Source organism: Heterodontus francisci, chromosome 31, assembly GCF_036365525.1.
Source record: "Heterodontus francisci isolate sHetFra1 chromosome 31, sHetFra1.hap1, whole genome shotgun sequence".
NCBI lineage: Eukaryota > Metazoa > Chordata > Chondrichthyes > Heterodontiformes > Heterodontidae > Heterodontus > Heterodontus francisci.
In genome coordinates this window covers 29,971,912-30,044,000 of record NC_090401.1, presented here as the reverse complement: position 1 = coordinate 30,044,000, position 72,089 = coordinate 29,971,912, and the positions used below count along the sequence as shown (strand labels likewise).

Sequence of the window (72,089 nt, the reverse complement as noted above, 5' to 3'; positions counted from 1 at the left end):
CTCAAAGGCACAGAGGTCAAGTATAGAGCTACCTTGGCTGACATGAACTAACTCAGCACTGAGAAGATTGAACTGGGAGCCTTGTGGCTCAGTGATAAGCCACAAGGCACACTTATTGGGAGTCTCAGAAGTGGATTCTCATGAATCGACTATGCCTGTAACTTCCAGCTTTTACTGGAGTGGAAGAGAAAACAAAAGCAATGCCATCAGGCTTTACTTAGCACCCAATGCAGGATTGAAAGTTCCCTATTAATAATAAACATGCTTCACTATCGCCATGGAGATTTTGCAAGCCATGCATTAATTCGCAAAAACCGTACTCCGAATTCACAGCAGACGGGCTGTGAAGACAGGAAAAGGGAAAAACAAGGAAGAGTAAATGAGCATTTTTTTAATTCGCTCATGAGATGTGTGCATTACTAGTAATGCCAGCATTTATTGCCCATCTCTAATTGCCCTAGAGAAGGTGGTCGTGAGTGGCATGAGAGGTGAAAATCAAATAGCTATTCAAAGAAAAGGGGGTGTCTTGGCCAATATTTATCTCTCAATGACATCACGAAAGCAGATTATCTGGTTAGCTATCTCATTGTTGTGCAGAAATTGGCTCCTGTGTTTCTCTGCATTACAACAGTCTCTACACTTTAGCTGGAAAGCACTTTGGGAGACCCTGAGGTCATGAAAGGTGCTATATTAATGCAAGTCTATTCCTTTAGACAAGTCATGTCCGACATTGCTGATAGATGGGGGTGAAGGTTAACGGAGGTGAATGCTCACTCATCTCTGACAACCTTCCTCTCCTAAGACCAAGTTACACAAATAAATTGGAATTCCCATAGACACGCATTCTGTGAAGAGGTAACTCCCAAAGCAACCTTTCAAAACCTCGTGAACCGCAAAGTTGGACAAAAATGGAAAAAAGGGGAAAGAAATTCCCCTACACTTGAAGGAATTATATTTAAATTGCAGCAGCAAGTTGATGGCTGCCCTATTAACTAGGTTTTAAGTAAAGGCACCAGCTTACTAATGGCAATACCCACTTTATGTTGCTGAGATTTAAAAAAACGCTCTGGTCAGAGAAAAGACAAAGGTGTAAAGACATCAGTTTGACATCATTATATTACCAAGCTTTATGTTTCAGATCAGAGGCTAGTACCCTCAGCCATTCCCTTCCGAAAAATGCCACGTGCCAATACAAATGAAAAATACTGCAGATGCTGGAAATCTGTAAAAACAGAAAATGCTGAACAGGTGGGCAACATCCGGCTGGAATGTTACCTTGTGGCAAAGGCCCAGCCCACCAGCTAAAAAGTCGGGGGCAAGTCTGCCTCCGCCAGACCTGGAAGCCATGTTGTAATTTTACATGGCCCAGGCCCTTAATTGGCCTTGGTCAAGACTTCCACACCTCTGAGGCAGCGGCCCCGCCGCCAAAAGCTGCCAGCAATCAGAGGGTTGGCATCTCCTCAGTCCCTGCAGCGCCACTGGGAAGCGGAAGGAGCAGCATGGATGCCTGCCCCGAAAAAGGTGAGTGAGATTTCAGACCTTGCCGCGGACAATCATCTGGGCCCCGGAGAGGGGGGGGGGGGGCGATCGAGAGGGGAGTTTCAAGCGGAGGTGGCTTGTGCCACTGGGAGGGGCCTCAGTGGTGTATAGGGTGCCCAAACTGGAAGGCAACACCTCCCCCCAAGCCTGCAAGGAGGCCACCAGGTTTAACTGGGCGGCCTCCCCAGGTGGCGAGGTGCCTGGCCGCCATTGGTATTTTACCAGCGTTGGCAGCAGGAAATCCGTAAGTGGCAATTAATTGGCCATTTAAGGACCTCAATTGGTCCGGCACAAGTGGGCTATTTCCCCCCTCCCCACCGCTGGTAAAATGGCACGGGGGGCAGGTAGGCACCAGGAAACGCACCTCCTGCCTCCCACACAACTTTACGCCTGCCTCCCAGCCCTCATCCAGGACGGATGGGAGCCGGGGGGCGGCGGTGGGGGAGGAGGATGGCATCAAATTCCGGTCAACATTTCAGGTCGACTACCTTTCATCAGAATTGGGAAAAGCAAGAGATGTAACAGTTAACACATTCCCAGTACTACTAGTCTCTTCCCCCATTGGGCACACCCTAAGACCATAAGCATGGAAGGTTTTACTGGGATGTCCATTATATCCTCCAACGCCCAATCTCAGTGAAAGGATTGCCAGTGATTGTACATTCCCTGTAGATGGAAACTGGGCAGTACTGCAGGGAACAAGAAGCAGTCGAGCCCCGCGGGTTGGCACTGCGCAGGCGCTGCACTTCACTCCCACAATGCCGCGCGGCCTTGTTTGTAGATGGGGCGTATTCTCTGCTGTGGGGCACTGTGGGAAGTATAATCCGCCATCATCATAAAATCGAACTCCTCAAGTGACATCATCTGGTCGACTGTGGGAGAGTGGGCGGGGCTATCTAGCATCACTCAGACCAAAAACTGAACCACAGTCATTGCCTTTTACAATTTGGCCCAATGGCGGTCTACAATCAACCGGAGAGGTTTGTTGCCATCTACTGTCTATTTTAAACGCCAAATATTATCCCGGGAATAAAAGCACAAGCCGGGGCTGTTCTAAATTGGGACAATCCTGCTGTTGCAAAAGCAGTAACATTGGTGGTCTGGCACTAAAAAAAAACTATACGGGGCAATGCAAAGTACTTATGCGTATTTCCGTGATCATTTTAATTGCGATATTTAAATCATTGTTTGCCTCGCTTTAAGCTGAAAGCTACTTGTCACTACTTGTGCGTGATATAAAGACATTTTTTCCTGTGCAGCAAACCATATTTTTTTGGCTGAAGAAGAAAGCTTAACGTGAAATAAGAACAAAGAGTTGGAAATATGCAACGAGCCCTTCAAGATCTGACAAGAAAAGACTAACCTGTCAACAGGACTGAAAAAGGAAAGGATATAAACCCTTTATAGGAGTGGCGAATTGGTTTTAGTCAATACTATGGAGGGACTTACCTACCTTTCCAGTTCTGATGAAAGATCTGTACCCAAAACATTAACCTATGTTTTCTCTTTTCAGATGTTGACATCTACTGTGTACTTAAGGCATTTTCTGGTTTTATTTCAGATTTCCAGCACTTACTGTTCTTTGGTTTTATCTTGACAGCTTAACATTAAAAATTATGACAGTATTAGACAACTCCAATAAACCCCTAATTTAAATTCAATCACCTAAAAGAGCTGCAACTTTAACCATTTATACTTTTTGCCTTTACAACAAAATCAAATGATCTCTATCCAATCCACCAATGCACTGGTAAAACTAAAATGTGTCTTGTGTGAGCCACTGAGAAGATAACTCCTTAACCTTGTCCTTAGCTGAATTTGCATTGATGTTCCATATACAGCTGTGACTGTCGATAACATTTAAATCTCAAACATTTTTAGGCTGTTTTGCAAATAGCCAGAAATTGAAGCGGTTCAATTTGGATTCTGAGTTTCTTTCAGATTGCATATTATTACAAATCAACATATTTCAGGTGGAATGCTAATAAATTATTCCAATGATAATAGCTTTCTTGACTACATTTCAAGATTTGAAAGTTTAAGTTTAAGACATTTCAAGCTGGAGAATAAATGGAATATCCCACTTGATTATGGGATAATGAATATCTTGTGACATCAGCATTGCAGAAGTTATTTTGAAAACATTAGGAAGCAATATATGTCGCAAAGTTACAATGGTTTCTTATAATGATGTATGTGCAACCAAATAACCCAGTTACTCCATGGTCACCCTGAAAGGCAAAGACAGCACTAGGCTTCTTTTCTCCACTACTTTAAACTATTTCCCTTGCCCCCGCCATCCTCACAAGTAATGCCATGTATAAAGAGAACTTCATCTCTAAGAATGAAATCATTTCTATGACCTCCCATTCATCTCAAGCTTCCATCCTCTCTTCAGTCACCTACCCACTTCAATCAGATGTCCTGTCACTCTGCAGTTTATTTTCCCAACTTAGCCATGTCCTCTCCATGGTTATCTTATCCCTGACACCGAACACTTGCTTCTTGACCTCTTCCCTATTGAACTCCTAATCATTCAACTTCCCCTCCTGGCCCCACAACTAGCTACCATTGTTAATTGCTTCCTTTGCTCAGGCACCAAAATTATCATCACTGATCCCTTCCTTAAACTAAAACACAGTTGACCCATCCATGCTCCAACTACTTAGCCATCTCTAATGTTTTTTTGTGATCCTAGAATGCATCATCACCTCCCTGATCCATGCTCATCTATCTCAAAATTGTCTATTCAAATCCCTTGTCTAACCTTTGTCTTTCTCACACCACTAAGACAGCCCTAATCAAAGCATTGAATGATGTTCTCTGTGGCTGTGACCATGGTGAATTATTGCTCCATGCCTTCCTCAACTGCTTTGTAGTGTTTGATTGTCAACCACTCTATTGTCTTCTATTGGTTCTTTCTCATGGTCCAGGTCCATGGAAATGCCTCTGTATGCCTCCAGTGCTATATATCTGAACATAGACAGCACATCCTCAGTAATGGCTTCTCGACCCAACCCCTCTGGAGTCCCCCAAGGATCTTTCCTGGCTCCTTTCTCTTCTTCATCTATATGCTGCCCTTTGGTGATATCATCTATAGGCACAGAGATAGCTTTCTTACATGATGATAACATGCAGCTTTACCTCTCCATCATCTCTCTAAATCCTACAATCATTTCTGAGTTGTTAGACTTCCTATCCAATATCAAAAGCTGGCTGAGCCACAGCTTCAATCCACTGAACACAGAGAATAGCAAAGTCACCATTTTTGGCTGCTGCCATAAATTCACTCTCTTGCTATAGATTGCATTTCTCCTCCTCAGTCACAAATTCAGACTAAATCAGGCTTTGTGAAACCTTAGCATCCCGTTTGAACCAGAGCTGAACTTTAAACCCATATACTACCTATCACCAAATCCACTTATTTTCACCTCAGCAACTTTGCCCACCTTCACCAGTACCTTAGCCCCTCCATCACTGAAATATTATCCACATTTTTATCATCTCTAGACTCAATTATTCCAATGCCCTCTTCGCTGTTAACTCGACCTCTCTCTCCACAGATGTTGCCTGACCTGCTGAATATTTCCAATACTTGCTGTTTTTATTTCAGATTTCCAGCATCTGCAGTATTTTGCTTTTATTTCAATGCCCTCTTCGCTGACCTCACATCTTCTTTATAATTTTAATGAGTCCAAACTTCAGCTGTCGCTATCCTATCCTGCATGAGTCCAGTTCACTCATCACCCCCATACACTTTAATCAGGTGAGATGATGGTGTAGTTGTAATGTTGCTGAACTAATAATCCAGGGGTTAATGCCCTGGTGACTTGGGTTTAAATCCCACCATGGCAGCTGCTGGAATTGAAAATTAATTAATAAGTTCAATTTTTTAGTTTAAAAAATCTGGAATTGAAAGCTAGTCTCAGAACTGGTGCCATGAAACTATGATCGATTGTTGGAAAAACTCATCTGGTTCACTTTAGGGAAGGAAATCTGCTGTCCTTACCTGGTCTGGCCTACATGTGACATCAGACCCACTGCAATATTGTTGATTCTTAATTGTCCTCTGAAAAGGCCTAGCAAGCCACTTCAGTTGTATCAAACTACTACATAAAAGTCAGACCACCTGACATCAACTTAGGCACCGGAAATGACAAAGGCACACCCAACCCTGTAAAGTCCTCCTGACTAACATCTGGGGGCCTGTGCCAAAAAATGGGAGAGCTGTCCCACAGACTCGGCAAGCAACAGCCTGACATAGTCATACTCACAGAATAATACCCTGCAGCCAATGTCCCAGACATTCCCATCACCATCCCTGGGTATGTACTGTCCCATCAGCAGGACAGATGCAGCGGCACAGTGGTATACAGGAGGGAGTTGCCCTGGGATTTCTCCAATTTAACTGTGGACCCCATGAAGTTTCATGGCATTAGGTCAAACACGGGCAAGGAAACCTCCTACATATTACCACCTTCCTTAAGCTAATGAATCAGTACTCCTCCATGTTGAACACCACTTTGAGGAAGCACTGAGTGTGGCAAAGGCACAGAATTAACTCTGGGTGGGGGACCTCAATGTCCAGCACCAAGAGTGACTTGGTAGCACCACTACTGACTGAGCTAGCCAAGTGCTGAAGGAAAAGCCCTTGGGAATTTGATTGAGTTTTTTCAGGAGGTGACTAAGAGGATTGACGAGGGCAGGGCGATGGACGTTGTCGACATGGACTTTAGCAAGGACTTTGACAAAGTAACGCATGGTAGGCTGGTCCAGAAGGTTCGAACACATGGGATCCAGTGTGAGCTAGCCAATTGGATACAAAATTGGCTTGGTGATAGGAGGCAGAGGGTGATAGTGGAGGGTTATTTTTCAGATTGGAGGCCGGTGACCAGTGCTGTGCTGCAGGGATCGGTGCTGGGCTCTCTGTTGTTTGTCATATATATTAATGACTTGGATGTGAATGTAGGGGGTATGATTAGTAAGTTTGCAGATTCCACCAAAATTGGTGGTATAGTGGACAGTGAAGAAGGTTGTCTAAGGTTACAACAGATAAACTGGAAAAGTGGGCAAGTGGTTGGCAAATGGAATTTAACGCAGACAAGTGCGAAGTGATGCATTTTGGGAAATTAAACCAAGGCAGGACATATACAGTGAATGGCAGGGCCCTGTGGAGTGTTGTTGAGTAGAGAGACCTTGGGGTGCAAGTACATTGTTCCCTGAAAGTGACAACACAGGTAGACAGGATGGTGAAGAATGCATATGGCATGCTTGACTTCATCGGCTGAGGCATTGAGTACAGAGTTGGAACGTCATGTTACAGTTGTACATAACGTTGGTTAGGCCGCATTTGGAGTACTGTGTGCAGTTCTGGTCGCCACACTACAGGAAAGATGTGATTAAGCTAGAGAGGGTGCAGAAAAGATTCACAAGGATGTTGCCTGGTTTGGAGGGCTTGAGTTATAAAGAGAGATTGGATAGGCTGAGTCTGTTTTCCCTGGAGTGAAGGAAGCTGAGAGGGGACATGATAGAGCTATATAAAATTATGAGAGGCATAGATAGGGTAGATAGCCAGAGGCTGTTTCCCATGGTAGGGGTGACTAAAACTAGAGGGCATAGATTTAAGGTGAGAGGGAGGAGGTTTAAAGGGATCAAAGGGGTAAATTTTTCACACAAAGGATAGTGGGTATCTGGAATGAGCTGCCTGAGGAGGTGGTGGAGGCAAGAACAGTAGCAACATTTAAGAGGCATCTGGACAGGTACTTGAATGAGCAAGGCATAGAAGTATATGGAATTAATGGAGGCAGGTGGGATTAGTATAGAGAGGCATTATGATCGGCATGGACACGGTGGGCCGAAGGGCCTGTTTCTATGCTGTACGACTCTGACTCTATATCTGCCAGACTGTGCTTGCAGCAGGTGGTGAGGGAATCAACAAGAGGGGAAAACTGACTAGACCTTGTCCTCACCAATCTACTTGTCACATGACAGTATAGGTAGGAGTGACCAACACACAGCCCTTGGGAAGACAAAGTTCCATCTTCACACTGAGCATTCGCTTCATTGTGTTGTTTGGCACTACCACCATGCTAAATGGGTTAGATTCAGAACAGATCTAGCTGCTCAAAACTAGGCATACATGAGGCGCTGTAGGCCATCAGCAGTAGAATTGTACTCAACCACAATCTGTAACCTCATGGCCCAGCATGTCCCTCACTCTACCATTACCATCAAGCCAAGGGCTTGAAACCTTGTTTCAATGAAGAGTGCAGGAGGCCATGCCAGGAACAGCACCAGGCATATCTAAAAAAAAGAGGTACCAACCTGGTGAAGCTACAATACTGCATGCCAAACAACTTGCATGCCAAACAGCAGAAGCAGCATGCAATAGACAGGGCTAAGTGATCCCACAACAATCAAATTCCCTTTTGAATGCCTCGATTGAACCTGCCTCCATCATACTGTTCGGTAGTGCATTCCAGATCCCAACTACTCGCTGCATGAACGGATCAAATCAAAGCTCTGCAGTCCTGCCACATTCAGTTGAGTACAGCGGTGGACAATTAAACAACTAACTGGGGGAGGAGGCTCCACAAATATCCCCATCCTCTATGATGCGGAGGCCAGCAGATCAGTGCAAAAAACAAGTGTGGAGCATTTGCAACCATTTTCAACCTGTAGTGTGGAGTGGATGATCCACATCAGCCTCCTCCTAAGCTCCCCAGCATCACATTTGCCAATCTTCGGCCAATTCGATTCACTCCATGTGATATCCAGAATCAGGATCACAGAATTGTTCAGTACAGAAGGAGGTCATTTGGCCTGTCATGTCTGTGCTGGCTCTCCAAAAAGAGCCATTTATCTTGTGCCACTCCCCTGCCTTCTCCCCGTAGCCCTGCACTTTCTTCTTTTTTGGATAACAATCAAATTCCCTTTTGAATGCCTCGATTGAACCTGTCTCCATCATACTGTTCAGTAGTGCATTCCAGATCCCAACTACTCGCTGCATGAAAATGTCTTTCCTCATGTCGCCATTGCTTCTTTTGCCAATTACCTTACAAAGAGGTAGCCCTCTTTGTTCTCAATCCTTCCACTAATGGGTACAGTTTTTCCCTATCTTCTCTGTCCGGACCCCTCATGATTTCGAACACCTCTATCAAATCTGCTCTCAACCTTCTCTTCTCCAAGGAAAACAGTCCCAAATTCTCCAATCTGTCCTTGTAACTTAAAGCTCCTCATCCCTGGAACCATTCTCATGACTCTTTTCTGCATTCTCCCTAATGCCTTCACATCTTTCCTAAAGTGTGACATCCAGAACTGGACACAATACTCCGGTTGAGACCGAACCAGTGTTCGATACAACTTTTACATAATTTCCTTGCCTTTGTACTCTATGCACCTGTTACGGTCAGGTGAGGAGGGGTCAAAGGGTTGCCCTCTTTTCCCTCTCTTTGTTTGACCAGTCTTAATTCTTTCTTAAAGTGGATGTGCTGGCCAATTCAGTAGGTGTTTGATTGATTACTTGCTGTGATCATAACAAGAACCAATTTGACAGGTTTTCTTGACTTAACCAAGAAAGAGGTTAACTTTATTCTGCCTAAACTGAGCTAATAAAATAATAAGCAACGCGCCAACTTTCACTCACACACACACGCTAGAGGTTTACACACACACAAATAGGTTACACAGTGGGGAAAGCTAAATTGGTTGAGTTAAAGTCCATAGGAAAAAAGGGTATAGAGTCTGTGGCGTTTGGTGATTCGGCTGGCTTTCAGCTGAATTTGGTGGTCCTGAGGCTTTTAGTTTGAAGAGGTAGATGACTGGTTTGATGGATCCCTTGGAGACAGCGATGTGGATGATTTCCTTCAATGGGGTTTCTGATTGTAGCCGGAGTATGCAAAGGAGGTCAGTCAACAGGCAGGATTTGAAATCGTTCAATCTGGAATGGAGAGAGAGTGATATAGACCCCCCCACTTGGGTCTGCACGTGTCAGAGTCCAGTTGCTTCTCTCTGCTGCAAAGAAAACACTATCTTAAAACCACAGATGGGAAGGGGCTCGTCACATGACAGTCACTCAGTCATTGAAACATAGCAATCAGCAGTATTTCTTTTCTTGCTGAAAGAAAGAGAACAACCCGTTCCCTTAAACCTCCTGGGTCTTGGTTCTTGCTGGGGACTTAGCAGATATTTTGTCTCCCTCCTCACAGTCCTTGCACATAGGATACAGTGTTGCAAATTAGGTGACCATCCTAAGCTGTTAGCAAAGCCATCTTTATTTTAAAAAGTGTCTTTCAAAAAAATACAAATTCAGATCTCCAGTCAATGGATTAAAGAAAATTATCATTTAACAAAGCACATTGGCCTAACAGCCCCTATTAATGAAGCCTAGGATCGCGTATTAACCTAAATGGCTGAAGGCACTGGATACTGCAAAGGCTATGGGCCCTGACAACATTCCGGCAATAATACTGAAGACTTGTGCTCCAGAACTAACCCCTAACCAAGCTGTTCCAGTACAGTTACAACACTGGCATCTACCGACAATGTGAAAAATTCCTCTGCACAAAAAAGCTACTCTCAATCATCAGAAAGTGATGGAAGGTGTTGTCGACAGTGCTATCAAGCGGCACTTACACAACTAAAACCTGCTCAATGACACTCAGTGTGGGTTCCGCCAGGGCCACTTTTGACTCCTGACCTCATTACAGCCTTGATCCAAACATGGACAAAAGAGGGCAACTCAAGAGGGGAGCATTTGACTGAGTGTGGCATCAAGGAGCCCTGGCAAAATTGAAGTCAACGGGAATCAGGGAGAAACTTTCTGCTGGTTAGAGTCATACCTAGCACAAAGGAAGATAGCTGTGGTTGTTGGAGGCCAATCATCTCAGTCCCAGGATATAGCTGCAGGAGTTCTTCAGGGTAGTGTCCAAGGTTCAACCATCTTCAGCTGCTTCATCAATGACCTTCCCTCCATCATAAGGTCAGAAGTGGGGATGTTTGCTGATGATTGCGCAATGTTCAGTACCATTCTCAACTACTGAGATACTGAAGCAGTCTGTATCAATATGCAGCAAGACCTGGACAATATTCAGGGTTGGGCTGATAAGTTGCAAGTAACATTTGCACCACAAAAGTGCCAGGCAATGACCATCTCCAGCAAGAGAAAATCTAACCATTTCCCCATGATATTCAACAGCATTGTCATCACTGAATCCCCTACTATCAAAATCCTGGGGGTTACCATTGACCAAAAACTGAACTGGACCAACCATATAAATACAGTGGCTACAAGAGCAGGTCAGAGACTGGGAATTCTGAGGAGAGCAACTCACCTCCTGACTCCGCAATGCCTGTTCATCATCTACAAAGCACAAGATAGGAGGGTGATGGAATAGTTACATGGACAGAACGGAATGGGTGACATAGCAATTTAAAATATTGTCCTTTCATCTCTGACATCTGGGCTCTATCCAGACTGATGAGATGAGATGTATTCTTGATGTATAGAAGATGAAGGGGTGACCTTATTGAGGTGTTAAAGATGCTTTGTCTGGCATTTCTTCACTGACGCTTGGCGATGAAGAGAGTTTCAAAGTGCTCTGACCAGCAATCCAGGACTGACTCTTTGTCGGTGTGTAGGGTCTTGCTTAAAGGATTTGATATGGTATATGGAGAGAAACTATTTCCCCTGGTCGGTGGAGTCCAGAACAAGGAGGCATAAGGTTAAAATTCATGCTAGGCAGCTCAAGGGTGATGTCAGGAAGCAAATCTTCACACATAAAGTAGTGGAAATCTGAAAATTTCAATACTCAAACTGATTGGTTTACGTTAGTCAACAAAGTTAAGCATTACAAAACCAATATGTGTTGATGAAGTTAAGGTACAGACCAGCCATGATCACCCATTCAATGGCATAGCAGGCTTGAGGGACTGAATGGCATACTTATATTCCTATGTTCCTATGAGTGTCTCTTCGCTTTCAGGCTGCTAAGGATCCTAAGTGAAAAGAGTTTGGGCAATTTCAATCCAACTTTAATAGATACTAATTCATAAAACTGCTCACTATTCAACATGAATTAGAACTCAGAGCAGCCAGAATGGAAATGTTGCTTTGGTACAGTAAGTGAATGCCTCTATTATTCCTGAACGCTGATATTTCTCACCTTAGCGAGCAGCAGATTTCTGTCTCTACTCAGAAAAAGAGCCCTAAACTTGTAAAAGTTAAGATAACCAATATGCAGGTTCAATTTCTAGTGTGCAATAATCATGATTCAGGGCATTATTTCCTTTGCTTATGTGGATGTGACTTTCAGGCTACACATGGTATGTAATGATATAGAATTGGGAGTGGAGTTGTATCCGAAAAGCACTTGGTGAAGTCTAATCTGATAACTCAATGCCCAAGTCTAATAAACTTTGTGGGTCAATGTCCTTGGAATTATTTTCTCTGTAAACGGCTTTTTAAAAATTCTTTCATGGGATGTGGGTGTCGCTGGCTAGGCCAGCATTTGTTGCCCATCCCTAATTGCTCTTGACAACTGAATGGCTTGCTAGGCCATTTCAGACTGCAGTTAAGAGTCAACCACATGTAGGCCAGACCAGGTAAGGACGGCAGATTTTCTTCCCTAAAGGACATTAGTGAACCAATGGGTTTTATGACAATCGATGATACTTTCATTGCACCATCACTGAAGCTAGCTTTCAATTCCAGATTTTTATTGATTAATTGAATTTAAATTCCACCAGCTGCCATGGTGGGATTTGAATCTGTGTCCCCAGGACATTAACCTGGGCCTCTGGATTACTAGTTCAGTGACATTACCACTGCTTCACCGCCTCCCCTAAATTCCATGTTGGGTTAACTGTACTTGTAACAGGTTTTTGTTTCCTTTCTGTTACAGTCAAAAATCTTTGCAAGCTGCATCGCTTAAGATGCCAATCTATTCAGTATGTTGCTCATAATGGAAAAAGTCCTAATTCAGACAGAAAGATCTTTTCTTGTTTTGTGACAACAGGCAGTTAAATCAAATACATGGGGACCATAAAATTAATTTGCCTTATTAGCAAGTTCATTTGATAGAAGTTTGACTTCCTATCTGAATGTTAACAAAGTTGGAGGAAGAATCTGAGGATGATGTGCATCATAGTAAAGTTTGACTGGAATTTTCTTCTATCTGCTGCTGAGTCTTTCTGCAAAGAAAATAAATTTGCTCTTTTATGGAAAATATGTGACCCAGGAGCTTCAGCTACTCTGTAATGCTGTGGTTTTCATTTTGAGAGTACACTGTGGTTTTGGTTAAGTTTCCAGACACCATCTGCAGTCTAATAGATTGTTTTTTACAGGGATAATAGCAAAAGAGTCACTTTGAAAGTCTGAAGATATCACAAGGCGCCAAATAGGCTGACAACGTCAACTGGGATTAACATCCGACTTCAGTTTCAAAATGAGTTTACCAGTAAGTTCATCAGAATGGACCTCAGTCAATCCATCAAAATTGCACAGCAACTGCTATCACACACAGCTCAGATAACCCATCAAGAGAATGTAATGTCTGCCCCATAATTCATCGATAAACCCATTATACTATGTCAGCAAGCTCACACCAAAGTTCAAAGAAACATATTAATAAGCCCATCGGAATACATCTCACCAGAATTCTCCTAGAAACCCATCAGAATATATCCCACCAAATTATTCCACCACACCTGATCAAAATGTATCTCATCTAAATACCCCAACAAATTGAGCAGGCATATTCCACCAAAATACAGCACAGAAATACCCTTAAAAGTCATCAAGAATGCCCTACCAAAATATTCCTACCATTTTCTCAGTTTATATCTATTTATTTTATGAGGTAAAATACTACTCCATGCCCATCAGAATACCTTCTATTAAAATGCATCTACAAGCCCATCAGAATCCATCACACCAAAGTAACCTAATAAACTGATTAGTATACATCCCACTAAAATATCTGTACAAATCAGGTCAGAATTCATTTGATCAAAATACCTCTACAAACTCATGGAATAGGAAGGTCAGTGTCCAATTGGATTTTAAAAATTGGCTTAAGGACAGAAAGCAACGAGTCATAGTAAATGTTTTTCAGACTGGAGGATTAGACAGTGGTGTTCCCCAAGGGTCAGTGCTGGGGCCACTACATTTTTTGCTATGTACAAATGACTTGGATCTTGGAATACAGAGTAGACTCTCAAAATTTACCAATGACATGAAACTGGGAGTGTGGCATACAGTGAGGATGATATGAACTGCCTGCAACAGGACATAGCTAGGCTAGCAGAATGGGCAGAGAGGTGGCAGATGGAATTTAATACTATCAAGTGTAAGGTGATGCATTTTGGGAGAAGGAATGGGGGAAGGCAATGTATACTTAATGGCACAGTTCTAAAGTGTGTGCAGGAACAGAGGGACTGGGATGTGCATGTGCATCAATCTTTGAAGGTGGCAAGATATATTGAGAGTGTGGTTAGTAAAGTATATGGAATCTCAGGCTCTATAAACAGAGGCATTGAGGGAAAAAGCAGGGAAGTTATGCTGAACCTTTGTAAAGCTCTGGTTGGGTCCCAAATGGAGTATTGTGCCAGTTCTGGTCATCATACTTTCGAAAGTGATGGTCCTTGAGAGGATGCAGAGGTGATTTACCAGAATGATTCCAGGGATTGGGGATTTTAGTTACAAGGTTAGGTTGGAAAAACTGTGTCTGTTCTCCTTAGAGCATAGGAGATTGAGAGGAGATTTAATAGAAGTGTACAAGATTGTGACAGGCTTAGATAAGTTAAACAAGGAAAAACTGTTCCCATTACAAGAACTGGGGGACATAGATTGAAGGTTTTGGGCAAGAGATGCAGGAGGAATATGAGGAAGAACTTTTTTACGCAGCAGGTGATAACGGCCTGGAACTCGCTGCCCACAAAGGTGGCGGAAGCAGAGGCAATCAATGACTTTAAAAAGAAATTGGATGGCCACTTGAAGGAAATAGACTTGTAGGGCTACACAGATCGAGCGGGGGAGTGGAACTGACTGAATAGCTCCATAGAGAGCCGTATGGACTCGATGGGCTGAATGGCCTCCTTCTATGCTGTAAATGACCCTATGAACTGTTCAGAATACACATCACAAGCAGCATGTTTGAGTTAACAGAGGCTGGCACAATATTGCTCACTCCAATTTTTCTTGTAATTCTAAGAACTAGATTAAGACTGTGGTTCTACCTTATCCGGCAGCTATCTTTGAAACCTAAACCACATGTAAACAGTTCAAATTATGTTCTTTCATTCTGTGGCAGCAGACAGCACAAGTTCCTCGTCCACCTGCTGCCTAATTTCTGTGCATAGAAATGCGTCATCAATCCATCAATGCTGTCGATCAAAGTTGTTAATTTATGACAATTAATAGCAACATTCGCATAGCTTTTTCCCAAGATTAACTTTCTGACTGGCTGCATAAGCCACTTTTATAAATGATAGAGACTGCTTTCACATAATGCAGTATACAAGAGAACCTAAACCGGATATCAAAAATGACATGAAGCAATACATGTCAAATGACACTGGTATAGTTCATAGGAAGCGTGCTTGCGACTCTTTCGCTTAATCTTTTTGTTGATGAAGTGGTTCAGATTGATGCCCAGTGATAGTTACTGCACTGTAGATCATCATGCATTATTGATAACTTCTTCATCTCCTGGAAAGATTTCTGATGGATACCTAGGTACTGAATTATATAAGGGTACACTCTAATTTAGACTCAGAGTAAGATTTAAAACCTAGTTGGGAGACTACTTCTTTTCTTGCATTAAACATTGGTGTCTTCAAGTATGTTGAGCATATTTTATCCCTATGATCAGAGCACTTTGTGTTCTCATACTCAGTCATGGGTTGCTATGGTATCTTTTACAAGCAAAGAATTCTGGGTAGTTTATGCAACAGAAGTCTTACAGTTTCTGTGATGTGCTCAACTCTCCCATGGTAAAAGATTCATTACTCTACTACAGGTTTCTTGTCTCTTAGGAGAAGTAGTTTACTCACTTATTTCAACTTTTAATTTAGGTTTTTTTTAATATTGTAGTTATGTGCTTGGTCTAGGTTTTTTGCTTATAGTTATTTTGTTGTTATCTCAAAAACCTTTGAGCAATTAGTTAGAAGCAGTGTTTTTTTTTTCTTTTTGATGGTGTCAAATATTAGATATGATCTAATAAGTTCCCAGAAGAGGCTGAAAAGAAGAAGTTGATCATAACGGACTGATTTCAGTTAACATCACAGCTTGTCTCACAAGTTGAATGATATTCAGTGCCCAAAAGAAAGGCTGTTTAAATGTGAATATCTAATTAAAATGAGAAAGTGCAAAAAAAAGGTTTACAAGTATGAACTGAGAAAGAACTATCAGGAAAGACTGAACAAACTAAGGCGATTTTCTCTTAAAAGGAAAGACAGAGAGATGACCTGATAGTTTCCAGTTATGGACGGGTCATAGAGTTACATAGCACAGAAACAGGCCCTTCAGCCCATTGTGTCTGTGCCCGCCATCAAGCACCCAACTATTCTAATCCCATTTTCCAGGACTTGGCCCGTAGCCTTGTATGCTATGGCATTTCAAGTGCTCATCTAAATACTTCTTAAATGTTGTGAGGGTTCCTGTCTCTACCACCCCTTCAGGCAGTGTGTTCCAGATTCCAACCCCACCTCTGGGTGAAAAAAAATTTCCTCAAATCTCCTCTAAACCTCCTTACCTTAAGTCTATGCCCCCTGGTTATTGACCTCTCCGTTAATGGGAAAAAGTTTCTTCCTATCTATCCTGTCAATGCCCCTCATAATTTTGTATACCTCAATCATGTCCCCCCTCAGCCTTCTCTGCTCTAAGGAAAACAACCCTAGACTATCCAGTCTCTCTTCATAGCTGAAATGCTCCAGCCCAGGCAACATCCTGGTGAATCTCCTTTGCACCCTCTCCAGTGCAATCACATCCTTCCTATAGTGTGGTGACCAGAACTGTACACAGTACTCCAGCTGTGGCCTAACTCGCATTTTGTACAGCTCCATCATATCATCCCTCTTCTTATATTCTATGCCTCAGCTAATAAAGGCAAGTATCCCATATGCCTTCCTAAACACCTTATCTACCTGTGCTGCTGCCTTCAGTGACAAGTACACCAACGTCCCTCTGACCCTCTTACTTCCTCTGTATATTCCCTTGCCTTGTTAGTCCTCCCAAAATGCAACACCTCACACTTCTGAGGATTAAATTCCATTTGCCACTGCCCTGCCCATCTTACCAGCCCATCTATATCATCCTGTAATCTAAGGCTTTCCTCCTCACTATTTACGACACCACCAATTTTCATGTCATCTGCGAACTTACTGATCATACCTCCCATATTCACGTCTATATCATTTAGGTACACTACAAACAGCAAGGGTCCCAGCACCGATCCCTGTGTTACAACGCTAGTCACAGGCTTCCACTTGGAAAAACAACTCTTGACAATCACCCTCTGCCTCCTGCCACGAAAGCCAATTTTGGATCCAATTTGCCAAATTGCCCTGGGTCCCATGAGCTCTTACCTTCTTAACTAATCTCCCATGCTGGACCTTATCAAAAGCCAAAACTAGGAACCATAAATCTAAGATTGTCACCAATAAATCTAATAAGGATTTCAGGAGAAATTTCTTTGATGCATATGCAACTTGTTACCAATTGAAATGGTTGAGATGAATAGCATAGATGTATTTAAGGGAATGTACACTAGGTACATGAGGGAGAAAGACTAGAAGGATATGTTGATAGGTCATGTGGAACATAAACATGGCATAGACCTGTTGTGCCAAATGGCCTGTTTCTATTCTGTACTTTCTTTGTAATTCTATATAATTAAGGCACTATATGAATGCAAGCTCTTTTATATTTTTTATACATTGCAATGTGTTTTGGGAGACCAGCCTACTTGAATATTTTCTGAGAAGCCATTAATTCCCTTGCATTATATCATTAAACACTTTTGATTCTGGGAAGCTCCAGATGATCAGCAGTCTATTTAATGTCCTGGAGTTTTTCTTTTATCCCTTGCAGATATTAAAGATAAATTTGTACATTTGTATCCAACCTCTTCTATTTTAAATGGGAATGTAAAATAAAATTTAATATTACCAGATATGTTGGGAGAGAAGATCCTGCTTTTGAAAATACAGTATGTCATACAATAAAGAAGGAGTCTGCAATCTAATAGCAGGAGTATATGAGGAAAGTATGAACAAGCCACTATTGGAGATAAGAATTAAAAAGAGAATAAAGATAATAGCACCTAATGTAGAAAGGTCACCAGGATCAGATGGCATGCATTCCAGAATACTGAGAGTTTTGGGAGGTGATTGTGAACAGACTTCATCATCATTCCCAAAAATATTTGTAAATGGAAATTTGTGTCAAAGAACTGGAACATGGAAAATGCTGCATTCCTGTACAAGAAAGGGGAAAGGATTAAGTCAGTTACTCTTGCCTTCACTGTGAGCAAACTGCTAGTAAGTTAAGTCTATAATATACAGCTCACCACAACTTTCTCAAGGGCAATTAGGGAGGGATGGGCAATAAATGCTAGCCTAGCCAGTAATGCCCACATCCCATGAATGAATAAAAATAATAAGATTAAGTTAGTGAATGTTGGAAAGGCATTGGTTGGTATTACAGACAGTTGGTAAGGGGTGTGAATATTTCCCACTGTTCAACTTCCAACTGTCCACAATAGTGTTTTTATTAAAATGATGCGTTATCCCCTGAGTGTTTTTATGACAGGTTTTCCCATCGGTTAAAATAAAACTATTTATTTTTAAACAAATCCCAAAATTATCTCAACCTCACACACACATTCACCTACACATCTCTCTCTCCCTCTTTGGCCTCCTTGTCACGGAAGACAATGGGTAAGCACCTGGAGGTGGTCAGTGGTTTGTGAAGCAGTGCCTGGAGTAGCTATAAAGGACAATTCTAGAGTGACAGACTCTTCCACAGGTGCTACAGATAAGATTGGGTGTCGGGGCTGTTACACAGTTGGCTCTCCCCTTGTGCTTCTGTCTTTTTTCCTGCCAACTGCGAAGTATCTTCGACTTGCCACACTTTAGCCCCGCCTTTATGGCTGCCCGCCAGCTCTAGCAATCGCTGGCAACTGACTCCCACGACTTGTGATCAATGTCACAGGACTTCATGTCATGTTTGCAGATGTCTTTAAAGCAGAGACATGGATGGCCGGTGGGTCTGATACCAGTGATGAGTTCGCGTGTACAATGTGTCCTTGGGGATCCTGCCATCTTCCATGCGGCTCACATGGCAAAGCCATCTCAAGCGCCGCTGGCTCAGAAGGGTGTATATAAAAGAACAAAGAACAAAGAAAATTACAGCACAGGAACAGGCCCTTCGGCCCTCCAAGCCTGCGCCGATCCAGATCCTCTATCTAAACATATCGCCTATTTTCTAAGGGTCTGTACCTCTTTGCTTCCTGCCCATTCATGTATCTGTCTAGATACATCTTAAAAGACGCTATCGTGCCCGCGTCTACCACCTCCGCTGGCAACGCGTTCCAGGCACCCACCACCCTCTGCATAAAGAACTTTCCACGCATATCCCCCCTAAACTTTTCCCCTCTCACTTTGAACTCGTGACCCCTAGTAATTGAATCCCCCACTCTGGGAAAAAGCTTCTTGCTATCCACCCTGTCTATACCTCTCGTGATTTTGTACACCTCAATCAGGTCCCCCTCAACCTCCGTCTTTCTAATGAAAATAATCCTAATCTACTCAACCTCTCTTCATAGCTAGCGCCCTCCATACCAGGCAACATCCTGGTGAACCTCCTCCGCACCCTCTCCAAAGCATCTACATCCTTTTGGTAATGTGGCGACCAGAACTGCACGCAGTATTCCAAGTGTGGCCGAACCAAAGTCCTATACAACTGTAACATGACCTGCCAACTCTTGTACTCAATACCCCGTCTGATGAAGGAAAGCATGCCGTATGCCTTCTTGACCACTCTATTGACCTGCGTTGCCACCTTCAGGGAACAATGGACCTGAACACCCAAATCTCTCTGTACATCAATTTTCCCCAGGACTTTTCCATTTACTGTATAGTTCACTCTTGAATTGGATCTTCCAAAATGCATCACCTCGCATTTGCCCAGATTGAACTCCATCTGCCATTTCTCTGCCCAACTCTCCAATCTATCTATATTCTGCTGTATTCTCTGACAGTCCCCTTCACTATCTGCTACTCCACCAATCTTAGTGTCGTCTGCAAACTTGCTAATCAGACCACCTATACTTTCCTCCAAATCATTTATGTATATCACAAACAACAGTGGTCCCAGCACGGATCCCTGTGGAACACCACTGGTCACACATCTCCATTTTGAGAAACTCCCTTCCACTGCTACTCTCTGTCTCCTGTTGCCCAGCCAATTCTTTATCCATCTAGCTAGTACACCTTGGACCCCATGCGACTTCACTTTCTCCATCAGCCTACCATGGGGAACCTTATCAAACGCCTTACTGAAGTCCATGTATACGACATCTACAGCCCTTCCCTCATCAATCAACTTTGTCACTTCCTCAAAGAATTCTATTAAGTTGGTAAGACATGACCTTCCCTGCACAAAACCATGTTGCCTATCACTGATAAGCCCATTTTCTTCCAAATGGGAATAGATCCTATCCCTCAGTATCTTCTCCAGCAGCTTCCCTACCACTGACGTCAGGCTCACCGGTCTATAATTACCTGGATTTTCCCTGCTACCCTTCTTAAACAAGGGGACAACATTAGCAATTCTCCAGTCCTCTGGGACCTCACCCGTGTTTAAGGATGCTGCAAAGATATCTGTTAAGGCCCCAGTTATTTCCTCTCTCGCTTCCCTCAGTAACCTGGGATAGATCCCATCCGGACCTGGGGACTTGTCCACCTTAATGCCTTTTAGAATACCCAACACTTCCTCCCTCCTTATGCCGACTTGACCTAGAGTAATCAAACATCTGTCCCTAACCTCAACATCCGTCATGTCCCTCTCCTCGGTGAATACCGATGCAAAGTACTCGTTTAGAATCTCACTCATTTTCTCTGACTCCACGCATAACTTTCCTCCTTTGTCCTTGAGTGGGCCAATCCTTTCTCTAGCTACCCTCTTGCTCCTTATATATGAATAAAAGGCTTTGGGATTTTCCTTAACCCTGTTTGCTAAAGATATTTCATGACCCCTTTAACCCTCTTAATTCCTCGTTTCAGATTGGTCCTACATTCCCGATATTTTTTCAAAGCTTCGTCTTTCTTCAGCCTCCTAGACCTTATGTATGCTTCCTTTTTCCCCTTAGCTAGTCTCACAATTTCACCTGTCATCCATGGTTCCCTAATCTTGCCATTTCTATCCCTCATTTTCACAAGAACATGTCTCTCCTGCACGCTAATCAACCTCTCTTTAAAAGCCTCCCACATATCAAATGTGGATTTACCTTCAAACAGCTGCTCCCAATATGCTGGGGATGTTAGCCACCTTGAGGACTTCTGTGTTGGAGATACGGTCCTGCCACCTGATGCCAAGGATTCTCCGGAGGCAGCGAAAATGGAATGAATTGAGATGTCGCTCTTGGCTGACATACGTTGTCCAGGCCTCGCTGCCATAGAGCAAGGTACTGAGGACACAGGCTTGATACACTCAGACTTTTGTGTTCCGTGTCAGTGCGCCATTTTCCCACACTCTCTTGGCCAGTCTGGACATAGCAGTGGAAGCCTTACCCATGTGCTTGTTGATTTCTGCATCGAGAGACAGGTTACTGATGATAGTTGAGCCTAGGTAGGTGAACTCTTGAACCACTTCCAGAGCGTGGTCGCCGATATTGATGGATGGAGCATTTCTGACATCCTGTCCCATGATGTTCGTTTTCTTGAGGCTGATGTTTAGGCCAAATTCGATGCAGGCAGTCGCGATCCTGTCGATGAGTCTCTGCAGACACTCTTTAGTGTGAGATGTTAATGCAGCATCATCAGCAAAGAGAAGTTTCCTGATGAGGATCTTCTGTACTTTGGTCTTCGCTCTTAGATGGGCAAGGTTGAACAACCTGCCACCTGATCATATGTGTACCCACACATACATACACAAGAGTAGATAGATAGAAAAGGGTAAGAGGTAATTTAAAGTCCGTAGTGAGGTGAGTGTTCGTGGTTTACAAAAGATTATTGAGTCTTCTTGGGAGGAAAAGTCCTATTTTTAAAAAAGTTGCAGGCCCGATTATTCAGTCTTGAACATGCGGAGGTAATGTAGGTTGTAATACAGCCCAAAGCTGGTGGCGTGTAGCTTGTTACCTTCACAGATGGTTAGTCTCAAAGTTGTTTTGTGATATCTCTGCTGTGGTGGCTGTTCTTGGCCAGCAGGGTTCTTTTCCTGTTTGTTGGATCCTTCTCAAGGGCTTTCTCTCAGGTTCAGGTTGGCTTGATCTCACGTCTCTATCTCCAGAGAGCTACCTTTTAAGGTAAAGAGCTTTTTTTTCATTCGTTCATGAGATGGGGTGTCGCTGGCTAGGGCAGCATTTATTACCCATCCCTAATTTCCCTTAAACTGAATGGCTTGCTAGGCCATTTCAGAGGACATTTAAGAGTCAACCACATTACTGTGGGTCTGAAGTCACGTGTAGGCCAGTCCAGGTAAGGACAGCAAATTTCCTTCCCTAAAGGACATTAGTGAACCAGATGGGTTTTTGCAACAATCGACAGTGGTTTCATGGTCACCACTAGACTAGCTTTTTAATTCCAGATTTATTAATTGAGTTCAAATTCCACCATCTGCCATGGTGGAATACGACCCCATGTCCCCAGAGCATAGGTATGGCCTTTTCTCCTGCTGTGACCACACAATGGGTCAAGATATGATAACCATGGCCATCATTTGCTGTTTGAATGGGAATAATTCTGTTATGATGTAGCTGATTCACACCTTATTTATCTTGGTTTGGCTATGAGCCAGACTATCTCCAGCATCCTCTGTTAATCCATTTATGGTGATCAGAGTCATTAATATGCAATAGCTTCTTTTAACTTCAAAGTGGTTCTCCCCAGAGGTATTTCAGATGAGGTTAACAAGTCTCGTCCTTGCAGACAAGTTTGTGGATTTCTAGTATAGGAGTGGCCACATGGCCGCTACTCCATTTTTACTGTGTGTAAGTGTCCATGTTCTTGTATTTCTGTTTAGCAGTTGACTTTTTAAATTCAGAATTCTGCCATTTCATTGTTTATTTCATCATGGCTCCTTCCACGCATGAAACTGGTCAGAAAAGTCAACATAAATTTGCAATTTTTAAATTTTATATTAAATTGACTAATTTTTAAGGAAATCAATGTGTATAAATAAAAGGAAATACATAAATAAAGATAGAAAAATAAAGGATTCAGAAAAAAGGTTCTTTGGTGAGAATGTGGAAAATGCTATCACATGGAGTGGTTAAGGAGAATCATATAAATGCATTTAAGTCGAAGCTAGATAAGAACACAAGGCAGCAGGGAATAGAAGGATACATTGATAGGGTGAGATGATGTTAAGTGGAAAAAGGCTCATGTAGCACATAGACCAAATGGCCTGTTTGTGTCCTATAAAATTCTATGTAATATGTAAATTAAATATTCACAAAAATGACCAGTTACCTCAGACTCATCAAGGGGTAAGAGATCACCACTGATAATTTTTATCCTTTGAGTTACCCCTTTCTCCTTTAAATCCATAGCTGGTTATATTTATTGCATAAAACAACAAATACAACAGTCTTGATTTGCTTTCAGCAGTGAAGGAAGAGTGCTTGTCATTCACCTTGATGACAGCTGCCTAGAGATGTTTGCAGGCTTGTCAGCAGAGATTTGTTATAATCCAGTGTCTTTTACAGCATGGCACACTCTACAGGGGATCTACGGCATGTGTGAGCAGGAATGCAAACAGCAAGGCTCTTTAACCAATCAGACTGAAGAATTTTCACTGAGCCATGCAGAGTTCCAACCAGGAAGTATAAAGCAAGAAATGCAAATTGATTTAAATGATTTAAATGTGAAAGCAAAATAAAGATTGGGAAATAGGCATGTGATTAAGGAAGAGAGATAAAAGAGGCAGACAGAAGAGGTTACAAATGTATATTCTTTTTAAAATCTCCAAAACTATTTTTTACTGAGGGAATTAAATTCTACACTTATAAAATTAATTTTTCAGAGCCAGAGATGTTGTTCAGCAGTAATGATCATTTACTACCCTGTTAAAGTCACGCTTACTCCTAAAGAACAAAGAACAAAGAAAATTACAGCACAGGAACAGGCCCTTCGGCCCTCCAAGCCTGCGCCAATCCAGATCCTCTATCTAAACCTGTCGCCTATTTTCTAAGGGTCTGTATCTCTTTGCTTCCTGCCCATTCATGTATCTGTCTAGATACATCTTAAAAGACGCTATCGTGCCCGCGTCTACCACCTCCGCTGGCAATGCGTTCCAGGCACCCACCACCCTCTGCGTAAAGAACTTTCCACGCATATCCCCCCTAAACTTTTCCCCTCTAAATGTACCAACCCTAACTTTTTCAGCTAAGTTAGTGCAGAACTAGTGAGCAAGTGCAAGTTCGCAATGTTGCATTCACTTCAATGCCGAGTCTGTTGGCGAGGACTGCAACAGTGCACCCTGAGGAGAAGTAAGGCGGGGTATCTCTGACATCACTTTCTGGATTTCCTATTCTAGCAGCTGCTGTTAGATTTCCTCCATGATAATAGTAAGAGCTGATCACCTTACCATTATTCTCATTGCAATTTCTGGGCCAATGAAGCTCACCTCAAAGTGGAAAGCATAACTAGGGCTGTCAATTAGATTTTAAACTCATAAGACAGAGGTGGGGAGACGATGTGAAATTGACATAAGTCCGATGATAAAAGGAATGGGAGATGAGAGTAAAGGGGGAGGGTTTTCGTTCCTGGGTCCCAATCCTGCCGTTGGAATGAAATGTGGGTTGGGAACCCACAAATGCCGGCAGCAGGAAGCAGAGGGAGATTTTGGAGAAGGCGGCAAATTAAGTGGCCACCTCTGGGAGCCTTGTCCAATTAAGGACCGCTGGCAGGCCCCCAAGTCTGGAAGGCAAATAGGATACTGTCTAGCACTGAAAATCAACAGCCCCACTGTCAGAGGTGGACTCTGCTGAAGTAGATGGGTGACCCCAAGGGTATCTCAAGAAGGAGGTGCCGCCTGCAGTCTTTTCAATGTTTATAAATAAAATGTGACCATGGCTGCCAGGCCAACATTGTGGAAGGGGAACCCCTCCAATCACAGCTGCCAGGGCAGAAAATTAAAGGGGGCATCACTGCCACACTCCCCCCACCCCCCCGCCCCACCCTCCCAATCACTCCCACCAGTGACCTGCCGCCGGGAAGCTGTATCCATCCATCTGACAGTCTTCGGCCTCGATGAGCGGGTCCAGTATACCATCTGCAAAGTTCCAGACAGCATGTAGAGTGCCTCAATAGGCACTTTAATTGGCCTAATTGGTCACACACCACTGGCAGGCAGGTAGCCATCATCCCCCTGAAGCGGCCTGCCTCAAAATAGGCCAGAGGCGGGACCATGCCGACAGACGGGCACACCGGCCAGGAGCAAGAAATTGGTGGCATCCCCACCTCTGGTCCTGCCTCCACACCGCTATGAAAATTCAACCCAAGGTTAGCCAAAAGTAAGGAGCAAGGGTAACATAAACAGTCTGGGAACAAATATGCAGGAGCATAAAAGGACGGTTAAAAATAATGTAATAGAAACAACTATTAAAGACAAATTAAACTGCCTGTACAACAATGCACACGGCATCCAAAATATAACTGGGGAACTGGAGGCAATAACTTGTAGCAAGGAACCTGATGTAGGAGGAATAACTGAAACATGGCTACAAAAGCAGGTCAGAGGCAAGGAATCCTGCGGTGAATAACTCACCTCCTGACTCTCCATAACCTGTCCACCATCTACAAGGCACAGGTCAGGAGTGTGATGGAATACTTTCCACTTGCCTGGATGGGTGCAGCTCCAACAACACTCAAGAAGCTCGACACCATCCAGAACAGAGCAGCCTGCTTGATTGGTACCCCAGTCATAAACATTCACTCCCTTCACCACCGACGCACAGTGGCAGCAGTATGTACCATCTACAAGATGCACTGCAGCAATGCACCAAGTCTCCTTCAACAGCATCTTCCAAATGCACGACCTCTACCAGCTAGAAGGACACAGGCAGCAGACGCATGGGAACACCACCACATGCAAGTTCCCCTCCAAGCCACACACCATCCTGACTTGGGACTATATCACCATTCCTTCACTGTCACTGGTTCAAAATCTGGGAACTCCCTTCCTAACAGCGCTGTGGGTGTACCTACCCCAGATGGACTGCTGCAGTTGAAGAAGGCAGCTCACCACCACATTCTCAAGGGCAATTAAGGATGGGCAATAAATGCTGGCCTTATCAGCGACGCCCATATCCCATGAGCGAAGGAAAAAAACAGGAATGCAACTAAATATTGCAGGTTATGACATAATCACAAAGGATAGGAAAGAAAGAAGTAGGTTGGGGGTGGGGTAGCTGTACTATTTAGATAACATAATGGCAACAGAAAAAAAGAACATCACTAACAGAAGGTTAGAAACGTAAAATCACATCATTGGTGGTAGGAAAGATAATGGAATTGTTACTCAAAGATGGAAAAGAAAAACATCGAGAAACTGAAAATATGATAGAAAGTAGTCAACATGGATTTCAAAAGGGAAGGCCATGTGTGACCAACCTTATTGAATTCTAAGAAGAAGTAACAGAAAGTGTGGATAAGGGTAACATAGTAGATATAGTGGCTAGAATCTTCCCTGCCCCATTGAGGCAGATTTGTAAGCGGGGGTGGGGGTGCCAGGAAAGTATCAGAAAATCCCATCGATACAGCTCCCTGACATTGTCCCACCTCCAGGTGAATTTCCCAGGAGTGGACTGTCATGGGAATTGGCAATCCACTCCATAGAGGCAGGCAGCCAATCAAGGCAATTAAGACACCACTTAAGGGCCATTTTCCTACACCAATGGACCTTTTCTGGCATTGGACGAGCCTCCCGCTGAGTCCGGAGCCCAGCAATGGTTTGGAGATGGCCTCCCGGCAGTAAGTCACAGGGTCATTGGACCCTGCTCTCCATGCACCTATGACAGAGCCGCAAGGCTGCAATAGTAACAGCCATAGCCAAAATCATATTTGGGGCAGGGAAGGCCCGCCACGCTGATGGCCCTAGCAGTTCTGGGGCTTCTTTGTTATGGAACCTTCTGCAGCTTTTCGAGCTCTCGCACTCACCTTCAGCCTCAGCAGTGCCCACCTCTCCCAGTGGGGCAGTCACCCGGTCAGTCCTGTGAGCCCTCTCATTGGGCCTCCCACATCCCTGTTCTGCTCGCTGTCCTTAACTGGACATCAAACCCAGAGGGACCCATTTAGGAAGCCACCTCACAAAACGTTGCACCAGCAGGCACGCTGCTGAGATGCACAGGCTGTAGATCCTGAAATGATCACAACATCAGGTTCCCGACACCAGTGGGAAAATTTAACTCATCGTATTTGGATTTCCAAAAGGCCTTTGATAGGGTAACACATAGTCGACTTATATCTAAGATCAGAGCATATGGAGTTAGGGGGCAAGTAGCAGAATGGAAAGCAAGCTGGCTGCAAAACAGAAAACAGAGAGTAGAGGCTAAAGGTAGTTACTCAGACTGACAAAGCGTGTGAAACGTGGGAACTTGCAGAATGGGCATATAATTGGCAAATTGGCAAACCTCAATATAGATGCGTGTGAGGTGGTATCATTTGGTGGAAAGAATAAGGAAGCCTTGGATAATAGGTGATAGAGGAGCAGAGGGATCTGGGGGTACAGTTAAACTAATCAATAAACATAGTGACGCAGGTTAATAAGCCCATAAAAAAGCAAACCAAGCACGGGTTCATTTCTAGAGGGATAGAGCTGAAAAGAGAAAAGTTACATTAAATGTGTAAAAGAACTTAGGTGAGACCACACTTGGAGTATTGTGAACAGTTCTGGTCCCAACCTTATAAAAAGGAGATAGAGGCACTGAGGAAGCTGCCGACAGATTTACTAGAGTGATACCAGAATTGAGAGATTATACCTATCAGGAAAAATTGAACAAGCTGGGGCTCTTTCTCTGGGAAAGAGAAGACTGCGGCATGACCTGATAGAGGTCTTTAAGATTTTGAAAGGGTTTGATAGGGCAGATGTAGAGAAGATAACAGATGACACTAAGATGAGTGGCAGAGCAAAGTGTGCAGATGACTGTGAAACTTTGCAGAGGAACATAGATTCATTGAGTGAGTGGGCAAAGGTCTGGCAGATGGAATACAATGTTAATAAATGTGAAGTCATTCATTTCTGTAGGAGTAACAGTAAAAAGGATTATTACTTGAATGGTAAAAAGTTGCAGCATGCTGCTATGCAGAGGGACCTGGGTGTCCTTGTGCATGAATCGCAGAAGGTTGGTCTGCAGGTACAGCAAGTAATTAGGAAGGCAAATGGAATTTTGTCCTTCATTGCTAAAGGGATTGAGTTTAAAAGCAGAGTGGTTATGTTGCAGCTGTATAAGGTACTGGTGAGGCCGCACCTGGAGTACTGTGTGCAGTTTTGGTCTCCTTACTTGAGAAAGGATATACTGGCACTGGAGAGGGTGCAGAGGAGGTTCACTAGGTTGATTCTGGAGTTGAGGGGGTTGGCTTATGAGGAGAGACTGAGTAGATTGGGATTATATTCATTGGAGTTCAGAAGAATGAGGGGGGATCTTATAGAAACATATAAAATCATGAAGGGAATAGATAAGATACAAGTAGAGAGGATGTTTCCACTGGCAGGTGAAGCTAGGACAAGAGGGCATAGCTTCAAGATTAGAGGGAGCAGATTTAGGACTGAATTAAGAAGGAACTTCTTCACCCAGAGGGTTGTTAATCTATGGTATTCCTTGCCCAGTGAAGTAGTTGAAGCTTCTTCAGTAAACGTCTTTAAAGCTAAGGTAGATATCTTTTTGAACAATAAAGGAATTAAGGGATACGGTAGGAGCGCGGGTAAGTGGATCTGAGTCCACGAAAAGATCAGCCATGATCTTATTGAATGGCGGAGCAGGCTCGAGGGGCCGGACGGCCTACTCCTGCTCCTAGTTCTTATGATTATTATGATTATTAAGATGTTTCCACTTGCGGGGAAGACCAGAACTAGGGACCATTAATATAAGATAGTCATTAATAATTCCAATAGGGAATTCAGGAGAATTCTTTACCCAAAGAATGGTTATAATGTGGAACTCGCTACCACAAGGAGTAGTGGAGTAACTAGCATAGATGCATTTAAGGGAAAGTAGATAAACACATGAAGGAAAAAGGGATAGAAGAAAATATTGATGATGTTAGTTGAGGTACGGTGGGCAGAAGCTGATATGGAACATTAACACCAACAGGGACCTTTTGGACTATGTAATACTATGTAATGTAGAGAGCTAATTTATAATTCAATAAATACACTGAATTAAAACTCATTTTGGCATGATACAACAACATCACACAGTTATTTTACCACCTGTCTTCAAATCTACTTGTTTTGAATCACTCAGTTCACCTCCCTCCTTCTGGCTATGACCTCCTTCTAACTACCAGTGAGTTTCTTGTTCCATAAAAGAAAAAATCTATTCCAATCACCAAGGCCAGTACTTCTAATAAACCATGTATAATTTGTACTATTATAAACTGTTCCTAATTTGTTGAATGACTGTGGTAAACCCATTAAGAAAATGATGTGAAACCTCTGGTTTTCTGAAGACAACTGAACAATATATCCAAAATGTCAACTTATTCTAATCTACATTATTTAACCCTGACTAGTTGCATTCCATTGATGCCATTAGTATTACCCCAAAATGAGTGAAGCTATGGAGCATTTAGACAATTTCATATATGTTGCCCTAGAAATCTTCGAAGGTGGCAGGCCAAGTTGGTAAGGCTGTTAATAGAGCATATGAATCCTTCGCTTTATACAAGAAAGCATGGCGTACAAAGCAAGGAAGTTATGCTAAGACTTTATGAATCACTGGTCAGGCCTAAGCTGGAGTGTTTAATAGAGGTGTTAAAAATGATAAAGGGTTTTGATGGAGTAAATAAGGAGAAACTATTTCCACTGGCAGGACAGTGAGTCACCGAAGGACATTGATGAACATAATTGACAAAAGAACCAGAGGGGAGACCAGAAGAAATTGTTTTATTCAGGGAGTTGTTGTGATTTGGAATACACTGTCTGAAAGGGTGGTGGAAATAGATGCAATAGTAGCTTTCAAAAGAAAATTGAATATCTACTTGAAAAGGGAAAAAATGCAGGCCATGGGAAAAGTGCAGGTGTGAGGGATTAATTGGATAACTCTTTAAAAAGGTAAGATGGGTTGATTGGCCGCTTTCATACTTATTTATTTTTATTTAGAGATACAGCACTGAAACAGGCCCTTCGGCCCACCGAGTCTGTGCCGACCATCAACCACCCATTTATACTAATCCTACATTAATCCCATATTCCTACCACATCCCCACCTTCCCTCAATTCCCCTACCACCTACCTATACTAGGGACAACTTATAATGGCCAATTTACCTATCAACCTGCAAGTCTTTGGCTGTGGGAGGAAACCAGAGCACCCGGCAAAAACCCACGCGGTGACAGGGAGAACTTGCAAACTCCGCACAGGCAGTACCCAGAATTGAACCCGGGTCGCTGGAGCCGCGAGGCTGCTGTGCAAACCACTGCGCCACTGTGCCACCCAGATTGGCTAAAATGGCTTTGGAAAATTGCAGCACATTTGTTTTTGTACATTTTAATTCATTTTAAATTTCCTTTCCGCCAATTGTTTAGACTTCTTAAGATTCAAAACACTATGAGGTTGAAATTCCTCTGCGTGCTATTTTGGCAAACTCATTAACACATTTCAGTTATATTTTTTCAGATAGATGCCTCTTTCAAATACTGTGCTTCCTCCCGTCTGATTTCCATACTAAGAGGCAACATCTGAAGATAATTTAAAAGCAAAATACTGCGGATGCTGGAAATCTGAAATAAAAACAAGAAATGCTGGAACCACTCAGAAGGTCTGGCAGCATCTGTGAGAAGAGAAGCAGAGTTAACATTTCGGGTCAGTGACCCTTCTTCGGAACCCTCCCGAAGAAGGGTCACTGACCCGAAACGTTAACTCTGCTTCTCTTTTCACAGATGCTGCCAGACCTGCTGAGTGGTTCCAGCATTTCTTGTTTTTATATCTGAAGATAATTGCTTCTTTCCTACATAGCAATTTTTCCAGCTAGATTTTCACATAGCAATGTTGTGTTTGCCTTTTAGAATGTTCTTCAATTATTTTGGATCAGCTATTTTTGGACTTACCCAGGTTAGTGATGTCTGCACACTTTCTGTTCTTTTCATCCAGTGTTGGCATCAAGTGCCATGCACCCAAGAGTATGAATTGCGTGTGCAGAAAAGTTCCCTTTCATTTGTCCCAGTCTTTTTGTCATCAGGCATGATTTTCGCATGTGGGTAATCGACTGCTTCACTCAATCTGTCATCTGCTACATTATGTCTGGAATGGCTTCCATTGCCTGCACAGATATTTGATACTCAGCAAGCATCCTTCTTGCATAAGCAGAAACTGGATCCCCAACCTCTTCAATCAAGGGACAACTTAGCTGGTCAAAGCCACCTTCCTCGGTTGCCACTAATAGCTGCTCCAGTTCAGTCATGCTCTATTTATCACCCACTATGGTCCCACCTGGGTAGATGTTGTGAAGTGGTATTTGCAAGGGGTGTGATTGACAGTGCATGTTCTGAAGTACTGGCTGAACCAGATTTACTGGGCCTGACGCATCTTATTTGGACACATATAAAGGAGGAAGAGAGGTTAGAATGGGCTGCTGATGAGTAGAGTTCACAACATTTTCAACAGAAAGAGTGGCCTGAGGGTTTCAGGGTATAGCTTGCTGACAAGTTGTGTAGATACATTAGGATGAGAAAGAAGAGAAGCAGAATGTCATCATGAACCCACAGCTGGCATGCACCCTCCTATTTCCCTGCCTCGAACATCATCTATAGTCCTCCATTCCAAGATTTGAAGAAGTTCCTTCTCATAGAATGTGAGAGGACAGAGGTTTGGGAGTCTAGTGTCTGATACAAATCTTACCCAGATATTCTAAGTTATCTTGCCCTTGAAAAAGAATAGAAAACTGAGAGTTAACTTTGCGTAGAATATACACTGCAGAAACAGGCTATTCGGTCCAAACAGTCCATCTGGTGTTTATGCTGTACTCGAGCCTCCTCCCATCCTTCCTCATTTAACTCCATCAGCAAAAACCTTTATTCCCTTCTCCCTTATATACTTTTCTAACTTCCCCTTAAATGCATTTATATTAGTAACCTCAACTACTACATGTGATAGTATGTTCCACATTCTCTTCATTCTCAGGGTAAAGAGGTTTCTTCCGAATTTCCCATTTGATCTCATGGTGATTATCTTATATTGATGGCCTCTAGTTATGCTCTTCCCCATGAGTGAAATACTTTCTCTGTATCCTCTCTATCAAAACCTTTCATAATTTTAGGTCACCCCTCAGCTTTCTCTTTTCAAGATAATTTTAGATACTGTGATATGCAATAAAATGCATATGTCAGCATGCAGCCCATAATGGAAGGAATGATAGGTGAATATACCAAGTAGTTAACTTCTATTCAAGGTTTTTAGTGGGTGAATGCGTATCAGACTGTGAGAGAAGGAATGCTGCCCGGTGAAAGATGGGAGTGTAATTCGTGCCATGCTAGCTCCTGGGCAATTCAGGCACTTTACTACAGTGTGAAGGGATGTCATCATGGGAGAGTAGCAGACATGCTTGGTATTGTACATTCTTGGAAGGTGTGACTGCCTCCTGATATCATGTCTGACTGGGTTAGGTCATTAAATCCCTTTCTACACTGTTACCATGCAGAAACTGGCTGTGTTAGTACTGACTATCCCAGACAATTATTTCCATTGTCCTTGGACTTCTCTCTTTGGACCTGTGAAAGAATCTCTGTCCTCTGCCTAATCTCCTCCAGCAGCAAACCCACAGTGGCACCTGAATGCCTGGGAGATGTATGTCCTCCTCCAGACCTGCCAGGCAGGAAGTTTAATCAAAACTTTGTGCAGTGCTGCAAATCTGTTTTGGTGAACACCTATCCCTTTAACTGCTTCAGGCCTTTAAATCCTGCAGCACTACATTAGATCCACTCCCTTCTAACTGTATTCCTAATGCCTGGAGCTCATCAAAATATTCCAATTAGCCTGACCCTAGAAAGTATGGCATGGTGAGTCCAATTCACATTGAGCAGGCATGAATCGTACCCTTTCCTACTTTCATTCATGATCTCACCCAATCTAGGCTTTATAGTGCCCACCACGAAATGGGTTCAGATCCTCAAAACCTATTTTATGTAGAAATCTTACAACCATTGGAGAAATAAGATTTTTAACTCATAAGTACAGGCTGCATTTAAACCCAAATCCAGAGCTGAAAGAAAGGTGTCCTAATTGATTGCACCAGGAGGTAAATAGTTTTTTTTTAAACAGAACTCACAGGGGAGTTCATGCTTTCTTGCCCAGTTCTCTACTTTGGGTTCACCAGAGAAACATGAAAGTGGAGATAGTGTGATGCACTATAGGTTTCAGAATAACAATCCTGCATTCAAAGACTGAGCTACAGGGTAAACCATGCTCAGAGTTGCTAAGCTTCAAGAAGGACTAACACCTTAAATGGAAGCTCAATAGAAATTTATTCTTTACACGTTTTGGGAATGGTTTTCAAAGTGGTTATTCTTATTTGTCTGGATGTTTCATAGGTATTCTCTGGCAGGAGATGAAGAAGGAGGGCATGCAGTCCATTGCCCTCTGCATGAAAGAGCATTCCAATTATTCTGCCTCTCTTGCTTTTTGCCCACAGCCCTGCAAATTTCTCCTTTTCAAGTATATATCTATTTCTCTTTTGAAAGTTACTATTGAAGCTGCTTCCCAAGCCCTTTCAGGCAGTGCATTTCAGGTCATAATAACTTGTTGCATAAAAAAATGTTCTCCTCATTTTCCCCCCTGGAGTTTTTACCAATTATCTTAAATTTGTGTCCTCTGGTTACTGACCCTACTACCAGTGGAAACAGTTTCTCCCTATAGACTCTAACAAAATCTTTCATAATTTTGAACAACTCTCCCTTAACCTGACGTATGAGGAGAGATTGAGTTGGTTAGGATTATATTTGCTGGAGCTCAGAAGAGTGAGGGGGATCTCATAGAAACCTATAAAATTCGAACAGGACTTGACAGGGTAGATGCAGGAAGGATGTTCCTGATGGTGGGGAAGACCAGGGGTCATAGTCTAAGGATACGGGGTAAACCTTTCAGGACTGAGATGAGGAGAAATTACTTCACCCAGACAATGGTGAGCCAGTGGAATTCGCTACCACAGAAGGCAGTTGAGGCCTAAACATTGTATGTTTTCAATAAGGAGTTAGATATAGCTCTTGGGGCGAAAGGGATCAAAGGATATGGGGCGAAAGCGGGAACAGGTTACTGAGTTGGATGATCAGCCATTATCATAATGAATGGCGGAGCAGGCTCGAAGGGCCGAATGGCCTACTCCTGTTCCTATTTTCTATGTTTCTATGTTTCCCAGCTTTAAGGGGAACAATCCCAGCTTCTGCAGTCTCTCCAAATAACTGAAGTTCCTCATCCCTGGTGTCATCCTCTCATCCTGGTAAATCTCCTCTGCTGCCTCTCCAAGGCTTTGACATCCATCCTGAAGTGGACACAATACTCTAGCTGAGGCCTAACCAGTGACTTAGATTGTTAATTAATTGAACTCCTGGAGAAAACAAACATTTACATGGTTTTTGCCAAACTCTTGCCCAAGTTACTGCAGGAGAACCCCATGGAAATTCAGGACCATTATATCTGTGTTATTGAAAATTTTGATTTTGGAAATGCCCATATCGTGAGCAGACCCTCCCCATATAGCAACGTCCAGGGTGCACCAAATTTTTGTAATATAAGATCCACCCTCTCTTTTGAATAAGCTATATGCAAAGGAATGTTTAGCCTGCATCCTTCTTAAGGGGAATTGCAAAGTCCAGGCACAGGACTAGTTCTCAAAGGGCTACAATTTACCATTTTATTTTGTGGCAGTGGCCCCGCCCACCAGCCAAAAAAGTCAGAGGCGAGCCCACTTCTGTTGGGCCTGGAAATAATTTTATGTGGCCCAGGCCCTTAATTGGCTTAGGTCAGGACTTCAGCCTCTCTGAGGCAGGAAGTCCCACCTCCAAAAGCTGCCAGCCAATCAGCGGGCGGGCAGTGCCTCAGCCCCAACAGCACCACACGGAGCGGTGGCCACTACTGGGACTGCATCCAGCAAGAGGAGCTAGCATAGATACCGGCCTAAAGCAGGTGAGTGGGGATCAGGCCTTGCCAGGGACAACTGGCTGAGCCCCAGCGAGGGTGTGGATGTTGGAATGTAGGGCTTGAGGGGTTGTTTTAAGGAGAGCGGCCCTTGCTGATGGGGTGGCTTTCTGTGGGGCACAGGGTGTCCAATCAGGAGAGTCCCCCCCCTCCCCCCGCCCCACAGTCTGCAAGTAATCCGGCTGCCCAGTAGTCTCATTACGATCACCATGATATTTAGTTATTTACAATTTTATTTTCCCAACTACAATTCCTGCTTAATCCTCAATGATGTCAGTCTTTTTTCTTTAGCTGGAATCTAGTACGGTAGATGGATACGTCTCCCATGGTTACTGTAAATTAGGATGACTATATGTCTCCATTTTCCAGGGATATTCCCCAGATGAGGTACTGTGTCCTCGAGTAAACAATGTCCCTGGAACTGTCCCATGTTCACAAATCATCCCTGATACACGAACCTTGTCCCTGAATATCCTAACTTCTAATTTCTCATGTTGGAATTTGTCTAATGCATAAGTGAGGTATAACACAGAGTATGCAATAAAAGTCACCTTGGATAAAGGTGTCTGCTAAATTTCTAAATAATCATAATAAATGTGTTAGAAATATCCAGAATGTTCCTATTATTGTTATTATTACTATTGGTTATAAAATAGATGGTACAGCTCTATTGCAGTTGCCACAGCTACGACGCTGACTGAATGGAGTATTATGTAAAACACACGCAAGATTCACGATACAGCATAAAGTGAAAATGGGTGTTGTCAAGAAAGCATAATTGCTGCTTTAACAGCCAGTTTCAAAATGATTTTCCATATTTACGACCAACGAGAAAAGAAACATCTGTAGCATGTTCAATATTCCAGTCAGTATTTTCCATTTCAAGTGGAGGCAGGACATCTATAAAAGAACATGAAAGTACCACTAAACACAAAGCTGTGTTAACACAGTACGTGTTAGTTCAAGTTCTGTTACCGATTTTCTTTTCACCAAGTTGAGCCATCACAGACTAGACTTTATATACTGAAAAAACTGAAGTTACTGTTCAGTGTTATTGCATTATTTACAAATGGTGCCTGAATGTGTTTCAATAGTGTGATGTCATATCCACGGTAATTATACACACATTTGTTTTGCACTTATAGTGATCTGTACAACTGATAAAATATAGGCTGCTAACAATTTTCACCTCACTGCACTGCACAAACTACATTTTCCATCCTGGTTACTTTGCTGTCCTCTCAACCTGGATGTGGTTTCAAAAATATGATCACCCTACTGTAAATTTCACTCTCTGATCAGGAGTGCCCTCTATAGAGTAGAACCAGTCTTTCCAGCTAATCTTACTTGTCTTTGTCTCTCCTCTGACTTCACATCTGTAAAGTGATCTGCCGTGACACACAGCCTCATCTAATCACTGGTTTTGTATCTAGATAATGTTGAACTTGTACAAAATCACAGTTGGAGTATTGTGTACAGTTTTGGCATCCCACTGTAGCAAAGACTTAAAGCAAAGGAAAAGGTCCTTTGTAGATTCATTGAGGTGTTCCCAGGAACTACAGCTATAAGGAGAGATGTGAGGAGTTGGAGAGTTTGCACTAGAGCTGAGATGATTCAGGATGACCTGGAAGAGGTCTTCAGGATTATGTATTATGATATAATAAGTAGTGATAGATAATTTCCAGTGGCTGGGGAGATGATGTAGAGCTCACAAATTTAAGATAAACTCCCTGTTTGAAAGGGTGGTAGAGGCAGAAATCCCAATTGCACTTAAAAAGCACTTGGATATACACTTGAAGTGCTGTAACCTACAAGGCTATGGACCAAGAACTGGAAAGTGGGATTAGGCTGTATAGCTCTTTTCTGGTTGACACGGATGTGATGGGCCAAATGGCCTCCTTTTGTGCTGTAAATTTCTATGGTTCTATGATTTCCATGAGAAACGTTGAAGGGAAAAATCTTTCCACAGCAAGTACTTAGTATTTCACAAAACTGTTGTTGAAGCAATGTGTCAAAATCTTGCAAAAGGGAATTCGCTAGCTTCTTGAAAAATATTAAGGCATATGGTGAATGTGCAGGAGAGTGGAATTAGACTAGGTAGTGAATGTGGAAGAAGCACCAGCACAGATTGGACATACCAAATAATTCCATGATTCGGTGACTCTTTTCTTCTATAAATAATAACGTATTTATTTTACACTTTGTGTGCCAGCATTCATTTATATGCATTACCCACATAATCAGTAAGAATTAATACAGTTCTCATTAAAAGCAATCATGACGTAAAGCTAGATTCTTGTGTTCATTTCCTCCTTAACTCTATAACTAAGCAAAGCAAAGGTCAGGATTTAAATGAAGAGCACAAACTATTGTATATTATAAATATTTTACCACTTAAAAAAATTATGCAATAAAAAAAGCATGGAGTGCTTCACCTACAAAATAAAAGTTTTAAAATTAAGGTCACAAACTAGATATCAAAGAAGCAAGATAACCAGGATTGTTTGCAATGGGGAAAAAAATACTAGTGTAATGTATTTAATCCCATTTTCCCTTTGAACATTGAACATTTACTGTCAGTATCCATGGTTAGTAAAAAGAACTCCCACATTAGCTGTCGGGTGGTTTAAGTGCTGAGGAAAAATCTCACTTCCCCACATAATTCCCAATACATGGCTCAGTGGTGTAACATTGCATCAAGACATGTTTTGCCTTCACATGCCAACAGTCTTCTTCTTCTTCTTTGGCCTCCTTGTCTCGAGAGACAATGGGTAAGCGCCTGGAGGTGGTCAGTGGTTTGTGAAGCAGCGCCTGGAGTGGCTATAAAGGCCAATTCTAGAGTGACAGACTGTTCCGCAGGCGCTGCAGATAAAATTGGCTGTCGGGGCTGTTACACAGTTGGCTCTCCCCTTGCGCTTCTATCTTTTTTCCTGCCAACAGCTAATTCTCTTCGACTTGTCACTCTTTAGCCCCACCTTTATGGCTGTCCGCCAGCTCTGACGATCACTGGCAACTGACTCCCACGACTTGTGATCAATGTCACATGACTTTATGTCGCGTTTGCAGACGTCTTTAAGGCGGAGACATGGACGGCCGGTGGGTCTGATACCAGTGACGAGCTCACTGTACAATGTGTCCTTGGGGATCCTGCCATCTTCCATGTGGCTCACATGGCCAAGCCATCTCAAGCGCCACTGGCTCAGTAGAGTGTATATGCTGGGGATGTTGGCTGCCTCGAGGACTTCTGTGTTGGTAGTACGGTCCTGCCACCTGATGCCAAGGATTCTCTGGAGGCAGCGAAGATGAAATGAATTGAGACGTCGCTCTTGGCTGACATACGTTGTCCAGGCTTCACTGCCGTAGAGCAAGGTACTGAGGACACAGCCTTGAAACACTCGGACTTTTGTGTTCCGTGTCAGTGCGCCATTTTCCCACACTCTCTTGGCCAGTCTGGACATAGCAGCAGACGCCTTTCCCATGCGCTTGTTGATTTCTGCATCGAGAGACAGGTTATTGGTGATAGTTGAGCCAAGGTAGGTGAACTCTTGAACCACTTCCAGAGCATGGTCGCCAATATTGATGGATGGAGCATTTTGCCAACAGTACATTTTGGGAATTCGCTGTGCTCCCTGCTGCATGGCTTTTTATCCATTAAAATCAGAAAATGAAAATTCACCCCATGGGTATTAAAAAATTGTAGCAGTCACGTCTTTTGAGTCATGCCTGGCTTCATTTGGTGTAGGATGCAGCTGAAAAAAGCTCAATGGATGCTTTACAGCAACAAAACCTGAAAATAATTTTACCCAATGATGGCCTGGACTTTTTTTTTAAACTCAGCTGAAAGTATGTCAAGTTCTGCGGAGTTCTGAGTACTGACACAGAAATTAACGTCAGGCACAATTTCCTGTCAGTCTCAAGGTTACGAAGTAGTGAGGGAAGTTGACCTGATATGAGTTTCTGAGGCCTCAAATGTATGCACTTGAAATGGCAGACAGCGCATCAGTTTTCTGAATGTTTTGTTCAACTCTCTGCGAAACCTCTTTACGGAGAAGCAGTAGATGATTGGATCAATGCAGCTGTTCATGCTTAGCAAAGCCAAGTTCAGATTGTGTATAATGTCTATGGCCTTGGGAGGGGCACAAGCAGGCATCCCTTTGGAGTTAGCTCTGTTTAACTCCCAGGGTATTAGGAAAATGTGATAGGGTAAAACGCAGACCAAAAACACCACAAGCATTCCCAGCACCATTGATCTAGCCAGCCTTCGATGGATGCCTTGAGAAGCCTTCCCTTGGGATGAAAGAGCTTTCATAATTGAAACGTAGCTCAGTATAACAATCAGCATGGATATTAAGAAGAACGTGAAAGATGCATACAAGTAGATGCTTCTGTCAGCGTATTCTTCAAAACATTTTGTGATGGTAAACCCCCTCTTGAAAGACTGTTGCTGCGTCAATGCAGGAATGGCACAAGCAAACCAAAATATCCAAACAGCCCCACAGGTGTAAAGGGATCCTTTCGGCTTATTCAAAGGATTCTTCAGTTTTATTATTCGGACTGTGCAGTATCTATTAATGCTAATGAAGATCATAAAGGTGATGGCACTGTACGTTGCTATATAGTACAACGCTCCAGCTAAGCGGCAGGTGACTTCTGAGAAGATCCAGTCTCCACCTTTAAAATAATAAACCACCCAAAATGGCAGTGTGAGGTTAAACATGATGTCGGCCAGAGTGAGGTTAATCAGATACACTCGGATTGCTTTTTTAACCTTCCTGGCATTCTGTAGGAATGTCAGCAGTGCAATGAAGTTCCCAAAGAGTCCAACAAACAGGACCACCAAGTAGATGAGTGGTAGAATAAAATTCTGAACCGGGTCCCAGATATCACAGGCCTCATGAGCTGCTTGGTCTATCAAGCTGTAGTTTTCACTGAAGTTCATCATTGTCGCCCTGCAGCACAATCAAAAAACACAAAGTTAAGGTCAAAATAGAATCCAGGCAATGCACATGAGGAATTATCGGGCATCCTAATCGCTGCCTTCAGCTAATATTTGAAAACATAGTAAAATAAAATGAAGGCAAATACTGACAAGTTCTGAAACTCAGTCAACTTAAAAATCGTCTGTTGTTTACTTTATTTTAGACAAAATCATTAAGGAATAATTAGCTATTAATATGCTAATTTGAAATAAATTAAGAACTAGAACACAATGAATTAATTTTCCACACAGTAACTCGTTTCCTCTGACACTTAGGCTGCCCCTTTGTATATGGAAAGCTAACAGCAGATTACAGTACTAAATTCCTGCCCAGCTGCTGCCTGATCCCTATATCACAAGCTGTCCATTGGGACAATGACAGATGTATTGGTCCTACCATTATGTCTGTCACTTTAGCTGATCTAGGGAAACGAGGAACAGGCTAATTTAAAGGTGAAGTAGAGCAACTTAAGCAGAACTATGATTTAAAAAAAACATGAAAAATTAACTCTATGGCCTGGAGTTTCTGATTTGGGCATAACTGGCGATCTAGACACAAATTGTGCTGGTTTTCTGATGGGTTTTCTCAGCTCAAGTTTCCACTCAAACTCACTTTCATATTGCCATTTGAACCAGCGCAATTGGGCAGCATTTTAGAACGTATTTCTTTCTTAATTTGTGTTAAAAATATTCCTTGATATATGAAGATAGGTACCTAATGCAGTTTTATTAACACAGCTGACGTTAAAAAAAACTATACCGAACAATTTACTGGTTTCTTTGGTGTCGTCAGTTTCTTAGGAAATTAAACCAATTTTAGAAGTTTTAAAACATGCCTATTCGTGTCCTTATACCTAAAAGAAAGCCTCCTTAGAGGTCCGCAAATGGCCGCAATTCATGAAAATTCGCAATGGTGTTTAATTTGATCTGGTGGTGTGGTCAGTTTTGTGGGCGGGGCCGGATTCCAGCATAATGATTTTAAACAAATGCAAAAGATCGCGGAAACTCTATTTGCGCTGGATGTAATTCGTATTTGAAGCGTCTCCCTGTGGCCCTGTGGCCATCCCCTCTGCTGCATCCAGATGACTGTCCCTGTGTTGCATGCTGCAGCTGTTGGTCCTGTGGTGCTTGCTGTTCCCTGCTGCTGTAGATGCTGAACTGCAGAGCACGGCAGCTCCTCCTCATTTATCCACCCAATTTCGCAGTACGTGGAACCCATGTCCATGTGTAAGGTTAAAGGTCAAGACAGTCGTTTGGATCTATAACTAGCTTCAATGGAATTACACTAAGTTTTTCTTGCTGCAAACTATGCAAAATACTTGCTTCAAAGAGTGTCATATTTTGTTTCATCACACTCCAGTGAAGCGCCTTGGGATGTTTTATTACATTAAAGGTGCTATATAAACATGTTATTGTTGTTGTATCTCCTGTCAGTGCTAGCCCAATGATTGCTGATTTTCCCCATGTTGGATTGAGCTCTCAATGACTTCCCGCTGTGCACTTGCCTTCTTTAACTTGGCACATTGGCAACATGGCTTGCGACCCATGTGCCATTGGGAAAGCGCCATTGCATGTGCAAAATGGCTCTTTATTGGCTTTTAAATTGCTGTAATTGGCTGCACATTTCGCCTACAGAGGTTCCCGACCTCACTGTCAATCCGCCACTGGGAAATCTGGAGTTAGGTGGAATGACATCAGGTTACCAGCCCCAAGGTTTTTTCTCTTATTTCCTGGCTCGCCTGCCCCCAATCCCGCTTACAGCTGCCTTGGTAAAATTCCACCCAATGTCTCTTCAAAACAAATATTCCACAAATTAGGATATAAAGAGAAATTCACCAATCCCACTTTTGAGCTGGAAGCTGTGCTCAGAAGGAACACTGACCAATTGAGCAACAGTGCCTTTCGTGACTATTGCATTTTGAGATTTTTGCCTACTTAGAAGGAATTATCATGCTAATTTACATAATGATGTTATGAAATTAAATTTGTTCCACATAGTATTAACTGTAGTGCATATAGAGTTAGCTTCCAGGGACATGCAAGTTATTTGGAACATGGCCTGAGCTAGTTAATGAAACAATTGACAGGTATGTGTATGCTAACAATACACATTGTTTGGAGAGAATGTGGAGAGATCATTAGTACATCCCAGAGATGTTTTCATCTATAATGTTGGATTGGTTTCATTCACTGAACACAGCAGAAGGCCTAGCTAAATCTACCCCACTGTGGTTTAAAATGTAACTAACTTTCATGTATCTCTAATCTATTAATAAATAGAGCATCATGGGGTAGATCTTGACTTCGTATAAAACAAATGAGAGGGGCTCAGCAGCTAATGCAAATAAAAATCGGGAGAGATGTAAAGCGAGCTGCCGACTTGCTATCACCCATTTTACACTATCGCACAATGTCAAAGATCTACCCCTAAGTATCTAAATGAGCTTGAAATCTATCTCATTTTGCTTGATTATAAATCTCACCCTTGGCGTTTTTCCTGTGTTGATAGCCCTGTGTGAGGGATGATGGTGCATCATGTTTAAGTGGGAAGCTGCTATATTGAGAATGTAACAAGGCAATAAACTGTGCAGGACTATTAGCAATTATTTTTCAATCCAGAATAAACGATTACCTTGAAATCCACCAAACCCATCTCTTAATAATTAGAAAGTTCAGTGTAAACACTCCCAGGCTTTCCGAGATAACTGCAAGTAATGTGAAAATTGATGACTGGCCTGTTATGTTTAGATAATGATCGAAGATGGTTTCCACAATGTTTCTACACTTTATGGCAGCTTTACAAGTTATAACATGCCTATATGGGGGAAGCTATTCTTAATAATTCTCAGAGACAGAGTAGCATGTCAGTGCCAGACACGGGCACTTAGCAAGGCCACAAAGTGGCAGTTTATCTCTTAATATCAATATTTTAAAAGATACAATTACAAAACAACATTTATGCAATAGGTCAACCTCATGGCCGAACACTGGAATTTTCTGTGTCATCAGTTTTATGGGTCATTTGGTAAATGATGTGTACAATTCTGAAGATGTTTCCTTTTGCTGCCCCTCAGGTTCAGAAATTGTGCATTATTATAAGGGAAAATGGTTATATTCTAGTTTAAGAACTTAAGAAATTATCAACTTTTGTACAGATTTTAGGAGAACTTTCCAGCTAGTTTATTAATTTTAACAGATGGAAAATAATTTGCAGAATATGCTTTCAGTATTGGCCATGTGAGCATCATGAAAGATGGCAGGATCCCCCAAGGACACATTGTACAGCGAGCTCGTCACTGGTACCAGACCCACCGGCCGTCCATGGCTCCGCTTTAAAGACGTCTGCAAACGCGACATGACGTCCTATGACATTGATCACAAGTCGTGGGAGTCAGTTGCCAGCGATCGCCAGAGCTGGCGAGCAAGCATAAAGGCGGGGCTAAAGCGTGGCGAGTCGAAGAGACTTAGCAGTTGGCAGGAAAAAAGACAGAAGCGCAAGGAGAGAGCCAATTGTGTAACAGCCTGACAACCAATTTTATCTGCAGCACCTGTGGAAGAGCCTGTCACTCTAGAATTGGCCTTTATAGCCACTCCAGGCGCTGCTGCACAAACCATTGACCACCTCCAGGCGCTTGCCCATTGTCTCTCGAGACAAGGAGGCCAAAGAGAAGATATACCAAAGTGAAAAATTTCCCTTTCTGCTCCTAATTTCCTCTCCTATAATGACTCATTCTGGAGAATAGTTTCTCAAGCCTGCAGTTCTCACCCAAGGGAGCATTCTCCATGAATGTCAGCAGGTTATGGGCATCACAGCTGTCTTCATTTTGATCTCATCAATCTCCATAACCAGTGTAACTTTGTCGTGAGTATGATAGAAACCTCCTTTACATAGCCAGGAAAGTGCTGTGAGCTGCTCCCACTCCGTCCCTGCAACTTTACTGTAAAGGGGATTTCCATCACACTTCACTGGTCAGCAAAGGTCAGGCTCCAACATTTGCCCTCACTAGCTGGTGGACCTACTGAGGTCAGTTGGAATGACAGTCAGATTAGCTAATTCAGGACAAACAAGGATTGAACTCAATACATTGCTATTCTGTACGTCTCGGTAACCGACAAAGGTGCATTTACACTCAGCCATCGGAAGTACTAACATTTGTAGATTTGTATGAATTTTAATAAAATCACCTTGTTTTGAGCAACTGATATAAACCACAAAGTACTGGCCATTAACATATCAGTGAGTGCTGTCACTGTTGCATTTATTTCAGAATTGACTGGGTAATTTCCTGACAAGTCACTACATGGTGCCAAAGTTGCCTCAATGGCTGATGGTGAAACCAGATATCTGAGGCAAACATAGTTTTCAGCATCTTGATTTCATATCAAAATGTATAGCTCAGCACTGAAACTTGTCATTAAAGACACAGCGGGTTTGCTCCAAGACACATCACACAATCCACAGTATCCAAGGAGCAAACAAATTCAGTGAATAAAATCTGAATCACTCAATCCATTCCCTGTTAGAACTTGAATATGGAAATTACTGTGACGTGAATAATACTTTCCATTTTTTCACATCACGGTCTGAATCATTCATTTAGTCATACTTTGTATCTTGTTCATATCTATGTTCTATTGAAATGAATGGGAATAGATTGCTGCTGATGCAACTATATTATCACATGTTGAAGTCATGAAAAAGAGATTATGAGAGAGCTTCTTTTTCATGTCAGGATAGGTCTCAGGTTTTTAATCAAACTAATGAGATAACTTCCCACCATCAGTAACTCTACAGCAAGTGGCACTAGTCCAAATAGAAGGCACTGCTGGGTGCCAAACGTGCCGCACCCCCCACAAGATATGTTGCTTACTTCTGCAACACACTTTTCATCACATGGTATTGAGGTGAAAACACAACCCATTGGCTCACCTACCAAGAGTTCAAGTGGACAGCGGCTTGTAGCAAAGATTGAGCAATTGCAGAGAGGATTTTTTAACAGTAGTAACTCATGATAAAGAAGATGTTTTATATAATTTCTCCCTCAATGAGGGAGCCATAAATGATGCAGTGGAGTGTTGAAGAATAGGTACCTTATACACTTCCTCTTTAACTGAGAAAGCAGCTACCAACGATACCATTATCGGGGATGATGGCATATTAAATGTGTTGTAGCGAATAGAGATTGGACAATAAGACAGTAATACAAACTTACACCAGCTTTAGGGGTTCCTCACTCACGTTCCACAGTTGTGACCCCATTTTGTTCATAGCTTCTTTCAGAGGATTCTGCAGCTTCCTCTACAGTAAAGAATCAGAGGTACCCTGGGAGGAAGGAACATTGTACGTTAATACAATAGTGCAAACTTAAACCAGATTCAAGAGCTGCCCACTGACAGTCCATAGAGCCAATTCCTTTCACATCTAGAATCCTGCATAACTTGTAGTCACTGCTACTTTCATGAATGCAGTTGGCTGCTTAGAGCTTTCTTAGCCCAAATCCTTTGTCCTGCTGGCCATCAGTTTTATACAGTTAACATAATGTAACATAGGAAAAATAAAAATAGTAGAGAGGGCAAAATTGACTGCATCCTAAGAAGTTAATCAAAGCGGCAGGTTTGATGGGTTAAACAGTCTTTTCTCTTTTCCTGTTTTCGAAAGTTCCACTACTGACTATATTGGAGCTGTACTGGCATCATTTTCACAAGGACCAGACATGGCCATATGGTATAAAGTAAAGAAAAAGCAAGGTATTTTTGTTTACTGGGAGACAGCTAATTTCAAAGACTTTATTTTTTTGGATCTGTCAATTAACTTTATGGCTATGACAGGGATGATACACAAGCTGCTGTCAGAATGTAATGTTTAATCCTCATCACACCGATGCAGTTAAGTGTCAGCTCTAAGAGATAAACAAATAGATAAATCTATACATGTCTTTATCTTGCTAAATCAAGGAAATCATAAACTGATACTTCCTAAACTGAGAACTGTTTCAGAATCAATAAAAATGTTTTGTGATGAAGCATCAGTCATCAGAGTCCGGGGTAACTGTAAAGGGATATAGGTCTGAAATTCATGAAGCTGAGGGCGGCACCAATTGTACATGGACTCCAGCTTTGTTTTTGGTCAGTTAAAGGGCCTTTGTTCAAACAGATCTGAAAAGGAAGGTGGGTGTGTTGACTGAATTACTGAGGTTAAAACTAACAAGCTTTCCCCAGCCTACACTTCAGATGTTTGCATTTCAACAGGTACAGTTTCTGTAACAACATGAGGAGAATCCAAAAATCATCGTGAACTCAAAGCAGTTTTCAGAACCAATTGCTCCTATTCTTTTCCCATTACTTAGCCAGCCTGCAAGCTCCTCAGGGCTCTCCCTACCCTTCCTTTAAAATGAAAGGGTAGAAACTGGACCTCATTTTTCCCTTTTCATGGACGGTCACCTAAGAGGGGCATTAGGCCCTTAACGTATGCAGAAGCCAGGCCTGCTCTGCTCAGGATTCTTCAGCAGCTGCTGTGACCTAAGCAATGGCAGTCAATTAAAGATAAGTTTGTTTTTTTAAACCATCCCCATGGAGCGAGGAGAAGCAGGAGTTCTCCCCTAAATCCACAGTATCGGAATCAAATCATTTCCAACTTGTTCCCACTGGACCAACTCACCTACCCTTCGCTCCCATTGCTTAGAACACATTCAGAACTAGGATCCAAGCATTTTCGATTTTTAATGCTCAAAACACTTCCTAAGATGGTGTTATCATTTTTTGTCTGAAATATGTGTCTTTGTTCTATGTGTTCTGAATGAATGATATTGTGCCCTGTTGTACAATGGTTTGTAAACTGGCAATGTCGTTCCATGGTTAATAGACATTCAGAACCACAGTGACATCTGTTAGATAAATGATGCATTTATAAGAAAACAATTCTAGAAGCTTGTTACAATATAGAACATCCTGTAGAAACCCCCACATAGAATTTGTGTGAGCAAAACCACACAGAAGGGCTAATCACTTTCTCCCTTCAATTTTCACACTAAAAAGATGGAGAAGGACAGAATGCTGGGTGTTAAGTGTTTGATAGTTGCAGAAATGCTTATTGAAAGAGATTCTAAGTACAAAAAATTAGCAGCTGAAAAAAAATTATTGGAATGCTCAAGTTCTGTGAAGAGACCAAATGTGGTAGATCTGATGAGCAAGTGGGCCTTGGTTCTGCGTGCTAGCCACTTAACCATATTCAGTCAGCACATTCTACCTGTGGTGTTTTAAGATAGAGATAAGGAGAATTTTTTTTCTCTCAGAGGGTCATTAGTTTGTGGAATTCTCTTCCCTAGAAAGCAGTGGAGGCTGGGTCATTGAATTTATTCAAGGCTGAGTTAGTTAGATATTTGATAGACGGGGAGTCAAAGGTTATGGGTGGGGGGAGTGGTCAGAGAGGAAAGTGGAATTGAGACCACAACTAATCAGCCGAATGGCAGAGCAGGCTCGAAGGGCCGAATAGCCTACTCCTGCTCCGAAGTTCTTATGTTCCTAGATGTAGCTTGGTAATACTGATGGTTTTTCTGCTCTTTGGAAACAAGAAATAATCCATCAGCCACTTAGTCATTTTCATGGCTTATCTCCTAAGCACTGTACTTGAACACAATTTTATTGTTTGCTTCCAATAGCACAATTGCAGAGTAACATAAAGTAGAATGTGTGCAATTGTGTCATGGAATAGTAAAATTAAGTTCATGCCTGTATTTCCTCCTCCTTCCATCTCTCATCACATTGGTTCCCAACTGATTCCAAACTGCCTGGAGTGGAAGCATCTCACAAGGAGGAATTCAAATCAGAGGGCGTCTGAGTCACCAAAATCAGTGTACCTCATAATGTCCAACTGCCCAGTGACACCTGTAGAGGCGCGGAGCACAAGCATGTGCTCTCAGGCAACTAGTGATGTAGTGTGGAGAGGGGCAGCTAGGATTTAAAAAAAGTGTAGCTGGACAGCAAAATGATTAAAACAAACTGCTTGGGTTACATATGCTTAAAAAAACAGAAAGAGGCCGCGTCTAGTCTGACATTGCAATTCAGAAAATAACAAGACAAAAGCAGAAGTGTTTTAGTCAGGCTCTTGCCCATGCAAACACCATCTGCTCTGCTTCCCACACATATGAAAAGGCCAACATAGAACCAACGTCCAGTATCGAATTGTGGTTTGTGCAGAGGGAGGAAACACACACTCTCTGAATGTCTGTGATAGTAACAGCTGCAAAGTCAAAGCCACTTCTCAGTAGTTACACAGTTAAAATGCACGACTTCCCAGCTATACAAGTCAAAAACATATGTAAATACTAATGGCATTGACGTACATCCTTTTACCAAGTACATCTACGGTTACTACCAGCACTTCTGTCAGCACTGTAAATGATACTCCTCCTGTATGATAGGTGTGGTTAAGTGATTAAGATGAAACACTCAAGATCCATTTCAACTTCTATAAACACATTTGAATCCTGTCACCTACCGAGAGGATTTTCCCTAAAAGAGCAGTTAAATTGTTTGTCTTGGCAAGCACTGATATACCAGAGATGGGTGGAATGGAGGTTTGTACCTATGTGGGAAAATGCTGAGTGGAGACCAAGCATTTTCCACAGTGAGAGAGAGACGTTGCAAGGAAGAGTATTCTCAGATGCTGCTGTGCACCATCTGGTGACAATAATGGCGATCTGGGAATAGGCAATCCTCTCAATCCCAGAAAGTGTGTGGTTCAAGGGGACCCTGCAAAAGCAAAGTGAGGGAGAATAAGTAATTTAAAATAAAATTTATTTTCCCTAATTTGGTCAAGCACATCTAATTAGCATTGCACGTAAATTATTGATTTTAGATAGACAAAACTTTAATCGGATAATTTTACGATTGGAAATTAGTCGGATTATTTTAAGGTTTACTTTGAAGCTTGTGGTCGTTAAACTCGCGCAATTAAAATATAAAGTGGAGAGATTGGGGCCTGTCCTGTCTTTACTGTGTCCATATGTGGAGGGATATACAGTGGTGGGATCTGGAATATTTTGAAGTTATCATATTTGGAATTACAAATTCAGTCATTTTATTGTAATATGTACTTAAAAAAAACTAGATCACAACTATCGAGGATCTGGCAGGTACGTGATCTATTATGATGCAGATGTATCACAATGACCAGTGACCTCCAGTACGCAAACTCCAAGTGTCACTACGTGCTGAGGTTTTATCTGTCCCCGGTGTTGCGAAGGATCGGCCTGGTCACATTGCCGCGGAACGCTCCATGCAGTTGGACCGTGCCGTACCACCTATCCTTCGTGGAGCAGTTTCTGCGGGAAAACACCTTTGACCACCGGTCCATCAGGCAGTGGTCTGCACGGAATGTCCTCAAGACCCTACGGGAAAAGGAGATGGTGGATCCTGTCGGATGGTTCCCCGAGCAGACCGTCAAAGTCATTTGGCGGAATGCCTCATCACCAGAACTTTCAAACAAGCACCAAGATGTAGCTTGGCTGATGGTGAGAAGGGCCCTCCCCGTCAGATCCTTCATGCACGCCCGAAGTCTCGCCCCCTCCGCACAATGCCCCCGCGGTGGCTGTGGTGGGGAAGAGACGGTCGCCCACCTCCTCCTGGAATGTGTCTTTGCAAAGCAGGTGTGGAAAGAGATGCAGTGGTTTTTGTCGAGGTTCATCCCAAGCAGCTCTGTAACACAGGAGTCTGTGCTCTACGGGCTGTTCCCAGGGACGCACACCGAGACAAACATCAACTGCTGCTGGAGGACTATCAATTCGGTGAAAGACGCCCTTTGGTCTGCCCGAAACTTGCTGGTCTTCCAGCGCAAAGAGCTGTCCACCACTGAATGTTGCAGACTGGCACATTCCAAGGTCCAGGACTACATGCTGAGGGACGCACTAAAGCTTGGGGCAGCCGCAGCAAAGGCTCAATGGGGAAAGACCACAGTGTAAGGTCCCCCCACCAAGCTGAATGGAGGGGCTGGACCCATGGGAAACCCCTCGAACTGTATCGGGAAAGTTTTGTGTGCTGCAAATGAAAAATGAATATGGCATGTCAAATGTGAAATGCAACGGTTGTGAGGCAACTCATGAATGTAATGAAGGAAACTGATCTCCCTTGCAATGTTTGAATTTTTTGGTGCTCTTTGAAACTGTTTGGAAATGTATTTTTTACAGATTTTTATGAATAAAGTATATTTTGGAAAAAGAAAATGACCAGTGTTTACAATGGGTATCGACACAGCTGTCCTGAGTCATCACAAACTTAATAAAGCCATTTGCTAAGTGTTATGGGATGTAGCATGGCATTGAGCTTCACTGATTAGGGAGGTCCCAAAGTAGATTCTCAATCTGTGCATGCTAGTGAATTTGAGCCAAATGGCCCTAAAGGGGCTACTTTAACTCATTGCCATCAAACCAGGCTAGGCAGGAAACAAGGATATAAATGACTAAAGTAATCAGCTAAGCTTGATCACTGCGCAGAGGCCCCCACTAGAAATGTGCATTCATGAATGCAAATTAAAGAGCAGATAGGACTTGGCTGTGTTAGCCCCCATAGTGAAATGGCTGAGCAACACTCAGTATCTAGGTTGGCATGTGAACAATTGGGCATTGTACCAGAGGGCTGCCAACACCACCTGTGGAACCCGACTCCAACATGAATCAATTATGAATTAACTTCAATGGAAATAAAACTGGAAGCGATGTATCATGGGTGGCTTTCCCAATATCGACCATTTCACATTATTGCCAAAAGTTAAATTTAAAAATAAAAAATAGAATTGCATTTATAAAGCACCTTTCACAACCTCAGGACATCCCAAAGCACTTTACAGCCAATGAGGTACTTTTGAACTGTAGAACTGTTGTAATGTAGGAAATGCAGCAACCAATTTGTGCACAGCAAGCTCCCACAAACAGCAATGTAATAATGACCAAATAATCTGCCTATGTGATGTTAATTGAGAGAATAAATATTGGCCAGGACACTGGGAATAATCCCTGCTGCTCTTCTTTGAAAGAGCATCACAGGACTTTTTTTTAATGACACCTGAGGGAACAGACAGAGCCTTGATTTAACCTTTCAAGGCATCACCACCTCAGCACTGCACTGGAGTCTCAGCCTGGATTACTACACTCAACTCCTGGAGAGGGACTTGAACCTACTACTTTACAACTCAGTGGCAATAATGCTATCAACTGAGCCACAGTGGACACCAATTACCCCAAGTAGCTCCAGGAGAGCAGTGGAGAAAACTAGAGTCACCAGTCAGGATGGAATACTCTCCATTTTCCTGGATGAGTGTGGCTCCAACAACACTCAGGAAGTGCAACACCATCCAGGACAAAGCAGCCCACTTGATTGGCACCCAATCCACCACCTTCCACATTCACTCCCTCCAAACCGATGCTCAGTGGCAACAGTGTGTACCATATACAAGATGCACTGCAGCAACTCACCACGTCTCCTTCAACAGCACCTTCCAAACCCACAAACACTTCCACATAGAAGGACAAGGGCAACAGTTACATGGGAACACCACCATCTGCAATTTCCTCTCCAAGCCACACACCATCCTGACTTGGAACTATATCACCATTCCTTCACTATTGCTGGCTCAAAATCCTGGAATTCCCTCCGAAACAGCACTGTGGAAGATGGACTGCAGCAGTTCAAGAAGACAGCTCACCACCACGTTCTCAAAGACAATTAGGGATGGGCAATAAATGCTGGCCTTGCCAGCAATACCCACACCCATGAAACGAATTTAAAAAATTAAAACATGAGCTGTTATGTTAGCCATTAACAATCTGTAGTGAAGGGTTAAATTGAGAAAACGTTAGCAGACTGGTGTCTATCTATGAGGGGTGAATGAGAATCGGGAGTTGCTGACTTGTCACTGTGAGTTTAGACTTCAATATTCAACACCTACAGGATAGTGTTACTGTATTGAAAATTCTGGAGCAAGGTTTGATTACTGGAATGGCTGGGAACAACCAGATAGAAAATGTCATTCAACACCCACCAAGCTGGAGTAAGTTCATGTTACAGTAAATACTACAAATATTTACAATGTAGTTTTCAGATTCACTTTATTCATATTTTATGACCCTTAAACTAATAGAAGTTTAAATGACTTCAGTACAAAACAAAATCGCAAGTAAAACATCTTATAAGATATCATATTTGAAGACATTGTTTGTTTATGTGATCCTTTTAAACACTTGGTGGAACACACAACCAATAGAAAGAAATGGAGGGAAATTTAAAAAGACAGTGCACTTAACTAGCATACATGTTGAGGAATAAAATACAGTACTGTATTCACTTTTGATTTATCAAATAATCTGAAAAAATAAAAGGAATACAACTTGTAAATTGTTGACAGAGTTCTCATTTTGTTTTCTTTTCAATTTTCTGTATATTGATTCTGCAAATGCCTTCAGGTACTTGTAAAATTTGAATTGCAGAAGCGATGTGCTGCATTGCAAGTTGTAGGTTTGTGACACCTTCCCCTCACAGCATGTTCCCAATTTCAGCCAGGTATGCAGGGAATCAGTGGAGCAGCAGAAGTGAGATGTTCCACCCTGGGGAGAGCAATGTCAGGTGACTCGATCCAATCCACTTGCACTGTCCCAGCAGACGATTACAGAGTGGCATTGGCAGAGACCCGAAGTGGGTCAACTTACATTACCCCGTCTCAGCAAGGGTTGGTACTCGGCAGACACTGCTAAAAAAGGTGAGGGAAACGAATACCTGCAATACTAGCACAGTCAATCCCAAATGTACCTTGATAGTAAATGTGCATATTTTGATACTCCAAATAAATCCACCACACAAACAACAAAGTAAATTATCGTGTTGAAAATCACTTTTGTCTTAAAGCAGCTAAGATTCAAACTTGAACATCTTCAAACTTCTTTTTGTTTATAAATACAGAAACTAAGGTTGAAGCACTTACCACTGGCCTTGAGTCACTAAACAAATTAACCAGCTGTCTGTGAATTCAGAAACTGCTGAAGGAACAATCTGGAGAGAAGCCTTGCAGTGGCATATTCCTAGTGCATTTCACACACCAGCAGCCAGTGGAGTAGTTTGTTTATATACACTGAATAAACTAATACAGGATTCAAAATGCCTCTTGACAGTTGTACTCAGCCACACCCCTTCTCATTCATTGGCCAGTAGTTTGTTTTGGAACTCACTACGACAGCTCAGATCACGTCTGTTTCATCCTTTTTATATATCACTTTAATCAAAGATCTTCCTTCTCGTAAGTTAGTCATAGTAAGCATTACTTCCCCACTTCACTTGTTTGGTGCTGTGGTGAGTGGGTGGAATTTTTATATTCATCAGTTGTCTGTGGGGCTTTCTGCTTTATATCACTATCGAGGCTTCAATCTAATTTACAGATTGAAAGAATTTGAAGACAAATCTCACACCCATACTAGATAAACCTGCTGTTAATTAACCTGAAAAACCCAAGACCGCATAAGACAGCATTTTGACTGGCCAAAACTCCACAAGGATGTGGTGGAGTTCTGTAAAACTTGCCACATGTGCCAGGTTGTAGGGAAGCCCCAACCTGCAATGAAACCTGGACCCCCCCAATTCCCATACTGGCAGAGTGCTGGTGGATTGTGTGGGACACCTGCCAAAAACAAAAAGGGGCTACCAGTATCTTCTCACCATTATGGATGTGGCTATTCGATTCCCAGAGGCCATTCCCCTAAGAACTATCTCTGCCAATGTAGTGGTGGAGGGGCTAACCCAATTCTTCACCTGATGTGGGCTGCCCGCCGAGATCCAGTCAGATCAGGGCACGAATTTCATGTCTGGGATATTTCAAAAAGTCATGGGTAACCTGGGCATAACCCAGCTAAAGTCTTCAGCCTACCACCCACAATCACAAGGGGCTTTAGAACAGTTCCACAAGACCCTAAAGACAATTATCAGGGCAAACTTCTACGAGCAGCCCCATGACTGGGATAAAGGGCTGGGATTTCTTCTGTTTGTCACCACGGATTCACCCAATGAGTCCACTGACTTTAGTCCCTTTGAATTAGTCTATGGACACGAGGTGAGAGGACCTCTTAAGCCAGTGAAAGAGAAGTTTTCAGGACACAGGGATGAGTCTTCCATGTTAGACTACATTTCCATATTCCAGGAGCAGCTCACGAGAGCCTGCACAGTGGCTCAGGAGCACCTAAAGAACTCCCAGGCAGACAGACAAACATGCCAAGGCCAGAACATTTCGGCCTGGAGACCATGGCCGGAATTTTACGTTGGGTGGGAGGCCCCGCCCACCACCAAAAAGTCGGTGGCGAGCCCGCCTCCACAGAGCCTGGGGAGCCAGGCCGGGACTTTTCATTCCCCAGGCCCTCAATTGATCTTGGGCGGGGCTTCCACCTCTTTGAGGTAGTAAGTCCCGCCTAATGGAGCTGCCAACCAATCAGCGGGCCGGCAGCTCTTAGTCCCAGCAGCTCCACCAGGAGTGGTGGCCACTGCTGGGACTACACCCAGCCATCGGAGGCAACGGGAAGGATGGCCCCAGAACCCAGGTAGGTTTTTAGGGCCTCGCCGGGGACAATCAGCCAGGCTCCAGCGAGGCAAGGGGGGTGTGTCAGTTGCCGGGGGTAGGGGAGGGAGTGTTGTGTGTTGGGGACGGTTAGGACTTCGGAGACAGCCCTCCATGGAGCACAGGACATCTGATCAGGAGGGCCCCACTACCCACCGCCCTCCAGCCCACAAGAAGGCCACCTGGTTTTACCAGGCGGGCTTCTTGGGGCCTTTGCCATCCGGCCGCTGAGGGTAAAATACTCGCAGCGTGGGAGGAGGCCTTTAAGTGGCAGTTAATTGGCGACCTAAGGGCTTTGATTCGCTTGCGGCGGGGTGGGCCGTTTCTTGCCGGTGCTGCCCTGCTTGAAATTGCATTGGGGCGGGAGGGTGTTGGGAATGGCTACCCCCACCTCTCACTTAATTTTACAACCCCCCCTGCCAGCAGCCCACTCCATGGAGGACTGTAAAATTCCAGCCTATGTATAAGTGTTACTCCCAATTCAGGGTGAACCCTGAAAGCCCGGTTCAGTGGCCTATACCAAGTGGCAAAAAGGATTAGCCAGATAAATTATTTGATTGACACCTAGACTGAAGGAAAAAACAAAGGCTGTGCCATGTTAACATGTTAAAACAATATCACAGCCAGGAAGGGGACAGACAAGCACATGTCTGTCAGCCAGTCAGGAAGGAAGGTGATGAAAGGGACAGTGAGGATGAGCTAGAGGAAGGCCTGATGGATTCCCAAATTGAACTCCCTACTGGCCGGTTAGCCAACACCAAAGTGTTGAATAACCTAGAAATCACACTCTCCTATTTAAATGTGGAACAAAGAGAAGCCCTAGCAAGGCTGCTCACAGCTTTTAAAGAAGTCTGCAAAGACACACCAGCGTGTACAACCCGAACCCTACATGATGTGGAGGTAGAGGAGACCCTTCCCATAAAACAGAACCCCTACCACCTAGGTCCCAAGAAACTGGCCCAGGTTCGGGAGGAAATACAGTATATGCCAGAAAACAAACTGATTGAGCACAGCCAGAGTTGCTGGTGTTCCCCAGTAGTGCTAGCGCCCAAGCCTGATGGCTCAACAAGGCTCTGCATTGATTACAAGAAGGTTAATGCAGTGACCAGAGCTGATTCCTATCCCATTGATAGAGTAGGAAATGCCACTTACATAACTAAAATAGACTTGCTAAAAGCATATAGGCAGGTTCCCTTAACACCCCGAGGCAAAGAGATCTCTGCTTTTGTCACCCCAGACAGCCTGTTTCAGTGCCGAGTGATGCCCTTTGGTTTAAGGAATGACCCAGCCACCTTCCAAAGGCTGATGAACCAGGTAATGGCTGGCCTACCCAACTGTGTAGCATACCTAGATGATTTGCTGGTATACAGTGAGACGCGAGGAGTCCACCTAGCCCAATTTGCCATCTTCCAACGGTTACAGTCAGCTAACCTAGTAATAAACCTTGCAAAAAGTGAGTTTGCTAAAGCTCAGGTGACCTACTTCAGGCATGTTGTAGGTCAGGGGTGAGTGCTGCCCAGGGCAACAAAATACCAGCACTGATGGATTTTCCCGTCCCCACGACAAAAAGGGTAATCATGCGTTTTCTGGGTATGTGCAGGTTTTACCGTTAGTTTGTTCTAAACTACAGCACTATAGCTGCTCCACTGATAGATGTACTGCAAAAAAGGTCCAAGTCAGTGTTGTCAGAGAGGTGCCAAACTGTTTTTGAGAGGTTAAAAGCTATATTAGCAAATGAACCGGTTCTGACAGCTCCCAACTTTAATAAACCCTTTAAAGTGGCTATTGATGCTAGTGACATTGGAGTAGGTACTGTCCTGCTTCAAGATGATGAGCCAGGCATTTGGTACTTCACCAAAAAGTTAAACCGACACCAAAAGAGATATTCCACTGTGGCAAAGGAGACTCTGGGAATGTTGTTAGCTTTGACATCAATGTGCAAAATAGATATAGGGAGACAGTGGTTTATACAGATCATAATCCTCTAACTTTGATGGAGAAAATCAAAAATCAAAATGCCAGGCTATTTCGATGGAGCCTGCACTTACAACCCTACCATTTAAATATTACCCACATTGCAGGGAAAAACAATGTAATCAGCATAGCTGTTGCAGACAAAGCCAGCTGCAGCAATTCTAAGATTAATGAGTGAATTTGAGGAGTGAGTGTTGAGAATGAATGTGTGTTTTCTTCTTTTTCTTTTCCACAACTTTGATGAAATGTTCCTATCACCACATTTCATTCTGTGTGGAAGGGTCAAGAAAAATGATGTGCCAAACAAAAATATTAATTCATCAGTTGGAAACTTACATTAAACTTCTAATGAAAAATAATCCTGCAGTTAACTTTTAAAAAACCGGCAGCCAAGATGGTCACCGCAGTTTATACCTTTTCACATTCCAAGGCCCAACTGGAGACAGAGGTCTGAAGAGCATGGATCCAGAACAGTGGCTTGCTCTAAGTGATTGAATTACCTAAGATTGCTTCATTAATAGAGCATTCAAGGCAATCCTAACACCTTGATTTTGAAAGAGTAAACCTCTCCAAATGTAAATATTGGCATCCTGGGGCTTGGGGAGCCAATTCCAAACCTTGAATCTCATTAGAACATTCTAGAGAATACACTGAGGCAGTCATGTGACTGTCTGTCCATCTCTGTGAAAGCTGGGAGTTTCCTTGAACAAGAAGTAACTCAGTAACTCAGACTGTGCAGCAGCAGAAAGGCTGTGTGCCTCCCTCTCTCACTCTCACTCTCTCTCCCCAGATAACACCACAAGTTTGAAAACCATCTGCGACTGTGAACCCTCCAAGCCTACAGATTGCTACAGACAGAGACTGGGGGAAAGAGTCACCTACGGGTCTGCCTCCAAGAAAGCCCTGAGCCAAGCGGACCAGCCACAAAGTGCACTTTGACCAGCCAAAGACTTTAAGCATACAACTTCAGCCGGAAGACCACCAAATTATCCAACCTCACAGACTGTGTATTTAATTTCCACTTATTCTGGACTCTAACAATGGATGCAGGGGGAATGTGAGGAAGAACATTTTTACACAATAAGTGGTAATGGCCTGGCACTCGTTGTTCATCGGGGCGTTGCAAGCAGAGACGATCAATGATTTCAAAAGGAAATTGGATGTGCACTTGAAGTAAATAAACTTGCAGGTCTGTGGGGATTGAGCAAAGGAGTAGGACTGACTGGATTGCTCTGTGGAGATCCAGCATGGACTTGATGGGCTGAATGGCCCCCTTCTGTGCAGTAAATGACTATGACCTCTTTGACTCTATAATCCAACCACAACACCTACTTTCACTCTGTAATCTATTTGTGTGTGTGATTCTCATGTGAATGTGTGTGTGAATGTGTAGCGTATTGTTTCATTATTTTTTTCGATCAGGTTTAGATTGTTAAGTATAATAAACTCACCTCTTTCTTGTTTAAACTCAAGAAAACCTGTCCAATTAATTCTTTCATGATCACATTAAAGATAAAAGTTAAAACACTCACTGAGGTGGTTAGCAAACCACTGTTTAAAAAGGAATAAAGCCTGTCGCTGTCAAATAAGAGGAAGGGTAAGAGGGGAGCCTGTGACCTCCTCCTCACCTGCTCATAACACTGTCAATAACTCTAATAAGATAAATAGTCTTAATATAGTTAACATGAACAATGTTCTTCTTCCTCAATCGTATCAGGTTACATCTGATGGAGAAAAATGGCTCAGCAGGGAAAGATTGAATCCTGCACTAAGGATAGACATTGCATAAAAGTAACTTGCAGGTGGTTGCCAGGTTAATTTGCTACGAGGATAGTTATGATCAGTTAATGTTCAAATAAAAATCAGCCAGAATTCCCATACCCATCCGTGCCCACCTCTTCCAGAATTCCCTTTTTGAGTTCCACCAATCCAGTTTCTGACGATCTACAACAACAACAATATTCTCTATGTGACAATGGCTCATGGTCCCCTCTCTGTTTTTGACACTATTGACCATTGCATTTTCCTACATTTCCTCCACGGTCCTTCTTCATAACACTAATTGCTCCTGGTTCCATATCTGTCGCGGACATTTTAAGTAGTTTCTCCTCCAGTATGAGATCAGCTTTTACCTCTGTGTTAATCTCACACAACTTTGTCCACCTTAAATACTCCAAGATATTTGTTACAAGAACTGGTTACCTGCCTAACATTAATGCTTGGAAGAAACAACCTTTTTTTCCCAGCTAATCATCAGCAAAACTGAAAATATCCTTTTTTTAAGTTCCTACCTGTGTTACATGCCATTGGATCCAGATCCTTCAGTCTCCCAGCTGCCTGCTGATACTGGGCCAAGTAATGCACACCCCAGCACACCTTGAACTAGCCTTTCTGCCACACATCCAATCCGGATCCAACTCCAACATATTGTCTCACTACACCCATCACTCTCCATATGTTATCGAAACTCTAATCCAAACCTCCATTACCTCTCGAATGGATTTCTTGAACGTTGTCCTTGCTAACCTCCCATTTTAACCCTTCACAGCCTCCACTTAATCTAGAACTTCCTGATTAATTCCTGTCTCACACAAAATCCATCATCTCCATCTTTTCAATTTCCACTGGCTCTCTGTCATCCAGCACATCAACATTAAGATCCTCAACTTTAAAATCTCACCTTGATTTGCTTCAGTTGTTCTTCCAGCCGATAGCCTCCACTCCTCCAACCGTAAATTACTGTTTGTTTCCCCTACTTTTTCCTCCATCATCAGACAGAAATCTCTCAGTCACGAACATTCCTGATCTTTGGAACACTCCTAAAACTATTTCATTTACCACAGCTTCCTTCCTTCATAAGATTGTTAAAAATCTGGGCATAGAAAACTGACTGCACACTTCCCAGTTTGTTAGGCATTAACCAGCCTCTTAAGCCTACAAATGGTGCATGCAGATTATGAACTGGAAGTGCACAGCCTGCCATGTTGGTAAAGGGCACAAAATCTGCCTGTGGTGCTCACCCCTGAAATGGGTATTAGGCCCTTTACATAGGCAAATAAGGGGTCTGTTTGAGGTCCCCACTGCAAGATTTGTCTGCCTTGTAGCAACTAACCTTCATGGGACTATTTAGCCATAAGCAACCAGACAAGTTTTTAAAATATACTTATCTGAACATGGAGCAGGAGTGCTCCTCCCGATCCCACATTTAAAGAATGCAGGCCAGCACCGCTATGACTACTGATCCCACTTCCAACCCAGCCACTGATCTCTCCTCCCATTCCCTAGACTCCCTGATCACCACTGCTAATCTCAACCCTCAGCATTCAGGCACCGAGACAGTATCCTGCTCCCAGAAATGGGCACGCCCTGAATATTTGGGCCCTGATCTCCTCTAACGTGCCTTTGGTTCCCTTCCTTATATGTTCTCATCTCTCGCTTCATCCAATTCTCTCTCTTTTAAATAGTATTGAAATGCTCTTCTACATGAAGTTGCTGTTGATGATTGTTGTCCGGTGCCATTTATCAAGCTATGAATCAGGCCTGTACTTTGTTTGGGTCCAATACATGTCTGATATACCGGCATCGATTTTAAACCCCCTTGCCCAGCGAGAATGGTGCTTGGGACGGGTTTAAAGTAGACCGAATCGACATACAGCTCTGAGTTTGCTCCATTCCCACCTGGGGTCATTGCATCTTCACCAATTTTCAAGTAGGCCAAAGCTCCAGCTACAGGCAGGTGGCTGCCCTCTCCCACCCGACATGACTTGCTCTCAGTCCTGACAGTTTAGGGTGGAATACAGTGCTGAAATGATTAAGTGAGCCCCGAGCCTCACGCTGAGCTTCCTGTGCAGGTTTCCCTCCTACCCGTGGGACGGGTACGTCCCAAATGCACTCCCCACCCACCCTCAGTAAAAATCAAGTACTGGTTCCAGTACAGTTCTGTTTCACTAATTTGTTGCTAAATTTGGCAGTTGAAAAATATTCACCAGTGTGCGTGAGTCTTGAGTACAGACATCTTGCAGGGCTCACCACAGTCTCCAACTATTGCAATTCGCGTTTTTTATAATCGAGATTGCAGTTTGCAGAAATAGCATTATCGTTACTATTCTTAATGACTTTCACATGCTATGTGATTCATGAGCTGTATTATATGAAGAATTTGAAATTATTTTCAGCCAAAATTATATATAAAAAACAAGGTTACAATACAATGCTAATGAATGATTCTGCAGTCCTAAGTATTTCTTGGAGTCTGCTATATATTATTAGTTCCTGTACTGACAGAAAACTATGTCAGAAGCACCGTGCAAGGATTATGATGCAACATGGTTACAGAAAGCCACCCACCATCATTAAGGTGACAATCACAGTTGTTGAGAGGACGGCTGATTTGAAAACCCTCAAAAACAGCAGCCAAGCCCTTTTTAATGGCAGACACAACTAGGACCCAAGAATGATTCCCAGGTCTATCAGTCAGACAACAGGGAAGCAATTGCAGAGAATGAGGATTCAGGAAGTGCTCCTCAGCCAGGCAGTGACATGGAGAATTCCAAAGAACATGAATATTCTAATATTCCCAGGCCTCACCTAGCCACTTGCGTGCTCATTATTTTTCTCTCCATTTTTATTCAGTTCTCAGTCATTTTATCCTTCTTTTGATCAGATCTCTCTGACTTCACTTAATCAGACTGCCATGTAAATTCTGCCCTATACCAAAACCAAAAGAGATTCCGTTCCCTCGATGTCCAGCTATTGTATGACTATAGGCAGTGCATCATGCAGGTCAATGCCCACTATCCTAGCAGCAGTCATGCTGCCTTCATTCTGCAGCAGTCCCCTGTGCCAGCTGCATGAGACCACCATGGCAAACCGTAGGGTGGCTACTAGGTGACAAGGGCTATCTGCTGACAACATGGCTGATAACTCCGTGCAACCCACACACACATACGCAGCATACATAAATGAAAATCACGCTGTCACACCTGCAGAAACAACACTTCCACTGCCTGGACCACCCTGGAGTAGCCTTGCTGCATTCAGCAGAGCAGGTGTCAAGATTCATGGTTGTTGGCTGCATGCCGCATATCCTGGCCATCATGAGGGCACATCTCTTGCTGCCAGCTATATGGGTGAGCAGCTGAGGAGCAGGAGCATGAGGAGAAGGAGGAGGAGGAGGAAGAAGAGAGAGAGGAGGAAGAGGAAGAGAGAGAGGAGGAAGAGGAAGGGAGAACACAACGAACACGACCCCTTTCTGGCCATCTGTCTGTGAAGAATTCAGCTAAGTGTGATACCAATAAACGCAACCCCAATTCCCCATTCACCCACACCTTGCCTTCCCTCTGTCAAAAACCATCACAGCATTCACTTGGCCACAATGCTAAACTAACTAAAAGCCACCACAAAATAAACATTCCAACCCAAATTGATAAATGAATTCATACCATATTGCATATGAAAGTCAACTAACCACCCTTGTGCATTGCCTTATTGCCTGTCTTCCCTTAGTGCCTTTTCTTGTCCTAGTGCTCCTATACAGTGCTACCCAAGTGACTGTAGCATGGCTGGTTGAAGGCTGCTGACTTTCAGTGGAAGAGACTGCAGATACCCTTGGAGGATGACCTTGAACAATTCTGGGCCTAAAAAGCTCCAGCTTCAGACTGCACCATCTTAGCATTGATGGCAGCAGTCTGGGCTGACTGACAGGCAACAGCAAGGGCACTGGTGAAGTGGCAGCTGTGGAAGGACAAATGCTGTCATCCTGAGAAAGGACAGCAGGTTCATGCTCCATGGAGCCACTACCACTGTCCTGGGGTGGTGCCTCAGCAATCCCAGTAAGCTATTGGAGGACAGATTGTTGGACTGCTGTGAGATCCGGCAAGCCCCTTTGAGCAGTATTGTCCACAGCTATGATGACAGCAGTTGGAGCTTCTACTGCAGCACTTAGACATTGGGTGGCTGCTGCTTATGCTGCAATGGAAGCTGCAGCATGAGCCATTAGGCACAGCATCGTGGTTGGCTCCACAGGTGTGTTGGTGGAGTTGGTCACTGCTTACATGCTGGAAAGTTTGGGCTGTAAGCTCTGTGCAAAGCTCTGTGTCAAATTGGTGCTGGACTCCATCATGCTCCTTCATACAGACCACAGGCTTTCTGGCAGGCTTCCCAATGCTCCAAGCATTTCTGTGTGCATACCCAGCAGCATTCTTCTGTAGGTTGCCCTATCGAAGTCCTCATCTGAGTCCTTTGCAGCAAAACGTGTGCAACCTCGCCCTTCAGCAAGTTGGCTTCTGCACTATCGTTGCCTCTGCCCTGGATGCAGCCCACCTGTGCCCAGTGTCTCACCACATGCAGATTCTGCCTCTAAACTGTTCCCGAAGATATGTGCAGTGTCAGTATCTGAGCTGGTGGCTGCGAGGGTGAAATCAAGTGACAGTGCTGTGTCTTCGCCATCACTCTCTTCTTGGGCTTCCTCCACTGCCTGGCCAGATTGCAATTCTTGGGTATCTGAAAGGAAAAAGGCACAAGGTTAGGGTTGTGGTTTGGGAATGGGGGAAAGTAACAGGTGCATACTTACACCATCTATAGCTTATAAGGGAGAAGAGATCATGGGATGAGGGGTAAGTGGGATGTGAGAAGGAAGATATGAGGACATCATCATCTTCAATGGTTTCACTCCCCTGCTGATGGACATGGCCTCAGCAATGGGCATCCCAGTAGTGGCCAGCACCATCACCTCATTAGGGGTTAGGGCATGCAGGCGCACCTGTCCCCCTCTGGTTTGCTCCTGCTGTACCCAGTTGTGCATCACCTTGTCCTGCAAGACAGCCGTAAGTGTGACACAGTTTCATACAATCTATTTGGCTGATGTGGCTGTCATGTTTGCTGTGAGATATAGCTTTGAGTTTTGCAGCGGTGTAGGAGCATGATCTGAAGCTTATGAATGTTAGGTATGAGGCCTGATTGATAGTGTTGCTGGGTGACTGACAGGGGTGTGATGATTTGAGTAGTGTCTGAGGGTATTGGTACAATTGGTAGGATATGATATTTTAAGATGCATTCATCAACCTTGACTGCTCGTGTGTAGTCATTGAACTTTTTGCGGCACTGCATCCAGGTCCTTGGGACTTGACTTCTGGTATTGACCTCCATGGCTATCTGTTCCCACTGCCTTTTGACTGTGTGTCAGGAGCGACTCCTGCACACCCACCACATCCACCCCCCCCCCCAATAATTACAGGACATCTCTCCTATTTTCTACCTCCTCCACCAAGGCCCCCAGTGCAGCATCTGAAAATCTTGGTACCGGCGCTCTCCCATGCGCCATTCTTCTGTTTTTCCCAGATCTGATTTAACTCCCACTGGACTGCCAGCAGCTGCTCCAGCCACAATGCACCTCCCCTTTAAGAGGTGCAGGCTAGTTTTAAACAAAGCAGGCTAACTTTAACTGAAGCAAGCAAGTTACCATTTTGGGCCCCCTGCTGATGCATGCAGCCAATGAAGAGCACAGTTAGTGCTGGCTGCACACAGCATTCATTCAAATGAGCAGGTGGCATGAAGTTTATGTGCTGCCAGCATTACATTGAATGGTCACAGGTTAATCATGTATTACAATCCTTGAACCTATTTTTGGGGGCTATCCAATTTATCCCCCTTTCTCTTTTAAATCGTGTTCTATTCATAGGTTGGTTTTGCAATTCTTAATCTTCACAAGTTTTAACGCAAAGGTTTAGACAGAAAGAAGCTTTTAAATGATTTTAATGGGGTAACTCTCTCCACCTGACAGAAATCAGGAAGGGCGGCAGTTAAAATGAGGGCAGCGAGTTACTGTCTCCGATCCTGCTCCTTGTTAACCTACATTTTTGAGCAGACGAGCAGGACACCCTACTGAAGCTGGCGGGGTCTTGTTTTACTATGCAGATCAGGTTCCAATGACATCATCAGGGCCTGACTCCAGTATTAGTCATAGGCCTGAGCATGGGAGCAGTGACAGCTTCCCCATCACGTCTGACCTGTTGGGAGGGGAATTGTAGGTCAGAAGAGGCCTAGGTCTCCCAATCACCTTCACAGCCCCCAACCACCAATCACTATTAGAAACCACCTCATCATGTCCCCCGAACATGTCTTGTTCCTGCCCATCAGCCAGGTAGTGGATCTGACTGGCTTAGGGGGCAGTGGGGGTTGTTGGTGAACGTTTATGGCAATGAGGCCCAGCCATTAAGACCGATCAGGCCTTCCTCTCCCCAGACACTCTGAGTTCATCGTCTGCTTCAGACCTCGCCTGCACCTGACCTGGTCCCAGCTTTAAACCTGGGGCCTATGAGTCAAAACCACAACAGAATTTCCGGTACTCGAAAGGTAAATACACGTGAGATAAATGAGGGAGCAGATCAAGAAATACAACAAAGAGATTAGATCAGTGACATTGGCAATACACCGATGTGGTTTAACAGATACAGACCCCATGATATGAGCTGAGGTCTGTACAACAACTGCATTTTGGTTACAGTTGGTGTTTTGTTTTCTTTTGTTGTCATACAATCATAGAATGAGACAGCACAGAAGGAGACCATTCGGCCCATTGTGTCTGTGCCAGCTCTTTGGTAGAGTTACACAATGTCCCATTCCCCCACACTTATGCCATAACCCTATAAAATGTTTCCCTTCAAGTATTTATCCAATTCCTTTTTGAAAGTTATTACTGAATCTGCTTCCACCAACCTTTCAAGCAGTGCATTCCAGATCACAACTACTCACTGTGTAAATAAGTGTTTCTTTACATCACCTCTGGTTCATTTGCCAATTATTTAAAACAGCATCGTCTGGCTACCGACTCTTTTGCCACTGAGAACAGTTTCTTCTTATTTATTCTATCAAAACCTTTCATAATTTTGAATACAGCTATCACATCTCTTAACCTTCTGTGCTCCAAAGAGATGAACCATAGCTTCTCCAGTCTCTTCACACAACTGAAGTCCCTTATCCCTGGTACCATTTTAGTAAATGTTTTCTGCACCCTCTCTAAGACCTGGAAATCCTTCCTAAAGTGGGATTCCCAGAATTTTTTTAAATTCAATTATGGGTTGTGGTCTTTGCTGGCAAGGTTAACATTTATTTCTCATCCCTAATTACACTTGAGAAGGTGGTGGTGAGCCGCTTTCTTGAACTGCTGCAGTCAGTGTGGTGAAGGTACTCTCACAGTGTTGTTAGGTAGGGAGTTCTAGGATTTTGACCCAGGATGCTGAAGGAATGGCAAGATATTTCCAGATCAGGATGGTGTGTGACTTGGAGGGAAACTTGGAGCTAATGGTGTTCCCTTGCATCTGCTACACTCATGCTCCTAGGCGGCACATGTTTTATTGATCAGTCAGTGAAAAGTTAATTTAAAAAGACCCAATTCCTCAAGCAGCAATATTAAAAAAAAGTCTAGCTATCATTAGTAAACTACTTGGTAGCTCAACTTTTCCCCACACTCTTGGGTTGCCTTTGAATCTTTTCGGCTCCAGTTGTTTGCAGTTTCCTTTCGGCCAAACCCAGCTGCCATCCTGCGATGACCTTAATCATCAAGACGAGCCATTCCTAACAGACCATGACCAGTTTCACAGGCAGCTGCCGTAGTACAGGCTCCACATGAGCTGTAGCAGGAACCTTCACTGTCTGCAATCAGAAGTAAGAGGAAGGAAAGAAACCATGGAACAGATAAAAGAGATAGAAAGCCTATATGACTGATACAATAAAGAAAAGGAAATAAATGAGGATACATTAGAAAACAAAACAAAATGAAAATTAGAGTGTATAGTTATATAAAACAGAAAGATCCCAGATTTTGATGCCATGGAAAGGTACAAAAATGATTTTAAAAAAAAATAAAGATTGCATTTTTCTCTTCTTCAATTCTCCCCTTTCATTTCTCGCTACTCATCCACCTCTCTGCTCCTGAATATATTGGGAACAATTTCAATCTCTATTATGTTCTGTAAATAACACAGCGTAAGTGTGCTTCTGAACATCTATACAGCAGTAAAATTAGTCAGGACTTCACATCATATTTATGTCGTGGATTTGCTGTCACAGTCTCCCATGGGAATTGGGGCCTTGATACATACTAATCGTTTTGACAAAGCGAGGCATGTACCCTCTGCCTATAGATGTGAGAGTAAAAGCACTGGTGGGTGGGCACAGAACCAGCCTGACCTGCCTGGCATCCCACCAGTGGTTCTTCTTGTCTTCCTCTAGAAAACTCTGATATTGAGGGACTTCCACCGAAAAACCCACTGTGGCACTAACTAAGCTGTTAGGGAATTCAAAAGTTGGCCCCCAAAAACATCTCTTGCAAATCTAAGTGGCAGCAGGAAAAAATGCCATAGCGGTCCTTGTTATGTTTAGGCATCCCCAGAGGCTGCCTGAAAACAAAAGTTAACTTAAAATAACAATTGCTTATATTTATATAGCGCCTTAAACGTAGTAAAGCATCCCAAGGCACTTCACAGAAGCGTTATAAAGTAAAACTGAATACTGTCACATAATAGCCGCATAAGGAGATATTAGGTCAGATGACCAAAAGCTTGGTCAAAGAGGTAGGTTTTAAGGAGCACCTTAAAGGAGGAAAAAGAGATAGAGAGACAGAGATATTTAGGGAGGGAATTCCAGACCTTAGGGCCTAGGCAGCTGAAGGCACAGCCAACAATGGTGGAGCAATTAAAATTGGGGATGCCCAAGAGGCCAGAATTAGAGGAGCACAGATATCTCTTGTGGGGCTGAAGGAGATTACAGAGATAGGGAGAGGCAAGGCCATGGAGGGATTTAGAAATAAAGATGAGAATTTTAAAATCAAGGCATTGCTTAACCAGGAGCAAATGTTGGTCAGCGAGCACAGGGGTGATGGGTGAACAGGACTTGGTGCAAGTTAACACACGGGCAGCAGGATTTTTGATGACTTCAAGTTTATGGAGGGTAGAATGTGGGAGGTTGGCCAGGAGTGTATTGGGATAGTCAAGTATAGAGACAACAAAGGCATGGGTGAGGGTTTCAGCAGCAGATGAGCTGAGGTGGGCGGGGGAGCTGGGCGATGTTACAGAGGTGGAAACAGGTGGTCTTAGCGATGGCATGGATATGTGGTTGGAAGCTTATCTCGGGATCAAATATGACACCAAGGTTACGATCAGTCTAGTTCAGCCTCAGACAGTTGGCAGGGAGAGGGATGGAGTCAGTGGCTTAGAGTACGGAGTTTATAGCGGGGACTAAAGACAATAACCTGGATTTTGAGGCCCCGATAGTGGCAAATGCTGAGATGTTCACTGCTATTGAGGGTCGGAAGAGAGTCGCAACTGCCAGCATGCAAATGGGCACAGACTTACGCCGGCAATAGGAAGTTGCAGTGGTCAGGAATGCATTCTGAAGAGGCCTCTGATGATGGTCCCACTGGTTCGGTCTTAAAGCAGCAGGGACCAGTACTGCCTGAATTTAGACTAATTGCCCACCAGTTAAATAGTTTTTTACTTGCCCTGTGTTAGAGCTGGTAATTACAGGCACAGGGCCTGCTCAGAAAGGATGGCCGGAATTTTACGGCAGCCAGCGACTCCAGGGTGGAAGCGGCCGAGAAAACCTAATCTGCTCCGTGCCGCCTGCCCACCGGCATCTCGCGCGGGGCTGCCAATTAGCGGCCCCTCGGCGTATTCGGCACCCGACAGGGCGTGCGAGGCCGGCTGCAGCAGTGGATTTGGGGGCGTGGCCAATGTCAGCCCTTTAAAAAGGCAAGACAGAAGTACAATGGAGCTGACGCTCAGGGGAATACAGCAGAGGAGGAGATTTCAGTGTAACTGCCGAGGTGGCCAGCTGACTGGAAAGTGAAGAAGTGAAGGAAGACTGACAGTGCCTAGGAGCAGGAAAGATGAAAACATTTGCAGAAGAAATCCAGAGTGATGGAGGGGAGAAGGTTCACCAAAGCCCCCAGATTCTCAGAGGAATCTCTGCAGGTCCTCCTCCAGGTGGTGGAGGCATGACATATTATTCAACGCCGATGGCCGAAGAAGGCACGCAGAAGTGACCAAGGGGGCCTGGCTGGAGGTTGCTGAGGAGGTCAGCAGATACCGTGTGGTACGGAGGACCTGGCTCCAGTGCCGCAAGCGGCTCAATGACCTGCTTCGCTTTGCCCGGGTAAGGCGTACTCCTCATTAATCTCATTGTGAATGTGTAATGAAAAGGGTCAGTCTGTCCTAACGATGCAAGGTGGAAACCAGCAATGAGCAGTCCTTGCCTTCTGCATTGTATTGGGACACAGGATGGGCAGGTCTGGGATGCATAGTGATCTAATAGTGTTCAATTTCAGCACTGCATTGCAGTCGCGATGAAATGCAACAACAAACCCAATGGGTGAGGGTGTGAGAGACCAAATCATATGTCTAAACTAAGTGTGCTTGTTTAAATAGGAGAAGAGGGCACACAATGCCCAAGAGAGGTCCTGGACCAGTGGTGGCCAGGGCAATCAGGCATACCTAACAATATGGAGGAGGATGCTTTGATGCTGGCAGGGGAGGACGGAGGACGCGCTGTGGCAGATGGCGAGGTTGGTGGTCCTGGTCGTCAGAGTGAATGACCCATAATGTGGTGGGACGGTGTAAAGGGGGGCAGTTGAAGTGGTGATTGTCTCATGCCCTTAAGCGTACTAACAAAAGTTGATACACACAAATGTGTGCAAACTGCAGTAAGGGACATGTGCTGCAATCTGTGGTGCTGATCAAACTGATCAATCTGATTTTCCCTGCAGGTGAAACACATCAGCGGCTAGGAGGGATCTCGGGGGCTCAACAGTCCACCTCTGAGGATGAGGAGATCGCCTCAAATGTTGCACTGTCACATCATCGCACCTCACCAAGCGCCAGCGCAGAGACTTCCACCATGGTTGGGATTACTGTATGCATGGAAACGATGTCACATATGGGTGCTAGCACAGCACAGTTGCTGGACCAGCCACCAGAGGCAAAACCGGCCAATGCTTCACACACTCGGAGGGGTGTGGGAGGCCAGGTCAGTGCAGAGCCGCAAGCTGATGATGCACCTCTGAGAACATCGATTCGGCGGGAGATGTTGCAGGTTCAACATGTGGTGCATGAACATCTGGTGGAGTTGTCAGAGACGCTGCGAGCCACAGCACATACCCTGGAAACTGCCATCCAGGGCATGTCAGCTACAAACTCTCAGGCATTTGTTGAACTGGCATCCTCCATTGACAGATTGGTGGCTGCAGTGCAGGGGCCAGTACTGGAAGCCATCCATGATCTCAGGTGGAGTGGAGCGCAAACTCCGATGCGCATGCGGCAGGTCGAGGCTGCCCATCCCTCTGAGGTCAGCTTTGAGGACCAGTCGAGCCTCAGGAGGGCACAGGGGCAGCAGCCGATAGCACATGGGAGCTCCTCTCAGGGCACTCCTGATGCATCATGCAACCCCTTGCTCCCTCCGCTAGTGACATGTCAACTGCAAACTCCCAGGGTGTTAGAGGGTGCTCCTGATATTTCTCATGAGCACCCTGATATGCTGCGGCCTGCACTGCCGCGAGCAGGCAGAGGATGACCGCCAAAGTCATCAAGAGCAGGGCGGCAGCCTGATCAGCCACCTGCCTCTGGTGAGTCTGGTGGCGAGGGATTGTCCACACGCAAGAGCACTCACATTTTAAGAAATCATAGTAACAGCACTCCTGGTTACCTTCCAATTATTTATTTCAATTGCACATTACATCACTGTAAATAAATTTGTGGTTTGAACATGTAACATTGCATATGTCATCCATGACGTAACATCAGACATTGTTGCACTGCTGAAGCAGTTATATATGAAATGTCGCAGACTTGGGTTGGGTTCATCGTGACATGATGTTGTTTTTAATCTGATCATCTCTTCCTTTGGATGTGCATGTTATTCCCCTCTCGCAATCCCACAATGGCTCAGTGCATGCCACAATGTGAAATCTTTGCATGGAGCGATCCTCTCAAGAGAAACGCCTGCCTATTAGGGCATCCCGGGTCTCTCTTGCTCTTAATTGCAGAGGACATTCTACTTCCTCTACCCTGCCATCATGTGGGTGTTTCCCATCTTCCTCATCAGAAACTCCATCTTCATCTGATGCGCCTCACGGTTACCGTGAACCTCCTCAATGGCGTCTCCCCTTTCCATTGCCAGGTTATGCAAGGCACAGCAAATGACAATAATCCTGGAGACCCATGCTGGTGCGTATTGCAGTGATCCACCTGAGCGGTCCAGACATCTGAATCTCATCTTGAGCAGGCCAGTCATTTGTTCGATTGTCACTCTGGTGGCCGCATGGCTCTCATTGAAGCATTCCTCAACATGACCCCCTTAGGATTCTCACGGATGTCATCAGCCATGTCTTCAAAGGATAACCCCTGTCGCCAAGTACCCAACCTTCCAGTCTGTCCGGGGGACTGAAAAAAGCAGGAGCCTGGGAGTTTCTGAGAATGTGTGCATCATGGCAACTCCCTGGATACCGTGCACAAACCTGCATGATGTGCTTGCGATGATCGCATATGAGTTCAATGAGTGGAAGCCTTTTCTGTTAATAAATGCCCCTGAATGGCCTGCTGGTGATCTAACTGCCACATGCGTTGTTGGCCAGGGGCTGCAAGAAGTACTGAGTCTGTTACAAACTGCTGAACAGCTTGTGAACTAAAGTAACCTGAGCTCAGACACTGGCCTGTGCTGGTGAAAACCAGTTTGAACTAATTAAGTTATGTGAAAGACAAAGGAGATATCACAAGAATGGAGCCTTATTTGGACAAGGAGTGATACCGGGGTCCTTGGACCTGTGCCAATAAGGAGAAGATACGAATGAGGCGAGCAGGCCTAAACCAACAGGAACAAGACAGCACAGCTCGAAGAGATAAGAAATAGAATAAGTATGGAGAATCTCGGGCATAGAGCCAGCAAGAAAACTCCGGAGACCAACCATCGCGGAAGTGGAAGACCCTGCGTCAGCAACATGGCGACGACGTAAAAGAGAGAGAGAACGGAACGCCTGGCCAGCGTCAGCTCTCCCCTTTTTCGGGTATTATCATTTATTTTCTGTGGCTAGATCAGGGAAGGTCAGAGGAACCTAGTTGGTGTGCGTATCGATTCTAGCTAGCTTTGTCATAAACTGTATAAACCAGTTTGCATGCTTTTGTCTAACCAAATGTATAAGCCTTATTCTTACATTGCACAACTACGTGAATACAGTAAATTTATAGTTAAAGAAAGGACTGAGTTTCCTCCTCTTTGTACTAAGCCATTAACCGTAGCCGGTGGATGAGGTGGAGGGTGGCTCTCCTGTAACCCCGATATCCCAATCACCCAGCCTGAGCCTGAATTAAGAGGACTTAGTCCCACGTGACGTCCAGGATCAAGTGGGCGTAGGGAACAAAGGGGCCAGAGGGGAGTTGACTCCGCGCCACGGT

The 72,089-nt window shown here is 43.7% G+C and overlaps 1 protein-coding gene across 1 annotated transcript; it reads right to left on the bottom strand.

Annotated features, from left to right (window-relative positions):
* Positions 1 to 35,879: 35,879 nt before the first annotated feature.
* On the bottom strand, positions 35,880 to 53,233 carry LOC137347113 (platelet-activating factor receptor-like). The gene is made up of 3 exons (XM_068011218.1): positions 53,059 to 53,233; positions 45,302 to 45,411; positions 35,880 to 40,059 (listed from the first exon to the last, which is right to left on the bottom strand). The coding sequence occupies exons 2-3, from the start codon at positions 45,355 to 45,357 to the stop codon at positions 39,030 to 39,032; spliced, it is 1,086 nt and encodes a 361-aa protein (XP_067867319.1). The 5' UTR covers positions 45,358 to 45,411; positions 53,059 to 53,233; the 3' UTR covers positions 35,880 to 39,029.
* Positions 53,234 to 72,089: the final 18,856 nt, after the last annotated feature.

Coding starts and splice junctions, on each gene's coding strand:
- LOC137347113 (XM_068011218.1), bottom strand. CDS start 45,357: ATGAACAAAATGGGGTCACAACTGTGGAACGTGAGTGAGGAACCCCTA. Junction 40,060..45,301: donor GAGGAACCCCTAAAGCTGGT/GTAAGTTTGTAT, acceptor ATTGTGCTGCAG/GGCGACAATGATGAACTTCA.